Here is a 72,089-nt window from a genome sequence, read left to right as displayed (position 1 = left end):
ATGTTCCATGTTTTCACTTGGCAGGTGAATTTCTAGCTTTTTCTTTTTTTCTGGTTTGGGTTCAGCCCTGGAAAGAATATCTTCGTATTTTCTGGTTCAGGGTGTATGGTTTTAAATATGCCCCAGGATATGTCCAACAGTGTGATGTCTTTTCTTCACCCATCAAGTGTCGGGAGAGTCAGCGCCCGTGGATGCCTCCATTTCAATTTCCTGAGAGCTGAATCTCCCATTGCGTCTGAAATGAGAGGTTCAAGCTCCCCAGCCTCTGGCCGCACTGGGCTGACTCACCCCTTGAAACTCACAGCGATAAGGATTCTTCCCAACTCTGATAATGACGACAAGGACCAGATCTTTGTCATTGTTAGTGTCATAAAGAAATCACGATGCCCCCTTCATCTCAGTGACTCACCGGAGCGCCTCCCCCTTACACAGCTAGCAGTCTGAGGACCCACGGCCCCTTCCTGGGGAAAACCCAGAAAAGACATGCTCAGCAGCCGAGGTCAGACGGTGCTGACAAGGCCCGTGACTTGGGCTATGCTTGCTTCAGATCAGGGGGCAGGCTGCCGAATGGCACCCCATCTTAGCAAGAGAAGGAGGAGGCAGTTTGGCCCTCAGACCCAGCTGATTTGAGTGGCTGGAGAAAGGACAGGTGGCGAGAAGGGCCTCAGTTCTTCCCGGCTCCTGACATCCACACTGATCTGAGTTGCTATGTGATTTGCTGTGGCCCAGTGGGACGTCAATCAATGTCACATGAGCAGAGATTTGAAAAGCGCTCCTACATTTGGACTTGCCCATGTTTTCCTTCTCTGCCTTTGCCATATGAGCATGCTTGGGCTGGCCTGTAGCTGGACGTGACCCGTGGAGGGCGTGGGGTTCAGTTACCCCAGTTATCCCAGCTAAGTCTATTCCAGATTAGCCAACAGCCAACTGATACCCAGACGTGTGGAAGAACCCAGCCAAGAGCAGCAGAGCTGTTCACAGGATCCATGACCAGGGCCAGCTTCGTGACTGTGTGACTTTTGCCATCGAATAGGCCCCCTTGTGAAGACAGGCTGCAGGCTTCAATTAATGTTTGTGGCCATCCTCTTGAAATTCTTTTTTGGTACTGGGGATTGAACTCAGGGACACTCAACCACTGAGCCACATCCCCAGCCCTATTTTGTATTTTATTTAGAGACAGGGTCTCCCTGAGTTGCTTAGGGCCTCGCTTTGGCTGAGGCTGGCTTTGAACTTGGGATCCTCCTGCCTCAGCCTCCCAAGCTGCTGGGATTGCAGGTGTGCACCACTGCACCTGATTTTGAAATTTTTAATAATTTTTGAATAACAGGGACTCGCTTTCACTTTGCACAGGATTCTCTAAAGTATGTAGTGGGTCCTGCACCCCTCTGAGCCCTGACACCTGAATGAGACTACCTGAGACTCAAAGAACAACCTGGCGAGTCCACAGACTCATGTGATAAATGCGTTCTTGTTTCTTAAGTGACTGTTATGTGGTTGCTTTGAAGCATTGTGACGATCAAACCTTTCTTTACTGGGCATCTACTTGGTCCTCCATTAGCACTATCTTCAAATATGCTTCTAATCTGCATCATGTCTCACTAAACAATATTAGATTAAATGAAAAATAGTATTAGATTCAATAAAAAAATAGCATCTGAACTTTGATTTCTGGAATCAACAAATATCTCTTTCTCATTAAATATGTACCACACAGATGCACAAAGCTGGTTCAAATTTGTTTTTTCCACCAGTGGCTTCCCCGAACTATAAAACAAACCACTGGCTCTCATCAGGATGACAGGAAGTTCCGCCATATTTGAATACCAACTGCATGCACGGCCTATGACCCCATTGCTACATTTGCCAATGGTTGGTTTTGCCTTCTCTCCTAGCATCTCCATTTAAGGCTGGCTTTATACACATGTTGATAATACAATGTTTTGCACTTGAATTGGCTGTTGTCTTGGCCTGTCTGCATTTCAAAATCAAATTCATCAATTTCATACTAGAAAATATTATTTTTTCCGGGTGAGATGGTGCAAGCCTGTCATTCCAGCGGCTCAGGAGGCTGAGGCAGGAGGATCTCAAGTTCAAAGCCAGCCTCAGCAATTTAGTGAGGCCCTCAGCAATTTAGCAAGACTCTGTCTTAAAATAAATAAAAATGTAAAAAAGGGCTGAGGATGTGGCTCAGTGGTTAAGCACCCCTGGGTTCAATCCCTGATACCAAAAAAGAAAAGAAAGAAAGAAAATATTATTTTATACTTGGTTCAGAAAACACACAATGGACCATAGAGTAACTCTACTTTGGAAATGACATGGACTCTCTCCCGGGATCTTGAAGCCGTCTGACAAAGTTCTCTGACAGAGTCCACATTGGAGACAAGATGGGGGGTAAATCTCTTGTTCAATTAAATGCAATTTTTGGATATTGCAGCCGCATTTCCCATTCACACTTCCCCTTTCAGCCATTTGGGTGAAATCGACACGCGCACAAATGCTTTTGTCCCAACGGAGCCTGAAGTCCCCTTCACTAATTATGCTTCCGAGTTGCACGGTTTGTGCTGCTATTTTTACCCTCACTTCTACACATCCATGAGTCACTTTTTAGTCATTAATCTATTTTTGTTAATCAGGGCCACCACACAACAAAATAGTAACAGGGAAGAGCAAATTTTACATGGGTACACAATAGCATGCAAGTGCTCGAAGATAAACCATCTCCTAGGAAGCGGGTTTCAGTTGTACCCTGATCATGAGACCCACCTGAGCCAGTTGCACCCTTGAACCATTCTTCAGAACATAACAGGATTTGGTCATTTTTTTTTTTACCATTTAAAACTTATGAAACACTTAAGCATGTATTTTTTCCATCGCTAATGCCTCAGAAGCTGCCAAATTACATGAGAACTATTTTATAGACAAATTGATTACATTTTAGAAACGCCCGAACTCCTTGTTATTAACTATTAATTTTATTAACAGCTATTTGTTCTTATTATATGAGCCATTCTGACATCTGTTTCTTTCGGAGTATACGTACTCTTTTTTCAAATAGATTCTCTTATTTCAAACTCACAATGACCCTAGAGAGCAGTGTTGCTACTAGGACTTTATAGAGAGGGAAACCGAGGCTTGCAGAACGTTGAATGCCCTGGCCACGTCACATGACCCACTGCTCCCCAAAGATCTCACCTTCCTTCTTTCTGGGCCCATCTTGTTCCTCCTGTCTGGAACATTCTCTGCCATTTTCTCTCTTGTCCTGGGAACTTCAATCCTCCCTTCAACGCCCAGTCTAAGGACCTTCTCTGGGAAGTCAGCCCTTCTACCCACCTCTTGGAATTTCCACCTTGCCTGCTGTATCAGCCTGAACTGGATTTCCTTCGGTTCTTCAGACAAAAATGTGCCCTCATCTGGAGGGACAGCTGAGTTATTAAGAGTTACAAGGCGACAGGAGAGGATTTACTGCATTGTATCTGATCGTTCCCTGGTCTATCATTAGTCGACTCTACTTATTGACTGGTGCCTCGATGAATAGTCATTTCCTTACCTGCTAATGTGACTCTCAGGCCGTGGGAGAACAGAATTAATTTTTATGGCATCCATAATAGCAGCTAGTTAACTTCATGAGACAAAGCGAACATGTCCTGTTTTATCCTCTCTAATTTATTCTCTGAGAGTGAGACCTATCCTAGCAGGTAGTTTCCAAATTCGCTAACTCCGAGAGTTGGCTGGATATTGCTTCTGGGTTTTCAGAAGACATGGCCGTGTATCAAGATTGCAAGACTGGATCTTTCAGGTCTGATGGTAATTATGAAAACGATAAATCAAGTGGTTATATTATCTCAGAAGAGAAAGGGGAGTGTACTGGTTAGCACAAGGGTTTCTAAATTCACTGGAAAACTCACTTGGGCACTGTATATTTGAGCCTCATTCCCCACAAGTGTGTGTGTGTGTGTTGGTGGCTCACATATGATTACTATTGTAATCATGTTCAGTATATTACAAACCCATTCATGAGATGGAAATGAAAAAAGAAGGATATAAAGAACTTGTACAAATATTAGTTCCATTATTTTCCTTCCTTACCCCAAGGGATCATCCATATATCAGCTGGACTGTATTTACACCATTCTTGTCTATACAGTACTCACTGGGCAAGCCATTTAACCCCTTGGGAGTCTCAGTTGCTTCACTAGTAAAATGGGAATTATATCAAATATAAAGTTCAACATTTTTTGGCTTATTTTTGTTTTGTTGTTTTGTATCCTCTACTATAGAGCTACATCCCCAGCCCTTTATATTTTTATTGTTTTTTTTTTTTTTTTTTTGAGACAGAATCTCTCTAAGTTGCTGAGGCCGGCCTCAAATTCGTGATCCTCCTACTTCAGCCTCCCTAGTAGCTGGAATTTATAGATATGTGCCACTATGTCCAACCATGTTGTTCAATATTTATTTGTGGAATAAATATAATGTAATATAATGTCAATGCTATGTAAATGGTTATTGTGGGCCTACTGGGACTAGACCACTATTTAAGACAGGGTACATACATCTTGGTAAAGCACCTGTTTTGTGATTGGCCCATGCAAAGTGCTTGGTGAGCCGAGAACAGCTCAGTCAGAACCTTTAAAAAGCACAGGCAAAATCAAATGCCTTTTCCCCACCCTCCAGAGCTGGCCAGAGGATACCGTGTCCTCCTCACCTGTGCACATGAATAATTCATCTTCCCAGCGGGAGTAGCTGAAGAAAAGAGAGGTCATGCAGGATAGCGAGGGTCAGACAGACGCTCCACCCCGGCATCCTCAATCCAGACCCTAGCTCTACCACTTACTGGGCAGGTGACCTGGGTAAGTTATATACTCTCTCCTGCCTTAGTTTCTCCATCTGTGCAATGGGTGTGAATATTAGCACCAACTTCACAGGGGTCTTACACAAGTTTCTCATTGTAACATGCCTGGTACGTCAGAATTGTTGTATAAGTTTGTTATATCAATAGAGTTATTTCCTGGTATCAGAGGGGGGATTGGCTCCAGACCCCACCAGTCCCCATCTTGGGGTACAGAATCCATGGATACTCAAGTTTCTTGTGTAAATTGGCACTCTACTTGCAGATAAGCTACAAATATCCTTCCATAAACTATAAAACATCTCCAGGTTATTTACAAAAACTAACGTGATGCAAACGCTATGTAAATAGTGGTTATGCTGCAATGTTTGGAGGATAATGATAAGGGGAAAAGTCAGTGTAGATGCAAAATTTTTTTTTTCATGTATATTCAATCTCTGCTTGGTTAAACCTGAGGGTGTGTAACCTAAAGATACAGAGGGCCCACTGTATTCCAACTAATAAAAGAAGTGTTATTTCTTCTTCACGTCAGCCATTAAAATGTTTAAACTATCTTTTTTCCTGTGTGTGTGTGTGTGTGTGTTTCTAACAGGATGAGCTAATTAGCAGCACAAATCACCAGGTTCTCTATAAATATGTATTTCTCACTCACAATTCTTTCATGACAATTTGGTTTATATCTCACTAGGGGCTGGGGATGTGGCTCAAGTGGTGCACGCTCGCCTGGCATGTGTGTGGCCCGGGTTCGATCCTCAGCACCACATACAAACAAAGAGGTTGTGTCCACCGAAAACTAGAAAATAAATATTAAAAAATTCTCTCTCTCAGTGTCTGGTGACTTGAGTTAATGTGAATTTATCCTGTTGAGGTTCCAACACTGACACAGTGTAATTTGAGAATCAGTACCTTAAAAAGCTCCTCCTTGCCCCTTCTGGTCAGTACCCCCCACAGATAAACCACTATTCTGATTTCAGTTACGTTTGTTTTTTCCTAGTCTGAACCTCATGTAAGTAAGCCGAGGCAGAATGGGCTAGGTGCTTTTTTTGCACCTGGATTCTTTTACTTAACATTACACCTGTGAGACTCATCCTTGTGGCTGTGTGCAGCATTAGGCTGCTCTTCTTCACTGCCATGTAGTACTCCCTTTATGACTTCTGTCTCTTTAAAATTTCTAAAATTTCAAAAACCATTGTGAGGGCTGGCAGACAGCTTCATGGTAGCGTGCATGCCTAGCATGCAAGAGGCCCCGGATTCCATCCCCAGCGCTGCCAACAAAACAAAACAAAACAAAACCCAATGTGAAGGCTGGGGTTTGGCTCAGCGGTACAGCACTTGCCTAGCACGTGTGAGGCACTGGGTTCGATTCTCAGCACCGCATATAAATAAATGAAGGCTCATCAACAACTAAAAAAAAAAAAGTTAGAGTATGTAAGTGTGATCTCACTTATGCAAAAATTCAAAAGCAGGCCATCTGAGTGCTTCACAAGTGTACATTACATTCATAATCCGTGCATCTTCTGTGCCTGCCGAATAAATTTTTGTTGAAAGGCGATACAGTGTTCTAAATTCTTTCAGATTAATTTTCCATTGAGAAGCATAGAAAAGTTGAATAAGATCACACACACACACACCCCTGTCTGAAAGACAAGAAATGGCAGAGTCAAGGTCAGGGCCAGACAGGAAGTCCGCAGCGGGAAGGGAGGTACTGGCAGAGGTTTTCCTCTCAGAGGGAGGATGTGGCAAAAAGCTTTGGTCAAATTCATAAGACGGGGAGTGGAGGACAGCAATTGGGACTTGGGGCTCTGGTCAACACTGGAGGCTTCTGGGGGCTTCGAAAGGCCCATAGATTGGGCACAAGAGTAAACAGAAAACAGGGCACCCCTCACAAGAACAGAAACCTAGCTTTCAGTCATCTCTGTCTCCCACGGGATTGCCACAGGGGTTCCTACTCTGTGCTCTTGGCTATACCTCGGGGGTCCATGAACTTGGGTCAGAAAAAAAACTACAGCTTTGGGCTGGGGATACAGCTCAGTGGTAGAACGCTTGCCTAGCACGCATGAAGCCCTGGGTTTGGTCGCCCCAAAATAACAATAATAATACAAATTATAGCTTTGACTCTATGTCCTCTAATAAAATGTACTATTTCCTTAAACTGTGAAAGTAGGCAACAAATCACAGTAGTATGAGCAGTACTGTGGCTTATCGCCAAGAAGAACCACAAATATTTTCATATCATTCTGCAGTTGTTGTAGGTGTTTAAAAATATCATTTATAGTGATTCAAAAATATGGTAGCATTAAACCTGTTACTAGATTTTGTTATTGAAAACATGCATAAGCAGATTGATGTGTATATCGCCAATTTGTTTTTAAGATATTTTGATGAGCCAGGCATGGTGGTACCTGCCTGCAATTTCAGTGGCTCTGGAGGCTGAGGCAGGAGGATCTCAAAGCCAGACTCAAACTTTGCAAGGCCCTAAGCAATTTAGCAATTTAGCAAGACCCTGTCTCTAAATAAATAAATAAAATTTAAATATATATATATATATACACACACAAACACACACACACATATTGAGAGAGAGAGAGAGAGAGAGAGAGAGAGAGAGAGAGAGAGAGAGAGAGACTGGGAATGTGGCTCAATGGTTAAGCACCCCTGAGTTCAATTCCTGATTTCAAAAAAGATTTTTTTTTGATGAGTACATTTCAGTAAAATTTATTTTCATTATGCATTTATCTACTTTGTGCTAAGAAGGGATATATAGATTTTAAAAGACTACTTAAGTGAATTCTAACATAAAACATGTTAGGAATCCCTGAGTTAAGACACTCAAAAGACTATGTAGATGAATCTACTATTATACTTACAGATTTTAGCACATTTCTTTTTGTTGTTGTTCAAAAATATATCATTCGTTCTTTTTATTGAGACATAATGTTTGCACATTTTTATGGGATACATTATGGTGATTTGATACATACAGACAATGTGTAATAATCAAGGAAGTAAGCACTTCCATCTCTTCTAATAATAATTTTTATGTGCTAGGAACTTCTTACTCTTGTAATAATTTTGAATATGTCATAGATTGTTTTAATCAACAGTTACCCTACTGTGCTGTGGAAAACTAGAATTAATTCCTCCTCTGTGTTTTGGTACCCCTTGTTTAACTTTCTTTCCATTATATCCACCCTTCCCAGTCTCTAGTAACCACTATTCCACTCTGTTTGTCTACTAAATTGACTTTTTTTTTTTAAGTACTGGGGATTGAATTTAGGGGCACTCAACCACTGAGCTACATCCCCAGCCCAGCACATTTCTATTACTAAGAAAACAAACATAAAAGAAAAAAATATAACAGACTTGTATAATGTGATTAAAAAATATGTCCCAACAAGTATAGAACCAGGTATCCCCAAATCTCAGAATATATATTCTTTTCAAGTACACATGGAAAATTTGCCCAAACTGACCATATTCTGGGTTAAAAAGAAGTTAACAAATACCCAAGGAAGAAATCATAAGTATAACCAAATTAGGATATAAATTCTTTAAAATATGTATATATTTTTTAGATGTAGACGGACACAATACCTTATTTTATTTATTTTTTATGTGGTGCTGGGAGTTGAATCCAGGGCCTCACATGCACTAGGCAAAAGCTCTCAACTACTGAGCCACAACCCCAGCCCAGGATATAAATTCATACTGAAAAGAGAGGTATCCTGCTCTGTTTTAGGAGCTAAGTAATATGTTTTATACCATCTTTTCCTACTGGAAATTATAAAACATTCTAAACCAAGTGGCAATAAAAATATCACATGCCAAATTAAGGAGCCAGTTCTTTATAACTTTACATTCATCTATTAGGAAAGAAAGGCTGAAAGAATCAATGTTCTAAGCACCTATATCAAGAGGTTTTAGAGGATAATAATAAACTAAACTCAAAGAAACTAGAAGGGAGAAAATAATGCAGCTAAGAAATTAACAGAACAGAAAGCAAACATATAATAAAGAGGATTAACAGAGACAAGAGTTGGGTCTTTGAAAAAAAAATTTCGAAAGAATAGCTAAATCCCTGATAAAATCTAATCAAGAAAAAAATCAGGATAGGTAAAAGGGACATCACTACAAAACCAACAGATTTTGAAAATTCATCAGATTCTGAGTAACTTTGTGTAAGTTAAATTTGAAATTTTAGATGTAATGGGTAAATACCAGGGGGAAAATACGTATTAAACGACACAATACAGAACCAGGAGAAATTCTTCACATCTATTAAAGAGAATAAACCCATATTAACAATTTTTCCATAAAGAAAACTTTAAACTCGGATGGCCTCATCAGTGAATTCTGTTTCACATTGAAGGAAAAAAATTATGCCAATTTTACACAAACTCTTCCAGGACAACTACAAAACAAAAACAAAATACTTCCTCATTTTATGACGATAACCCAAGTTCATTACCAAAATCTGATAAGATCATTCTGGGAGGGCTGGGGTTGTGGCTCAGCGGTAGAGCACTTGCCTAGCATGTGCAAGGCCCTGGGTTCGGTCCTCAACACCTCATAAAAATAAAAAAACAAAATAAAGGTATTGTGTCCAACTACAACTAAAAAATAAACGTTAAAATAAAACAAGATCATTATGGGAAAAAACACAGTGGTAAAAATCATAAATACATATAAGCCAACTATATCTAGATGTAAATATAAAAACATAAACAAATTTAAATCTACTTCTATGAAAAAGATACTGTATCTTCGTGGCTAAATTTGAATTATTTCAAGAAAACAAGATTGGTTTAACATTTGAAAATTCAACAATATAATTCACTATCCTAAAAGAATGAAGGAGAAAAATCATTTTAGTATCTCAAAAAAAAAAAAAAAGAAATTGGTAAAATTTATAATTAAAAAAAAAAAAAGGTAAAACCAACTCTGAGCAAAGAAGAAATACAGAGAGATTTTCTTAATCTGACCAAAAAACTAAATTCTTAAAAAAAAAAAAAAAAGAAAAGAAAAAAGAAACCCTTTTGGCAAACATGTCACCTAATTGCATAATGTGGAAATCGTGTCCTCTGCGATCAGAATGAGAAAGAGGAGAATTGTTTTCATGATTTCTATTATATTGCATTAGAAGCCTTTGCTGGTAAAATTGGGCAAGAAAAAAAAAAAGACATTAAAGGATGTAAGAACTGGAAAGAAACAAAAACAACTTGTAGGAAACGATTTGACTTATGCATACTCTAGGATCCAGATACAGCCTGGAGGAATTCATTCCCAAGTTCATGACCAGACTTGCCCATGAATGTTCTTGGAGGCATTATTCATAATACCTGGAAACTGAAAATAAAAATTTCCAAATGCCAATCAAGAGCAGAATGAACTAAAGTGTGGTATGTGCCCATGATGGATTACTATGTGCTGGTGAAAGTGAGCAAACAGATAAACATGGACGAGCTTCAAAAATAAAGCAGTGAGCGTGTATAACTGTGATGCTCTCATTAGAAGAATAAAATTGTGAGCAAAGGAAGTCAGAGAAGAATATCTATGGTATGATTACACTAACACCTCAAATGGTCAGAGTTAAATAGTACACTCCTTAAAAAAATGTCTGCATAAGTGATAAAACTATAGAAGGCAGAAAAATTCTTATTGCAAAAGTAAAGATAGAGGTAGTTACTAGGGAGGGTAAAGAAAGATGCTATTGGAGGACTTCAAAGGTAATGGGTGGTTTTAACAATTCTTTGGGCTGTACATATATACTTTGAACATATTTTATGAAGGATGCATCTCATTTAAAAAGCTTTTCCAAGGGGGCTGGAGCTGTAGCTCAGTGGTAGAGCGCTTGCCTGGCACGTGTGAGGCACTGGGTTCGATTCTCAGCACCACATATAAATAAATAAAATCAAGGTCCATCAACAACTAAAAAATATTTAAAATAAACATAAAATAAAAAGCTTTTCCAAAAGCAATTTGTTTTAGATCTAATTACCAATTTACAGAAAATCCAAAGACAGATGAATGTATTCAATTATACCAAGAGTAAGTAATCCGCAAAGTCCTAACTTTTGGAAAACCTGGAGGACAAACAAGTCTATTTCTGTAACACAAAATTTCAAGGGGAAAAATAAAACAAAAAGAAGAAGAAACCAATAAATTACATAAGATTTAAAATACATATTAGCAAATCGCAATGTATGGGTTTGTTCATATAGTCAGACTCAAATTATCATATGACAATTGCCAGGGGATAATTGACTGGTTATTTCATGATAAGTATTTACTCTTGATTAGGGGTGGTGGTATGGTATAGCTATGTTTAAAAAGGGTTCCTTGAGGCTCAGGGTGTAGCTCAGTAGTAGGCAACATTTCTAGCAGGTACACAGTCCTGGGTTTAATTTCCCAGCCCTGAAGACATTTTTTTAAAAAAAACAATTAAAAAAGAGTCCTTTTCTTTTAGAGATAGTCAGTAAAAAAAAATAAAATAAAAATTATATATGAAATTATAGCATGTCCAATATTTGATTCAAAATAATCCTGGGAGGGAGGGATGATGTATAGAGAAAACAAGATAGGCTATAAGTTGAAAATTATTGAAGCTAATGATGTCATACTAGGCTTCATTAAACTCTATTTGTATATGTTTGAAATTTTGCATAATAAAAAAATAAAGACCAGGAACCTGGGAGATTGGATTTTGCCATATCGAAATCTGTTTGGAAAGGGAGGGGGAAGAAGTGAGCATAATATTTGGTGGTTGATTATCTCTTTATCTTGCCCAGAAAAGCTTCATAAAACAATGTACATGCATATTTTTCAAATTTTAGTGTGCATATAAATCACCCAGGGTGTTGTTTAAAGTGCAGACTTGGGCAGGGCATAGTGGCACATGCCTGTCATTCCAGCTGTTCTGGAGGCTGAGGCAGGAGGATCACGAGTTCAAAGCCAACCTCAGCAAAAGCGAGGTGCTCAGCAACTCAATGAGACCCTGTCTCTAAATAAAGTACAAAACAGGGCTGGGGATGGGGCTCAATGGTCCAGTGCCCCTGAGTTCAATCCCAGATACCAAAATAATAATAAGAAGAAGTATAAGAAGAAGAAGCAAATTTGGATTCAGAAGGTCTGGGGCAGGGGCCTATTGTCTGCATTTCTACCTTCAAGGATGAAGTTCTTTCCCTGCAGTCTAACCCCGATTCCCCTGAGCACACCCTCCACCCATTCTTCCATTCCCCACTCTGGTCCAGCCGGGAGTCTGTGGCTCACCTTTCCAATCACTCTGTTACCACCCTTTACATACACTGCCATCTTCTCCATGGAATTTTACTCAAAAAGCACCTGCTATCCTCAAATGTGCTCTGCTCTCAAGAAGCTCCCGGCTTGGCCCGGCAACCCTGCCCCTTGCTGCATCTGTCCTCCTTTCCCTCAGCATGATCACTGAGCTGCAGAGGGCTGACCACGCCTTCATCCTGGAACACGCCCACTCCTGGCTTGGCCAGACTGTTTGGTTTCCCTCCTTCTCTTTTGGTCTCCTTTATCTGGGTGTCTCCTTCATCTGATTTTTAAGTGTTGGGGCAGCCTGGGGTTCCAAATTAGCCCCTCTTTGGTTTCTCTCCTTATCTTTACCCTCCAAGTGACCCTAACTCGTTTTCCAAGTTAACATATCACGTCTAAATCTCTGAGCCCATTTCCCACTGTCTATTGCCTCTCTTGTTAGCAATCTCCCAGGAAAGGCAAAGATAATGGGTCCAATATAGAAGGCGTGATTTCCTCCTATCTTCTTGACCTCGGAAGTCAAATCTTCCTATCTTTCAATGTGGGGATCTCCTATAATAAGTCTTTCCCTTCAGCTCCTGTACCTAATCCATTAGCAAGATTTTTTTTGTTTTGACTTCTGAAACATTTTATTTCTGTTACCATGGCAATCACACTAAATTAAACTGGCTCCTGTTTATTTCTCAAAACAACCACATACTTCTTTGCCCCAGGGCCTTTGTACATGCTATTGCCTTGCTTAGAAAATTTCACCACACTGAATTCCGTATGGCCCAAATTTCATTAAAGAGTAACAATCTCAAAGGTCTTCCTGAACTCCAAAACCTTCCCAAATAATCCTGTGAGAAAAGGAGACCTTACTATGTACCACATCCACCCTATTCTAGACACTTCTTTGATCTGCATCCAAATCAAATGCTCAAACCTCTGCTGTTGTAAGTCAGCTACACAACCAGGGATAAGTACGTCTCTACTCACAAAACTGGCTCCAAATTTCCTGTGGGCTTTCAGTCCCCCCCCCCCATATTAGAGGGACACAGACTCCAGCTTATCTTTTGAAGTCATGTAGTAACTTTGGGGGAAAATAGACACAATATTTTGTACCAAGAGGTACGTTTCTCCATGAGCGGAGTATGGGTGACACAATCCAAATAGATGTCTGAAAAGCATGTGTGCTGAGGTTTCCCCTCTCTTGCTGCTTTTGGAACCCAGCTGTCCCATGAAGAAGGCTGGACCAGCCCACTAGACATAGAGATGTGCGGCCCCCTTCATTTTAGCTGCCCCTGCCAATCATCAGACACCTATGCAGGACCATCTTGAGAACAGCTCTCAAACAGCGCATCAACCGACCAGCTTGACAAATGAACCCAGGCAAGAATGGGACTGCCCAGATGATCCCAGTGGTAACTGCCAGCTTGCAGAATAAGGAGCCATGCCGAAGTGGATTTAAGCCTCTACCTTTGAAGCAGAGTGTAACATAATATAAATAGACACACTTTTTTTTTTGTTTTTTTTTTGGTGCCAGGGATTGAACCCAGGGTCATTTAACCACTGAGCCACATACTCAGCCCTTTTAAATTTTTATTTAGTTACCGAGTCTCACTGAGTTGCTTAGAGCCTCACTAAGTTGCTGAGGCTGGCCTCAAACTTGCAATCCTCCTGCCTCAGCCTTCCAAGCCGCTGAGATTATAGGTGCGCACTGCTGTGCCTAGCATAGACACAATTCTTAAAGAATTCTTTTCATGCTGCAAACCCAGTTATGCTGCTTCCCTGTTTACAATGCTTTTGTTGATCCTGGGATGAAACTAAAGTCACCGAGCAAGGCCGACAGAGTCCCACGCAATCTGGAGTGCCTGCCTGGCATGGGCCCCCTTGCACCCCTGCCCAGCCCACCACCTTCCTCGATGTCCAAGGCATCCCAGGCTCCAGGCCTTCCCCCATGCCCTTCCCTCAGTCTGGAAAGCTCTTTCTGACTCTTCACCTGCTCTCTCAGATCCCAACTTACACATCACATCACCAGAGAGTTCTTCCTGTTACAACCCCTTTGGTCTCCCCCAGTTGAACTCTGCCTTCCGGGATACCTTCCCCTGGTACCCTATTGTTTTCCTCCTTAGCAAAACGTGTTGTCTCATGTGACATGTTTAATAGTTGCCACTCCCAATGGATTGCAAATATCACCAGAACAGATGTCCCTGTTTCGTTCACCAGTGTAGCCCCAAAATCTGCACAGTAGCTGCCCTGTAGGAACTGTTGATGGCTATTCTGCGGGAAAGACTACCATGGTGGTTAACTGTGTAGGCTCTGGATCCAAATCCTACCTCTGTCCCTGACTGGCTGAGTGACCTTAGGCAAGGGAACTAACTGCTCTGTGCCTCAGTTTCCCCATCTCTAAAAATAAAGCTAAACATACCACCCTCCCCTTGAGCTGTGGATGGGTTGTGAACTGTGGGGCTGGACAGATGTTGGCATGCCCGGATAACAGTGAACCAGCAGCTTCGGGCCTGGCCCTCATCCCCTGTGCCTGTGGCTACAGACCAGCCACGACTGAATTGACATTCGGCTTGCCCATGGCTAGGTTCTCGGCCAGTGCTCGGCCTGGTTCTGCACAGGTGTGGCCTGCGACACCTGAACATCCCCGGAGCACCCAGCTCTGGAGTTCAGCGGCTGCCTTTGGGCCTGTTTTTCCTACAGAGAGTCAAATGTGTGGTGTCAGAGATCCTCCTCTCTGGGCTGTCACTGTGTCCTGTCACTGGGGGAGCCCACAGACAACCTCCTGGGAGACAGCGCGGAGGGTCACAAGCGATGCGCTCAGGTCCCTTAACACCCAGGTGCGCACAGCACCGCGACAGGAAGTGGGCAACCCACCTGGTCTTGGTGAAGACAATAATTTTGAAGGGACAGTTAGTACATTTCCAATCATCAAGTCGTTTAATGGACAAAGCTGGTCCCTTTCTTTTTGGACAGAAAGAACAACAACAACAAAAAAACAACAACAACAACAACAACAACAACAAAAACGAGGCATCTAATTTTTTCTTCTTTTTTTGGAAAGCGGGGTGAGAGGAACTCCCAAGGAAACCCCTGGGAGACAGCGAGTGGGGTGAGTGGAAAGGAGATCCGAGGGGTGCAGAGGGCAGGGGTGAGAGTGGACTCCGGGAGGCCCGGAGCGACACAGGCTGGGGACCGAGGGCGAGCGGCAGGCTCTCCTCCGCCCCAGCGGGACCGCGCGGCGCCCGCCGCTGCTCCCGGGGACCGCGGTGGCTGGGCAGGGCCGGGGCTGCGGCGGGCGCTGCCTTCCAACGTGCCCGGGGACGTCCCCGGTGCCAGCCGATGAGGCCGCGGAGGACGGCTTCCCGGATAATCCCCCGACTTACCAGGCGCGGAGTCCGCGGCTGCAAAAGGACGGGCGGGCGCCGGGGCCAGCGAGGGCCCGGCCTCCAGGTGCCCGGCGCGCACAGGTTAGTAGCCGCACGGCGACGGGCTGCCCATTCGGTCAGGCACCAGCGCAAAGGCAGGAGAGCCAGACCAAAAGGCAAGGGAGAGGAGGGACCTGCTTGTGTTTTTGTATTTAAATTGTTTTCGAGCCCACGTAGCCCCGGGAGTCACATGCCGCCTCCAACATCACCGGAGCCATCACATGATACAGGTCCCCCATCATGTGATGCGACGATTCGGCCTAACTTCAGTCCCCAGCCCCCACCCCTGCTCCCAGACTGACAGATAAAAGTGCCCAAATCAGCGACAGGGAGGGACGCAGATGGAGGATCCTCAGAGTCCCCGCGTCGCGACGCTAAGATCTTGATGAATAGTTAATACGCCTCCCTCTCTCCTCCTCAGCTACTGCCACTTGGAGCGGTGCCAGCCTCATTTGAATCCCAGCCTTTGTGAATAACTCAAGTGTCGCCACCGTTGCTCCAGCAATCCTCGGGCGCCTGGGCTCACACCACCCTGCCTCGCCCCGGGGAGCCCAACGGGGCTGCCTCCCTCCCCGCAGCCTCCAAGCCTCGCAGGGCGGTGGGGAGGCTGCCCCGGCTGAACCTTCTAGGCCTGTCCCCACCCCGCAGCCTCAAAAAAAACAAAAACATTGACAAACTGGAGATGTCAGAGTGGAAGGAAGGGACCGGCCTGGCTTTCAGCCTAGGCTGTCCCCTTTCTACCTGGGGATCCATCTGGAGCCCTGGCTGTGTGCAGAGGCGTCTCTGGTGTGCAAGTGCATCTTCTCCCTCCATCAGGAGACAATAGGTTTGGTTTAAACGTCTGCTAGGTGTGTCCTCCCGCTGGGGGGCCTCTCTTCCTCACTCAGGCCTTCTATTAGACGTTTTGGGTAGAGTGCCTCAGGTGCTGCAGGTCCTGTGCTGGGCACGCAAAAAGCCCAGAGGGAGGGGGAGACGTTGCAGCAACGCATACAGCCAGCCTCTGCCTCGAGGTGCAACTTGTCTACTCGAGGCAACGGGTGCAAACAGATGGGACAGATGCAGATTTCACCTTCACACACACTCGGGTATACAAAACGGTAAGTCCTCCGTTTGTCCACACCCAAACTTCCGTCTCCGCCCCCATTATGCTTACTATGGGAAAATCAATCTAATCATCTCCAAATAAATTCAACTGGGTGGATTTTTCTTTGCTTCAGATTTACAATAAGTCAAATGAGTGCTTTTTCTCAAGTCACCCTCCTCCCTAGGATTGACAGCTCTGATGCTCAAACACCAGACATTGTGCTCATCCAGTGGAATGCTTTCTTTAGGAGAGAGTGTGATTTGCTGTTGCTTTACTACTTGGGCCTTGTTGAAGCAGAGGAGGATGATATTTAAGACCAAGTGGGCAGCTGTGTTAAATGCCCCTCAGAGGAAGAGGCCTGCTCCAAACCACAAGTTTTGATCTCTTAGGTTCTATCCGGTGAGAGCAGAGAAGGGGTCTGTGGCAGACGTAGTACAGGTTAAAATTTCCCATGGGACAGAGAAAGTTCCAGGTAGAAATGGGGTCTGGGTGGACAGAGGACTTGGCGTTATACACCTGAGTTTGTGTGACCATGAACTTTGCATTTCTGTTGCCTCCCCTAGAAAATGTGTGTCTCCGACAGGAATCTTGTGCACACTCCTGTTGGCCAGGCTACTGCTCTGTCTGCTGAGCCCCACTTCTGCTCCAACAGCTGGAGAGGACTCCCTTCTCCCCTACAAGTACTCCTCCAGGGACAGGAACAGGAGTGCAGAGGGGTGGAAAGAGTTGTCTGTGCGGAAATTCTGGATCCTCCAGAGGTCTGAGAGAAGAAATGCTCTTCTTCTTGCCACCTTTTGTACTTTGATGCAGTTATAGGAGAGAACCATTATGTGAGGAGGTTAAAAAAAAAAAAACATTGACAAACTGGAGATGTCAGAGTGGAAGGAAGGGAAAAAAAGGTTCTTGATGGAACTGATTTGGCAAACTGACTCTGGGACTGTCTGTCTTAGACAAATCAAGGATCTTCATGGTTTAAACCACCTTTAGTAAAGTATTTTATTATGTATGGTTGGAACACATTCCAACTGAAACCGCATCTGGGGGATTTGACAGTTGTCTCCCGGTCATCAGTGGTGTTTGAAAAAGAGAGAAGTTGTGGAGATGCAAGTCTGATGCAAGATTAAGTAATGAGAAAATTCTGTTTCTGGCAATATGGAGGACCAAATATGGAGGACCAAATAGTCACAGAGAAATTCTGGAAAAATGTAACAACATTCTTGTAAGTGCATAACTGAGCTCATTTAGAAAGAAGAAAAAACAAAGTCAAAGCTAATCTACCTTGGGGACTGCCGTGGTTAGGAACATGGTAGCCTTGGTAGGATGGGCTGTAACTCCAACCAGATATAAAACTTAAATAAAGTCTTGTATTGAGAGCTGAACTTTCCATGGCTACTTAAGAATCTTGAAGCTGTATATCCTTGGTGAAAAGGTGTGTGTCATAGCTAATTTTATGCTCCAACTTGAGCTCCCATGGGGTGCCCAGATTAAGCATTATCTCAAGGGGTGTCTATAAGGATGTTTCTGGTTGAGATTTAGTTTTTAAATTGTTACATTACAATTATACATAAGTTGGATATATTTGTACATAAACATAATTTGGTCAATTTCATTTAATTGGTAGACTCAGTAAAGCACCTTGCCCTCCCCACAGTAGGTCCTTCACCCAGTCCTTTGAGGGCCTGAGAACACAAGGTGGAGGGAGTTCTTCACTCTGGCTTTCTGCCTGCTTGAACGGGAGAGCTCATCGCAGCTCCTCCAGCCTCAGAATGAGATCCACACCATCGCCTCCCCTGGTTCCTAGGCCTTCAAACTCACACTGATTCATGACATGGGTTGGCCTGGGCCTCCAGCTTGGGGCAGCAGACTGGGGCTTCTCAGCTCACGCAATGGCATGAACTGATGCCTCATAATACATCCATCTTCGCTACTGAGTCAGTTTCTTTGGAGAATACCGATAAATACATGTGCAACAGGGAAAAAGTCCACTTTTAAGCCCAGAAAAACACTGAAGCTTATATGTGTTGACCTGAATTCTGGGTCAAGGAAAAAAATTCTTTAATGATAATTAATCACTTGAACAGACACTACTTTTACAACCCAGTAATACAAAAAAAAAAAAAAAAATCAAATCTCAGGCAAACAAACATAAAACTGATCTTAAGGTAAATTCCTTAAATCCAGGTTTCACAGAATTCTCACTGTTCAAGTGCCAAAGCAATGAGTTTAGAATCCCAAATTATAAAAGTTACAAATTATAAAATGTTAGTAGATAAAGACAGCAGCTCACTAAGTTATGCAGGCTAGCCTTGAACTTGCAATCTTACTGCCTCAGCCTCCCCAGTAGCTGGGATTACAGATACTGCACTCAGCTTCAATAATTTATACCTATTAAGAAAATTAAATATGGCCAGGCGTAGTGGTGCATGTCTATAATCCTGGCAACTCAGGAGGCTGAGAAAGGAGAATCATGAATTCAAACCCAGCCTCAGCAAAAGCGAGGCAATAAACAACTCAGTGAGACCCTAAATAAATAGAATACAAAATAGGGCTGTGGATGTGGCTTAGTGGTCAAGTGCCCCTGAATTCAATCCATGGTACCCTCCCCCCAAAATAAAATATGAGCTGGGTACAGTGGCCTATGCCTGTAATCCCAGTGACTGGGGAGGTTGAGACAGGAGGATTGTAAATTCAAAGCCAGCCACAGCAATTTAGTGAGGCCCTAAGCATCTTAGCAATTTTATTTTGAGACTTTGTCTCAAAATAAAAATTTAAAAAGGGCTGGGGTTGTAGCTCAGTGGTTAAGTGCCGCTGGATTCAATCCCTGGTACCAAAAATAAATAAATAAAAAATCAAGTGTGGTTAAAATCTTTCTTCTGCTGAAGATTGAACCTCGGCCTCATGCATGCTAGGTAAGCACTCCACCACTGAGCGTGTCCCAGCCCACCTGAAATCTTTTCAACAAAGGAAACTCCAGAGCCAAATGACTTCACAGAGGAATCTGACCAAATTCTTAAGAAATAATTCCAATTCTACACAAGCTTTTCCAAACAATTAAAGAAAGAAGAATATTTCTCAACTTATCGAGGCCAGTATTATTCTGACATGAAATCCAGATGAAGACAGTCCAAGGAATGTAACTACAAATCAATATCCCTATTGAACTTTGAAAAAAAATCATTAATTCAATTTTAGCAAATTAAATTTAACAGTACATGAAGAGGCTATCACATAACGACCAAGTGGGATTTACCCCCAGCAAAAGAGGGTTTCACATTCAATTAATATAATCTATGCAATAACAAACTAGAAAAAGAAAAACCACTGAAAAATGCTCTTTTCTTTGGCAAGACCAATATCCATTTTGGATAATTACTCTCAGCAAACTAGAAGGGAACTTCTTCAACTTGATAAAGGGCATTTATTTTAAAAATTTACAGCCAACAGCACACAAATGGTGCAAGACTGAACACTTTTCTCTTTTAGTCAGGAGTGTGGTCAGGACGCAGGTCCTGGCGAGGACTGATAGGCAGAGAAAAGAACAGACACACATAAAAGGCCTCCAGGTCAGAAGACATAAAACTGTCTTAATTTGTAGGTAACATGACAATTTAAACAGAAAGTCCCAGGGAAAAAGATAATAACTCACATAAAAAATTAATATGTGAGTTTGGTGAGGTTTCAGGGAGCAGGAACGACTTCTAGAATGTATGGTACCCGCCCATGCTAGTGACCACGGGAAATAAAAACATTAATAAACAGCACTTGGAAAGAACGTGAGCATAAACCTGGTGAAAAATGTCAGTGACTTTTACTCTGAAAACTATAAAACAGTGTTGAGAGATTAAAGACGAAACAAAAATGAAACAGGCCCAGGTGTGTGGGTGGGAAAGCTCAGGGTTAAGATGTCAGTTCTTCCCTGAGCTCCTCTGTTGACTCAGTGCAATACCTTAGTTGGCTTTCTTCCTTTTATTTATTTAAAATATTTTTTGTTGTTGATGTACCTTTATTTTTTTATTTATTTATATGTGGTGCTGAGGATCGAACTCAGTGCCTCACACATGCCAGGCTAGTGCTCTACCACTGAGTCACAACCCCAGCCGCCTTCTTTTTAATTGGAAAGTTGAGTACACAAATGTTGATAGCAGCATTATTCACAGTAACCCAAAGGTAGAAATAACCCACCTGTCCATCAACAGATGAATGGAGAAACAAAATGTGTCCCCCACGCGCACACACACACGCTATTTAGCCTTAAAAAAAAGAGGAAATTCTGGCATATGCTATAACATAGATGAAACTTAAAGACATTATTCAATGTGAAATGAGCCAGTCATAAAGACACAAATATTTATAATTCCACTCAAATGAGGCACCTACAGTAGTCAAATTCAGAGACAGAAAACAGAAGGGTGGTTGCCAGGAGCTTGGGATGACAGGATGTATTATTTCATCAGTACAGAGTTCCAGTTTGGGATGAAGAGCAAAGTTGTAGAGACAGATGATGGTGATGCCTGTCTATCAGTGATAATGAACTCGACGCGATGAACAATCTCTCTAAAAATGATTTAAATGCCAAATTTTATGTTACTTCTATTTTACTACAACAGAAAAATTTTGAAAAATTGATTATAAAATTCACAGAAATGCAAGGGTATACAGTAGCAGGGAAGAAACCTTAATAAAGATGTCAGAGGATAAAGCTATAGTAATCAAGAGAATGTGATATTGATGTAAAGACAGACACAAAATAAGTGGAACAGAATATAAAGCACTCAATGTGATCAGCTGATTTCCAACAATAAAAAACAGCAATTCAGTGGGGAAAGTAGTCTTTTTAACAAATGTATTAACTTGGCTAATGTACATATGCCAAAAAAGAACTTTGATCCATACCTTGCATTATACAAAAGAATTAACTCAAAATGGATCAAAGGCACTTCCGAACTCATTTTATGAGATCAGTATTGTTCTGATATCAAAAGCAGACAAAGACGCTACAAGAAAACCATAGACTAATATCCCTATCCCTTATAAATTAAAAACTCCTAAATAAAACATTAGCAAACTGCATCTTGTAATACATAAAAAGGAATTATACACCATGACCAAGTGGGATTTATCCCAAGAATGTAGAGTTGGATTGACATATGAAAATAAATCAATGCAATACACTATGTTAACAAAATAAAGGATGAAACCCACCTCAATAGATGCAGAAAAAGCTTTTGACCCAATTCAATGCCTGCTCATGATAAAAATTCTAAACAAACTAGGAATAAAAGGAAGCTTCCTTGACATGATAAAAATAATTTATAACAATGTAGCACTGCTTAATCATGAAAAACCAAAGGCATTTCACCCACAATCAGGAAGAAAACAACAACTCTTGCTTTTGCCACTTCTATTCAACACTGCATTGGGGGGTTCTGGCTAGAAAAATTGGGCAGTTTTTTTTTTAAAGGTATCCAGTTTGGAAAGGAGAGTACAACTTTCACGATTCCCAGATGATGTGACCATATTACAGAAACCCCAATAAATCCTCAGAAACCATCAGACACAGTAAGAAAGTTCAACAAGGCTGTAGAATGCAAGGTCAATATATAAAAATCCATTATTTTATTTAATAAAGAAAGCCCTTAAATTTATAATAGAATTAAAAAAATAAAATACTTGATTTAGGCAAAGATGTGTAAAACTTGTACAATAAAATGTATAAAACTTGTACAAAGATGTGTAAAACTTATATCTAGCTGAGATCATAAGAAAGAATAATTTAACTAAATACCCATTTCTAAGAGAGGATACTTTGTATAATAAAAAATACCAAATTTAGTGAATATTACAACTTTAAATCTAGTCTGAGTTCTTTTTGTAGCTGGATGATGTTAAATTTTTAACTCCCATAGCTTCATTTAAGAGTTTATAAATTATATTAGTATGAAGTTCAGGAAGGAATGTGTGTGTAAGAAGTGTCAGGTAAGTAGCAATAATTAATACTTACACTTGGCTTTCTTATCTTAAATCATGTCCCCTGAGACATGATAGTTACATATAGAAAACAGTTTTCTTCTCTCTACACATAAATACCACCAATAAAACTGCTTTTTAAAGGCCCTGAACTAATACTTAAGTGGCATATATTCTATATCACTCCACAGTTTCAAATAAATTATAACAGAGTAGTTGAACTATGTATGTAATATGGATGTGAAGATCACATACTTAGCCTAATGTTCATGCCATTTATATATCTTTATTGTCTTCTCATGTTCTAGAGAATAAGATTTTCATTCTTTTTAAACTGTGTACCTAATATGTATACAATAAAATATCTGTATAATAAGAAGAACTATAAAACATCCCTGAAATAAATTAGAGAGAATCTAAATAAAGGGAAAGAAATCCTGGATTGAAAGATTCAGTATTAAAATGGGAATATTATGCAAAGCAAGGTAAAAACTCAATGTAATCCCTACAAAAATCTTGACTGTGTGTGTGTGTGTGTGTGTTTTTTCCTTCAGAAATGGATAAACTGATCCTAAAGTTTGTATGGAAATGCAAGGGACCTAGAATAGCCAAGACAATCTTAAAAAAGAACGGAGTTGGAAGACTTGCACTTCCTAGTTTCTAAACTTACTATAAAAGAAGCAGTGTGATACTGGCATATGGATGTATATATTTGTCTCTATATATTATAGAGATGCAGATATATATATATATATATATATATATATATATATATATATATATATACACACATACACACACACACAAAGATACTTACACATATACATCTATCTATCGTTCTATCTAAATCAACAGACTACAATTGAGAATCCAGACATAGATCCTCACATCTATAATCAACTGATTTTGGAGAAGGTTCGAAAATTTGATGTGGAAATAAGTCTTCCAACAAGTGGTCCTGGGACACACAAACATCCTCATGCAAAAAAAAGTGAAGTCAGGCTTCTTTTTCATACCACGTGCAAAAATTAACTTAAAATTCATCACATACCTGAATGTAAGAGCTAAAACTATATACACTACAGTGTTGGAATAAAGTGTAGATTTTTATGACCTTGATTAAGCAATGGTATTTTCTATGTGACACCAAAAGCACATGACAAAAAATAAATAAGTTGGACATCATCAAAACAAAAACTTTTGTGCTTCAAGAGATACCACACAGGAAGTAAAAAGAACCTATAGAATGGCTGAAAATATTTGCATACCATGTCTCTGATAAGGGACTTGTATCTAGACTATTTAAAGAAGATTTAAAACCCGACAAATGGCCCAATTAAAATATGGGCAGAGGGGCTGGGGATCTAGCTCAGTTGGTAGAGTGCTTGCCTTGCATGCACAAGGCCTGAGTTCAATCCAGCACCACAAAAATTAAAAATAAAAAATAAAAAAGGGGGCTGGAGATGTGGCTCAAGCGTTAGTGCGCTCGCCTGGCATGCGTGCGGCCCAGGTTTGATCCTCAGCACCACACACAAAGAAAGATGTTGTTTCTGCCGAAAACGAAAAAATAAATATTAGAAAAATTAAAAAAAAATAAAAGAGAGGGAGGCGGAAGAAACTGGGTACAGTGGTGTGTGCCTGTAAACTTAGCAACATTGAAAATAAAGCAGGGGATTACATGAGCCCAAGAGTTTGAGGCCAGCCTGGGCAACACAGTAAGACTCCATCTCCAAGAAAGGTGGGTGTGTGTGGGGGGGAGGAAAATCTGAATAGATGTTTCTCCAAAAACAATCATCAACAACAACAAAGCAGATGAAAATGGATAATAAGCACATGAAAACATGCTCACAATCATTATTCACTATGGAAATGCAAATCAAAACCACAGTGTGATACCTCTTTATGCCACTAGGGGGTCTGTGATTAAAAAAGATGGACAATGACCAGTGTTGGAATGTGTGCTGGTGCGAACCTATTGACTATGCAATTTAGAAATAAGCAAAATATTAGAATGTATTTTAATATATTAAATATATTTTAATATATTAATATCTCTTATATTAAAATATAAGAGATGAGTGGCAAATAGCACCTAAGAAAAGAGCTCACCAGGAAACGATGAAAACACAATGAGACACTACTCATTATTAGAATGCTCAAACTAAAAAGACTGGCCACAGCATGCATTGGTGAGAACGTGGGCAGCATGAGCTCACTGCTGATGGACATGTGAAATGGTCATCCACTTTAGAAAAAACAGTTTGGCAGTTACTTAAAATGTTAAACAGACTCCTACTGCGTGACCCAGTAATTCCACTCCTGGAAATTCACCCATAAGACACGAAGTAGCATATCCCTCAAAAGAATTGTCCATCCATGTTTCTAGTGGTTTTATTTCTAATATTCCCAAACTAGAAACAAGCTGAATCCCCACCCATGAGTGGATGGTTAAACAGACAGAAACAAGATAATCTACTCAGGAACAAAAGAAATGAAGCATGCCATAGCAGGGATGGCTTTCCAAATAATTATGTTGAGAGAAGAAAGTAAACAAACAAACAGAGTACTGTTACATGAGTCCATGCATATTATGGTCTAGAAAATTCAAACAAATTTATAGTGTCATATTAATTTAGAGCACATCAAGAGTTGCTTGGGGGTGAGAGAATGCGGAGGGGTGGAATGGAAGGCTTACAGAGACACAAGAAATATTTAGGGAGAAAGATGGGTTTATCTTGATCGTGGGTGCTGGTCAATGGTTTCACAAGTGTACACAGATCAAAACAATGTAAACACGCAGAGTCTAATATATGGTAATTAGGTCTCAGGTGGTAAAAAAAAAAATGGCCTGTTATGTACTGATATTTGAAACAGATATCAGTACAATAATTAGACCAAGAGAAAAATGCTACCAAATTTGGTATTAGTGTACTTGACATTATATGTAATAGAAAAAGTTGATAATCTAAATTATGAAGAGACCAATGAAGTTATGGCACATCTATACACAACAGAATATTATACAGCTATAACAGAAAACTTTTCCTATGTATTAATCAAGAATAATGTCCAGGTATACAGTGAAAAAGGCAAAGGGCAAAACAGTATACTTAATAATATATTGTTTATATAAAAAGGGCAGTAAAAGTGAGTGTGGATGCTTGAAAATGCATAAAAACAACTTTGGAAAGACATATACGAACCTAATAATAGCAGTCAGCTGGGGAAGAGCTGTGCAAACAGCTGTTCAAAGGAGGCTTCTTCATCTGTACCCAAATAAGTACATATGTGATTTCTGAACCATGCGAGGGTATTACATATTCATAAAATAAAGATACAAACAACCCTAAAATATTTAAAAAGATCAGGATAATTACACATAAACTTAAGAAAAACTGAAAGTAAAATGTCTTTATGTTGTGGAATTAATTTTAATTGTCTTCTTTTTGATTCCTGTAATTTCCAAATTGCCTAAAACTAATGCATGCTACTTCTGAAGTTGTAGAGCAAAAATCAACGTTTCAGTAAAGAAAGAAGAAAAGGAAAGACAAGTCAGAATAAAGGGATCAGAAATCATTTGGTTAAAAAAAAAAAGTTTATCCTATGCATTGGTGAATAAATGGGTGTGAAAAAGTAATTTAAAAAATGAAACAAAGTATATAGAGACTGAGTTGTTTCCTTCAGAAACAACAAAAAGATTAGAATTTTAAAAATTTTAAAAAATTTCATATTCTCATCAAGTAGATTCTGCATTTATTCAACTTGACCAAGTTGTCACAGAAAAGCTACAGCAAAGGAGGACTGAAGGGAGGTCAGAAATGTTGTTTGGAATTAACAACCACAAGGGAGGAAGTAAATGACGGATTATACACAGCAGTTATTATTGGAATTAGCAAGACAAACTGATTTTTCCCCACAGAAAAAGATTAAAAATGACTTTCTAAAAAAGTTTGTGGAAAAACGTGTATGGAAGACAAATCCCTTAGTTACATTATATCCTACAGACAGAACTCCAAAAGAATGAAAGAGGAAGAGGAAGACATGGAAGAGGAAAAAGAGAAATAAGGAAATGGAAGAAAATGTTCTTGATCTAAAGAAAGAGGTTATTGATATACTGACCAAAGAGCCAGAAATCAGAAATCTAGAAAGATCTTGAAAAGATGAACAGACCAGATCTGTAGTGTCTTGGGGGAAATCTTTAATATTTAATCAGGTCCAGTTTTTGCTCAATCTGACTTGGCAAGCACAGCTGACATTTTGACACACTATTGATGACAGAGCAGGACTAAGGAATTCCAGTGAAGTGCGATGAACTGAATATTCATATGTACCTCTGTCCATCCCCAAAGTGTACCACGGTGGTAAAACAGGCACAAATTAGAACAAAAGAGCAGGAAAGGAAATAGCCAACACATTTTTGAACAGTGAAATTCATGTGGACAAACGGTACCTGACCTAGCAGACCAGAAAGCAGAAGTGTAAATCAAAAGCCCAAAGCCAGATGCTTCATGACATAGAAGCCCAGAAAAAATCAGAATATCAGATAAGGGATAACTCCAAGAGCAGGAATGCACGTGGGGCCCCCGAGGTGAATACTGAGCAACTCAGCCTGGCAGGAGACAAGTCCTTTTGGAGCAGCGCTTTTCAATCTTGGATGCATACTAGAATCTACTGGGAGATTAAAAGTCCAGTGTTCAGGCCACATCCCAGATGTGTCAAATCAGAAACACCCAGTCTTCAGTATTTTTTGAAGTTCCCCAGATAATCTCACATGCATTTCTCTTGAGGACCACTGACAGGTCGACTCTGGACCTGACATCAGGCTCGGCCTGAGCAGGGGTGCTGTGCTGAAGGTGCGGTTGAGTCCAAGTCTGTATATTCTGAATGAAGCCTACATTTCTGGTAGCTAGGTTTGTGACAGAGTTGCACCTTGTCCTCCCACTTCTGAAGAGTGGAGGGTTCCTCCCTGGGAAATGATGAGGAAGAAAAATGTCTAGAGGAGGCTGGGGTTGTGCTCAGTGTAGAGCACTTGCTAGCATGTGTTTGATTCTCAGCATATAAATAAATAAAAATAAAGCTCCATGAACAAAAAATATGTGTATACATATTTTTTAGAAAAAGAAAAACACCTCGAGATCCCCAATGAAATGATCCAACCGGATCACCTTACTGAATGTACTTCGCAAATCTCACAAATTTCTAATTCAAGGAGCTATCTTCCTAAGTCATAATATATCCATGAGAAAAGAACAATAAGCATATCAAGGGAAAAAAAAGAACTCTGAGAAAATTATAAATATTTCAGGAGACATAAGAATATTGGAAAATGCTGAGGAAATTTCACAACAAAAATATTCATGAAAAATAGGAAATCTAACATCCAAATAATGAGTCCCCAAAAATACAGAAAAAAAATCAGAAAATTTTATCCCATAAGTAATGAAAGAATGTGTCCTACAGCGAAAGATACAATTTTCCAGTTTGAAAGGGCTCATATGGCATTTGAACAGAAACTTCTCAAAGAAGAAACACAAGTGTCCAACAAATATATGAAAAAATATTAAACATCTCTAACAATGAGGGAAATGTAGATCGAAACTACACTAAGATTTCATCTCCTTCTAGTCAGAAAAGCAAGGACCAAGAATACAAACAAACAATAAATGCTGGCGAGGCTGTGGGAAGAGATACGCTTGTTGGTGGGACTGCAGACTAGTTTCTGGAAAGCACTATGGAGACTCCTCACAAAAACAGGGATGGAACCATCACATGACCCAGCTATCCCACTCCTTTAGATTTTCCCCAAAGATCTAAAATCAGCATACTACTGCGATATAGCCACCTCAATGTTTATAGCAGCACAATTCACAATAATTATGGAATAATAATTATGGAATTAATAATAATAATAATTAATAATAATTAATAACAATAATTATGGAATCAACCCAGATGCCCATCAACTGATGAATGGATTAATAAAGTATGAGATAAATAAAGATAATAAAGTATGAGAGTTCTACTAAGCCATCAAAAAGAATGAAATTATGGCATTTGCCAGCAAATAGATGGAAATGGAAGGAGAATTGGATAATATAATGAACCTATCAAATGTAAGGGGATATATATAGCTCAGTTGGTAGAGTGTTTGGTTCCCTTGCACAAGGCCTTAGGTTCAATTCCCAGCACCACACACATTCCAAAAAAAAAAAAAAAATTAATAGAGGAGGGCTGGGTTGTGGCTCAGTGGTAGAGCACTTGCCTCGAATGTGTGAGGCACGGGGTTCGATCCCCAGCACCACCCAAAAATAAATAAAGGTATTCATAAAAATAAAGGTCCATCAATGACATGTATGTGTGTATAAATTAATAGACGAGTGAAAGGAAGTCTAATAGAGGAATGAGAATTTGAGAGGGGAGAGAGGATGTGGTGGGGGAAGAGGGGATCATGAACTGAAATCGAATTCCATGCATGTATGAATTTGCCGGGATAACCCAACTACTATGTCTAAAGAACTCAAGAAAATTGACTTCCTATGAACTCTTTCTCAGGAGTTTACAAGAGCATGTGTCAGAAAAAATAAAAACTATGTGTCCTCCACCACCGAGTGAGGAAGCAATCAAAAAAGACAGAATGGAAGGCACAGGCCCATTGCAGAAGGCACGGTGAACTTCCGGGAGCTGGCAGCACTGAGCTCTGTGGCAGGCCTAGCAGGCAACCAGTGTTTTTTTTTTCTTGGATAGGAAGAAGAAAGATTCTGGGAGGAATACACCAAGAAAAAAGATAAAACTGATGAAATATTTGATTAATTTGAATATACTAAGAGGAGGTTTATGCTTCTGATAACCTAGAAAAATGAAACAAAATGTTTATATAATTTCAGAAAAGTTCCCAGAAAGGCATTTTAATATTCCAAATGATTCAATTAATTCCATTATGAACTCTGTATATATATTAAGATTTATGCATATGTATGCAATTTTTAAAAGCTTAGTTATTCTATATCTGTGTGTAATATATGTAATAATGTACTCCATTATGATTTACCCTAAATGACAAAACTTTTATCTGGAGGATGGAAGAGGGGAGGTGTGTATGTGTGCCAAGGTGGTGGGAAGAGGGAGAATGACGTAATTTTGGACTTAGGGTTTAGTCTGAAAGCCTAAAGACAATGAAATTGCTTTACTGACATTTTTGCTTTACTACTTGTGAGGGGTTAACTTTAACTTTTTTCAGATAAAATGGCCATTTGTATTTCTGTATAAAAATTGAAATAATTTTTAAATACTGGACTGGAGAAAAAGTTGCAATTTTGGAAAACAGCAGCTTCTTCTGCTCTCCAATGGCACAATCCATCTCAGGGAAACTGTTTATTGGTTCAAAAAAAAACAAAAAAAAACAAAAAAAAACTTAATGACTAATTTCAGCTTAAAAGTGGAAGAGCCTACAGTGTGGGACCAAAAGGAAGAAAAAGTGAGAGAACATGGCCATGTTCTGAGAAGATAGAAATATCATATAGTTTGTGAAGATTGAGACTTAGTCAGAGATGAGAAAAATCAGCACCAGGAATATATCTCAAGGAACCAAGAAGGAACAAACCAAGATAAACCAGATTTCATACAATAATTGTTAAAACTGTTGGGGAAGATCCCTGGTTTCCAGTTGACTGACTGAACAGTTTAGAAAAAATGACCTAAGCTATTAAAGGTGATCCCAGAAGACTGGGGAAATACAGGCTAACCCTTGGGTCATGTAATTATAAAAAATATTTAATCCAGCTGGGCACAGTGGCACATTCCTGTTATTACAGCTACCACAGAGGCTGAGGCTGAGGCAGGAGGATCTCACTAAGGCTAGCTTGGGCAATTTACCGAGACCCTGTGTCAAAATAAAAATTAAAAAAGAGCTGGGGTGTAGTTCAGAGGTAGCCTCTGGGTTCAATCCCCAGTATCACGCCCCCATCCCCCACCAAATCCCTTCTAGAATCCTAAGAAACTTTTTTTTTTTTTTTTCCCCAAAGCTGCTTACAGGGGTGGGAGTGGGGCAGGAATCTATCCTCTTCACATGCTCAAACTGTTTTATATTTCGCCCAACTTCTGATGTTACATTCAATTTCACTAACTTGTCTATTCTAGCACCAATACCATAATGCTTTGAGAATTCTGTCTCCCTTCCCACCCAACAGCAGCCAGGTTAATAAGATCTGTGTGGCCTGCCCTCCTTCCTATCCCGGATCAGCTGTAAATGTTCTGTTGATGGACTCTTCCTCCATCTCCATCAATAGAGTAGCTTACTCTTCCTGATCCACTTGTGCAATTGTTACATTTAAAGTGACTTCTAAGTGAACATTCCCCTGGAACACGGGGTGTTCATGAGGCCCACGATCTACTCAAGCTTCCCAAGAGTCCATCTGCTTTCTAAGGCAGAGAGAGCTCTGTCAGTAGATGGGTGTCTGCATTTCTTCTTTCTTAAACATCTTTTAAGATGTGGTAATATGGCAGAAGTCCCCCACATTTGTGGCTCTCTACCATCCCATTTTCCCCCTGGTTTTTAGCCTTACCCTATCTTTTAATTTTCGTATTTGTTTTTATTAGTTTCTAAGACATGGAAACATCTACCAGCTTTAGGCATCATTAAATTTGTGTTAAAATATATTTAGTCAATTATTACAATTTTATTAAGGTGTCAAATGTTTCTGCAAGAGAACACTTTATTTAGAATCCTAAATACATGTCCATACTCTAATTGCCACTAAAGACTTTAAAATGGAAAACTGAATTGAAAGAGATTCATACTGCCCAAGCCAACTTCATGGCGATTCAAAGGCAGGCATATTGCCAAGAGAGGAGGAGCAAGCTCTGGGCTAGGCTCAGCTGTAACAGGAGACCACTGTTTGCCTCCCATTAAGTTTTTAAAAAGTACATAAAGGAATTAGCCTGTCACTTTTAAAAATTCCGTTAACATAATCATAAAAATAATCTCAAAGGCTAATAAAAAGGAGCTTTGATAAACTGTTTAGATTACTACAAAGAATTCTTTGAAATATTCCCTTTACCCCTTTCTTACTAGTATTTCAAATTGTTCTTCACAGATAGCAGCTCCATGTTACTCTTTATCAAGGATTTAAGTGGCTTACTTAATTCTATACTTCCCTAACAGAAAATTTAAAATCTAAGAGCTGGTGAGGATGTAGAGAAAAGGGAACCTTTGCACACTGTTGGAGGGAATGTACATTATTAGTATGTCCATTATCGAAATCTGAATGGAGTTCCTCAAAAAATTAAAACTAGAGCTGCCACATGATCCAGCAATCCTACTACTTTATATATATGGAGTGCTATAGTATGCATACGTAGATAAATCACTAAATAGCTTCCGATGCGATCAGAGGAACACTTGCACAAATCGGGAATAAATCAGCAAACATATGGCACTCCTATGTTCATTGAAGCATTGTTCACCATTACCCCCCCCCAATGGAAATACCCAAAGTACCCATCAAATGATGAAGAAGGAAAATGCAGTAAACATACACAGTGAAACAGCATTCAGTCAGAGAGGGTAGAATCCTGTCACTTGTGATATGAATGAAACTTGAGTTCTTTGCTAAATGAAATAGGCCAAAGATCATGTACTTTGCTAAGTGAAATAGGCCAAAGATCAAGTACTTCATGATCTTACATATATGTGGAATATAGAAGTTGAGAGTAGGATGGTGGATACCAGGAACCAGGGAGAACTGGTAGGTGGTGGGGTGGGGAGAGGTGGATTGATGGGGAGGAGAACACCAGTTAGTGGGGGAGCCAGAGGTTCTGGTATGCTGTTGCACAGTAGGGGGACTACAGGTAACAGTAATGTCCTGTGTTTCTTAAAGCTACAGAAAAGATTTCTGAAAGTTTTCACCACAAAGAAATGATATATGATCAGTTAAAAAATGATTTTAAAAATGTGAAAAACTGATGCCAAAGGGGTGTTTATGACCTACAAAGCAGTACACTCAAAACACACATATTTATATACTCACCTGAGGCTTTGTTATTGTTGTTGTTAAAAAACAACAAGTGCTGAAGCTAAAGCAAACTGGCAATAGTAAAAAGAAGGTCTTAGAGTACATTCCAGAGGTTTTCTTCTAGAGAGTTGGGCAAAATAATAGCATTTGTTAAATGAACTAAACAGGTAAAAGGGGATAACACATACCTGGGAACTCTTGCACAAATTGGGAAGAATAAATCATTAAGTCGCTTTCCACCTGATATCACTGGCTTAAATATTCTGGAGGGGGTTCAGCTCCCTTCATCTGCTGACACTAGCAAGGCAACTATTTTAGGCACCTGATTTTAACAGTTTGGAATACTGAAACATGGTTTCCTGGTTCCTGGGAGAATACTATTTCTCAAATCTATAGTAGCTCAAAAATGAATTTCTTCCCTTGGGGTACAGGGGGAAGCTGACATATTGCAGTGAAGGATACTTTTACTGGCCCCTAGGCATATTTCAACCACTATGTAGGGAAGAATTTGCCTGGTAAAATAACCTTAAAGTTAAAAAAAATTATGTCATCTTATTATTTAAAACATTTATTGATTACTATGTCCATAGAATGGTTTTTGGAACATAAACCAGACACATACACAGTCCACTTAAAGAAATCTGATTGCTAGTAGAGTATACTTTCCAATTTTCTCAGCCCTAAATGGCTTTCATGATTACAGTGCTTGTGTACAAATTTTAAGTCAATATTTTAAAATGTTGCACTAAATGCACACTCACATTCAGAAAAGTTTATCTGTATGCCATTTAAAATCATGCATCAACAGCAGCAGACAGTGTGGTGTACCTGGCCGAGTCTGGAAATGCTTTTAATCAGAGCAAGGCAGCAGCTTGTTGCTCATATAAAGCCTTGTCTTCAACCACCAAAGCCCTCCAGGATCACCACCAGACCACAAGTGCTCTCCATTTTTTCTAAATGAAGATGAACTTAATCCCCATTTAAGTGCAACTCCTATGTACATTTCCTAGATCCTTTTGGTTGTTCACAGTATTCTTCCTGAACCACAGCAATAAAGCAATAACCCACCACAGTCTTATCTAGTACTTACTGTTTGTTCATATCAACTGGGTAGACGGGGCAGGCCACAGATGCTCACAGGTTTACTTGCATTCTCCTTTACAAGAGATTTAATACTAACTTATCAAAATTTCAAGAAAAGTCTTCTGGTCATAAATCACACTTCCTTGTCTCCAAGTTGTAAACCCAAACCTTTTAAGAAATGAAGCTTCTATTTACTGTAGTCAAGATCCCCTAGATTTATTCAACCATATCGCCAACTGACCTGACCTATTTCCAGCCACTGGAGATAGCCCACCTTTGTATCTCCTACGTGCCAAATTAAATTTTAAACATCCAATTCAGTCTAAAGGCTCAAAAGATGTTTTGAATAGGGAAAGGGAAGGATACCATACTGTTTTCTTTAAATAATGCGAACATTCAACATTTGAAAAGTTTACTGAAAACTTTTATTGTAATCAAAAAGTGACATAACGGGGTTGTAATGAATTCAGCAAATCATTCTGCTGATATTTAGAACTTATATCAGCGTTTGCCAGGCAATTAAAAAAATTCAAATGTGAAAATTTCACAGTACAGTAAACTCCACCCCAACTAATTAATGGTGGTTAAAAATAATAGGCCCTAGCAAAACCTCTCATGTTACATGGTCACACACTCACAGTTCTGTACAAAAGTTCGTGTTATAAAGCTCTGATGTAAAAATCAAATAATCAAGCAGCAATATTTTAAGTGCAGCACAGGGTCTTCCATGTCATTATTTACAAGGCTTGAATCTCTTTACATTATAACAAAATTTAATACAGATGACTTAGTAATTAAGTCAGTTAAAAATATCTGTCCTCCTACACAGTGACAGATTTCACTTTTTGGTCATCTTTCTCCTTCTCCTTTTCTTTGTCTTTGCTTTTCTTTGACTTCTTTTTCTTGTGTTTGTGTTTCTGGCTTTTTTCCAACTCTAATTCAGTGCCTGCATGCTTCTTATGCTTCTTATGCTTTTTATGTTTCTTGTGCTTTTTCTTTTCCTTCTTTTTCTTCTTCTTCTTGCTATCCTGACTTTCAGCTGAGCTGGCACTGCTACTGTGGCTTCGGGTCTGGCTTCCAGAAGGGCTGTGACTTCTACTTGGACTAACACTAGGGCTACTCTGACTCTGGCTCCTGCTTACGCCAACCTGGGGGACTGTTGCTGTGTCCACGCTCTCTTTTGCTTTCTCCATCATTTTATCTTTCAGCTCCTTAGAAATGTTTCCAGAAGAAATGTTTCCAGAAGAGATGTTTCCAGAAGTTTCTTCTTCTTTCACAGATACATTACTTTCACTGTCACTTTCATTATAGTCTGGTTCAAAAGCAGCTTCATCAGTCTCTCTAGTTAAGTCAGAGGACAGTCTGGAGGAATGACTTAACTGGGGTTTAGGCTTGATAGCATTCTTGTCAATCTGTCCAGTAACTGGTTCTTTTTCAATCTGTGGGTCTGGTGGGTTAAGTACATAAAGTAATTTACTATTATTTGACTCTTTATTGTTCCGTGCCTCTAACACATGCTTCTCGCGATCCTTACCAGGATTTTTATCTACAGATTTTGTCTCTTCACTTGGGCGCTTAGCATCATAGGGGGTTTTCTGATCATGAGGCTTTTTCTCTCTTGGTGGACTAGAATTACTTTTTTTGGAATCTCCTGTTCCTTTTTTAGGCAACTCTCTCTCCTCCCTTGGCTTATTTTTCTGCCCAGATGCAGAATCTTTACTCCGAGGAGGAGAGTCTTTTCTTCTTGTTAATTCATTTCTTTCATCTCTACGTTTGGAACTTGAGTACTCTCTGTTGTCATAGTCAGTTTTTTTGTCTCTGTTGGGAGTGAAGTCTTTATTTGAGGAACCACGAGTGGAATCATGCTTTTCTGAAGCTCTAGTCTCTTTAGAAGATTGAGACAGACTTTTAAAATTTCCTTGTTCATTCAGACGGTCCAAATTACTATCTTTCTCTGGTTGAGTGCTGTTCTTCCTTTTTTCAGGGTTTTCTTTTTCTAACACTGAATGATCTCGATCTTTGGTTTTCCCCTTTTCACTAGATGAAGAGTTTTTTGAACTTTTGACTTCATGCTGTGTAATCTCATGGCTCACCTCTTTGGTGAGTTTCTGAATTTTCTCTGATGGCTCACTTTCTTTCTCTGTGTATTTGACTGTATTTGATGGCTTAGTACTAACATTCTTTATAACACTGGAAGGTTTTCCTACACTTGGTACAGGCTGTGTGGATTTAACATCTTCTTCTTCAGATTCAAAGTCATCTTTATCCCATTTGGACTGAGGAACCTGGATCATAATAATAACATCTTCAGCAGGAGTAGTATTGTCATTATTATATTCTTCCATGGTTTTAATGACAGTTCTCTTTGTATCTGTTTTCTCTTCAGATTTCCGCACAGGACTGCCTCCAGTTGAGCTTGTACTAAAAAGAAAAGAAACAATTTTAATTAAGGAAGGATGTTCTACCAATTATAAAACTGACAAATACCAAAATGCTAACCTGAACTAATGATAAATGTCCTTTAAAACTTTAAAAAGCTAAATTATTTTGCTCTAATACACAAATGTTTAAAAACAAATGTGGTTCAACCACCCAAATCTTCTTGAAACCTTATCTTTAATAATATGCCCCCCCACCCCCGTTTAAAGATAACGAAAGAGTAAGCCAGCCTAATTCCCATTTTAGGCACACATTGTTACCAAACACACTTTTAAGCATGGATAAAATTCCAGGGTGATTTCCTGAGATGGACAGCTGCTCCCGCCTTCCCATAATACCTGGCATAATCCACAAGAGTTGAGCTGGATCCTTCAGTTCCAGTTACTTTTCGTTTGACCTTTCCTTTGCCCTTTTCCTGTTTAACTTTGCTAGATGTGGACTCCAACTTTTCGGAGGGCTCTTTTGTACTAGCTATGTTTTCTGTGCTTCCAATTTTCTTCCCAGTTTCTCGGTTGAGCTTGATTTTTTTGGCTGGGGCAGCTGATGAAGACGTTTTGTCCTTTTCTGGGGTCCTATCCAATTTTTCAATATCAGGTTCCATTTTGCGCTTTGGTGATGGTTTCACTATTTCGGTTACTTCGAGTTTAGAGATTTTCACTGAAGAAGATTCAAAATCTTTCTCTGCTCCTTTTTCTTCAGTCTTTCTTTTCCTTTTCTCTCCCTTACTATCAGGTGGTTTGTTTTTCTCAGTAGGTTTCTTGGCCTTTTCTTCCTTATTGGTTAGTTTTTCTGACTTGACATCTTTGGAATAGTCCTTTTTCACCTTTTCCTCTTTGATTGGTTTTGTTTCCTGGTGTTCTTTAGTTGATTTCGAGTGAGCTTTTCTGGGGGTACCAATGATCTTTTCATCTTTCTGAGAGGAAGATGACGACTTAGTACTGTCAGTCTTTGGAGTCTCCTCTTTGGCTTTTTTAAGTGGAGGTTCAGACCGAGGAGATTTTTCACGCTCTCCATCTATTTTATCTTGGGGTCCTTTAGCAGGCTTTGTGACATTTTCTTTTTTGGACACAGCAGATCCATCATTTTTCCGTTTGGTCTTGTCACCTTTTGTTTTTGGTTTATCTTTTTCCCTCTTGTCTTTTTCAGACACTGATTTGAAAGTGATGGATTCTGCATCCATTGGTTCATCCCTAACAGGTGTAGCATCATCTCTACTTGGGAGAACAAACAATGAGTCTGTTTTATTTTCTTCAACACCTGAAGGTTCTCTTGATTTCCTAGAAGTCTCTAATAATTCTGGGTTCAGAAAACCTTCACTCTCTTCCCCCTTCCTTCTTTTTCGATGTTTCTTATGTTTATTTCCTTTGCCATCTCCTGGAGCATTTTCACCCTCCTTCTCTTTTGACTTTGTATTATCCTTTTGATTGTGAGCGTCTCTTGCTGAGAGCTTTTCTGGATAGTTGCCACCTATATTTCGACTTCTATGACTCTGTCCACCAACGTAATCTTCTCTGCGACCTCTTGTGAAGGGTGAATTCCTGATATTAAGTGGTAAAAATCTCTCTGGGGAAAAATTCTCTCTATTTGCTGAGGGTCTAGGCTGTGCTCCAGCAGCATAACCTTTGTAGTATTTTTCATACCACTCTCTGTATTTTCTCTCCCATTCTCGGTAACGTTCTTTTTCAAATGGGTCTCTAAAATCAACATTCCTCCCATAATATGCTTTTATGTCATAAGGTGGTGGAACTTCTCTGTATCTATTAAAATATTCACGTTCTGTTTCTCCTTGAGGTACATTGCGCTTATTGGGAGACTGTCCCCTAAATGCTTGAGGAGATCTTGATCTTGAGTGATAGCGTCTATATGGGGGTGACCTTGACCTAGACCGATGATAGCCATGAGATCTAGACCGTGAACGGTAATTGCGACTCTTGCCTCTGCCTCTTCTAGGATATGGAGGTGATCGTGAATAGGATCGAGAATGTGAGCGGCTGAATGAACGAGAGTAAGAGCGCGAACGTGTTGAGCCAGATCTTGATTTAGAATATGTATATGAACTTCTTGAATATGATGAACCACTATAGGGAGATTTAGACCTAAAAACAAAAACAAAACAATAATTGATAGTTGAGAAATATATTCAAAATAGAATACAGACTCTAATATTCTAGCATTCTCTTCTCACGGTTTCATCTTTGTTAATACCAAGTTTCACCTTAGGTGATTAAAGAGGCACAGTGACCTCTATTGGAATGGAATAAAATACACAAAGCAGAGCAATCATTTGTTATAAAACAAAAGTGAAGTCTTAACAACTAGAGTGGAGTGCATTAATGTACCGTGAGTTATATGAGCTTATTAACATTAAACAAAATGCCAATCATATTTGAATTTCACTTCCTATTTAATTATTTAAAGGTAGGAGTCCATCTTTTGTCCTGTACTAGCCAACAATCTAACTTTAAAGAAACCACATTTTAAGTGTGAGGCTAAGAAAAACCTTTAAAGCAAACTTGTAGGGAATTTTTCTAATTCAGTTTTTCTATCAATACAGCACTTTGTGTTCTACTACTACTTTACAATCACACAGGTTAATGTTCCAGCAAGAAGCTGTAGCCTTATGGTAAAAGGGTCCTCAGATATATTCTTTGGTTATTTCCCTAATTCTTTCCTTCCATAAACATTTCCCAATTATTTTACACTGCAAATAACTTCAAGGGACAAGGGCAATTTAATCCCCATAACTGCTAGTTCTACACAATAGAATTTACATTGAGACATTATTTCAATAAACAGATATTGGGAAATAGGTTACATCTCCATTTCTATAAACCTAGACCGAATCAGAAAAAATTCATAAGTGCAAAGTTGTTTATATCCATAGCTAATCCCTGGATATTCAAAGTCCCATTTGTAATTCTGTTGTGAAGGCTTGCAAAACACTAACCTGGAAAATGAGCGCCTACGCTCCTTTTGAATCTTTTTGTATTCCATCAATTCCTTAGCAAAATCATTTGTAAACTCATCTAGCTTGGACTTTTTCTTTTCCCTAGTAAAATAAAGTTAAAGAGTGAAAGTTAACAAAAACCATTTAAGAAAACTAACAAGACAAATGTAATTAGATCATGAATGAAATGAATGAAATTGCCATTAGTTTTCTACTTTAAAACTACAAATAACTAGGAATCCCTGAGAAAGTTGCTTGTATGGTTTGGTTTAAACTTTAGGTGAATTTTCTTGTACTAACTGGAAACACTGGAAAATGTTTCCAAAGACACCTATTTAATGTTATATAAGAAAATGGAAAAAAGTTTATATAATAATTTCAAATTAGAATACTTACTCTTCTTTTAGTCGGCGCTGTTCTCTATAGAACTCCTCCCTGGACAAAGGTGGTGCTTGTGTTGTTGGGATGGTATTTGAATGAGCTGTCTGAACTCCTGATGATACCCAAGGTGTAGATAAATTGGCAGGAGCTGGAGGAAACCCTGGAGGAGGGACACTATACCCAGCAGGTGGTGGCTGGCCAGGAGGAAATTGAGGAGAAAACTGTGGGGGAGGAACACCTGGAGGGAGAGGAAGTGTGTGGGGAGGAGGTGGATACAAAGGAGGTGGTGGAACAGGTACAAAGACTGGAGTTGCTGGTAATGATGGGCCTTGAGTTCTCTGTGATCTTTCGCTGTGATGCCGCCCACGGTTTATACTTCTGGAGAAATAAATTCCAAGATATTATTCCTTTAAATTCATCTGATAAGTAAAGATAAACTTATCTTTTCCTAGCCATAATCATTTTCAAATGTACAAACAACTGAATAGAATTAACTGTTCAAATAGCATAGAAACAGTGATACCACTTATTTGTAAATACAACTGTATAAAAGTAGGTGCAATGGTTTTAGTCCCAGCTACCTGGGAGGCTGAGGTGGGAGGATCGCTTAGCCCAGAATTTGAGAACATCCTGGGCAACATAGCAAGACCCCATTTCCCCATCTCAAAAAAAAAAAGCAACTCTAAACAAAATCATTATTTTTAAGACTACTTAGAATTTCAATGGAAAGTTTATGGGACATTTTTTATATGGAGATATATTTTAAATTACCTTTTGTGAAGTTTAGATTGGTTATTACTTCACTAATTATCACTTATTACTTCCTAATGTATCTTTTGAAGAACTGATTAGCTATGACCCAGTTTTTGCCATAATGTCTTCCAAGACCAAAAGTTTAAATGAAAAACAAAACAAAAAAAAACACTTTTCCTGCAACCTTTTTGAGGGAAGATGGGGGTCAAGGCCATACAAAGTAGAATAAATATCAGCTTTAACACTTATAATTAAGAACTAAAAAAAAAAAAAAAAAAATCCCATCAACAACTGAAAATCCCACCGTTTTCTCTCAAAGGATTAAGTACAAATAGTGCTAGCTAAAGTTTCTAAATTGTGCCTCATCAAAGAAACTGAGAGGGCTTTTGTAAAACTAAAAGTTCTTTACATTATGGCAACACAAGCAGAAGGGGTTTAGATTTTAAGCCTTTTGTCACAGTCAGGAATTAGTAACTATTACCTTCTCGTAACTAGTGATCTAGTAAAAAAAATAGTAACTTTCATAAGCTTAACAGTTCTCAGTGAAGTACTAGAAAATACTTTAGTGTTTTTTAATTTTTTTTTTTTTTTTTAGTTGTAGATGGACATCTTTATTTTTATTTAGTTATTTTTATGTGGTGCTGAGGACTGAACCCAGTGCCTCACGCTTTTGAGGCAAGTGCTCTACCACTGAACTACAACTCCAGGCCCCTTTAGGGTTCTATCGATAAAATTTTGAAAACTCTTTTCTCCTGGGCAACTATGATCTAGGTGGAAGATCTATGGCTTACTTAGAAAAACACTGCTTATGACTGTTCAGGACAAGAGCCCAAAAAAGTTCCTTACCCTATTATTTTGGAAAAGAGAAGGGCAGGTGAGTTTAAAAGACAAACAATGTATGTAATTCATTACACTTGAGAGCTGAGTAAGTTAACTTTTATCACCAGCATTCTGTTGTGCTGACAGGGAAAAGTAATCACTGGGAAGGAGTATAAAGGATATACTCTTAAAAGCCATCATTTAAAATACTAAATGTAAATCTGTGCTTTTCTAGGTTTCTTAAGGACAACTACTGAAGATTTAAAAAAGAGAAGAGCATAAAACAAATGACCACCCCTCCTTTCTCCTGCTGTTGCTGAGCTTAATTTCTTTGTTTATTTTTCAGTATGTCATAAGATTACTGTTATTCTAATATTTAGCATGCCTACCTGTAGCAGCTTCTCTCTCCTCTTCTAATTTGCTGTGGTGGGGAAACTAGATATCCAAGCTTATTGGAACTGTATGTAAAGGAAAGATAAAAAAAGGCTCGAGATTTTTCCATGAAGATAATACACAACCTTTTAGTGCGTAGATTTTAAGGCATCTATTTTAACTATTCTAAAAAGATTTTTCTTACTCCCTGATTTTTAAACTTGTTCCAGAGATCTGAGAAAATATTACATTTACTTAAAATTAACTTATTTTTCTGATTAATTAAAACAATATAGAATACATTATATATATCTTAATATTCTACAAATTATTCTATAAACTTTTTATAGAAAAGGAAAAGAACCCTTATGCCTGCAACACACTATGCAGGGCACTTCACTTTAAACTCTACAAACGAGGAAGCTGAGACTTGAGGAGTAAAACCACATGCTCATGATCAAGTAATTGGCAATGGAGAACTAGGACTTAAACCTAGGCCTACCTGACTCTAAAATCCTATGTTCTTTCTACTGATAAACTCTGCTAGTTTCTCAAACAGAATATTTTCACTAAGAGAAATCTGGTTTATCTTTCAAACAAAAATCAAAGATCTAGAATTTAAGTCTCACAAAATGAAATTATAAAGATTAAATAAATGTGATTTTTAATGCCATAGAACAGTCCACAAACATCAAAGGTCTGTGCCTTTCAGGGCAGGGGGAAAAAAAAAAATCACATTTTGTAGATTTTAATCTGTAGTAAGATTTTTTTTTAACACACATGCTATTCAAAAAAAAAAAAAAAGGAATTTTGTGCTTGGTAGGCTTTAATCTTAATATGTATTTATTCACTTAAATTTTCATCAAGTTTAGAAACAAAAAAATAGACAAAGAATAGTTTGAATTTTTAGAGAAACAAGTGATTCCATATTTAAAATAGGTTTTCAAGTAATTTTTATCTACTCACTGAGTAGTGACCCCCATTTGTTAAGCCATGAAAGCAAAAAGAATTTGATTATGTATTTTACTATTGTGGAAAAAATTACAGGTGAGCCTTGAATAACTTGGGTTTGAAATGCATGAGTCCATTTATATATGGATTTTTTTGGGGGGGAGGGGAAATTTTCGACAATTTGAAAAAAACTTGCATACAACTTGCATTGCCCAAGAAGAAATTTTAAAAAGTGAGTCCTAAATGCATAATACTATATGTAAACAATGTCTCTTATATCATTTACCATAAAACATATATGAATCTTATAAGAAGTTTTTTTAAAAGTTATGTGTGGATTTTCAACTATGTGAAGGTCAGGTCAGTGCCCCACAACTGCAAGTTGTTCAAGGATCACTATACATTCTTTTGGAAAATAATTCCTCATGTAAGCTTGAATTTGGGACACCTGACATAAAACCTATTTGAATCTTCCATATAAAAGGGTAGTTTACAATAAAAAGTATGCAGCAACATAATGCTTAGTTGTAGTTTCCATTATTTAATTCAAGAGCCATTATCTTGAATTTAATTTTTACATATACTTACTGTTCCCAGCCTGGACGGCCACCACCTGGACGAGCAGCATTTATTCTTACCGGACCTTGGAAACAAACAAACAAACAAAAAAAGAATCCAGTGAGTAAATATAAAATTGTATGCTAAGTAAAACTAAAATCATTTTTTAAAGGGGAAAAAAGTCCAAATTAAAATAATTTTACTCACCAGTTGTGGGGATCAACTGTCCGTGTAGCAGTGACTGTCCAAGCAAAGATGGGGTTCCAAGGACAGGCACCTGGTAACCCTTTAAAATAAAGAAAAAGTTTAAAAAGAAAGGATTGGCTAAAACAAAAAACCCTACTGTAAAGACTAAATTTAAAAGCCAGTAAAATTTACCTTTTCTTCCATAAGAGCAGTAATTGCAATTGAGGAGGTGCCCTTTGGGTGTTCTGATGCAAGGGCCGAAGCTGGCAATATTTTATTATCAGAATCCCTAGAAAACAATATAATTCGTAATACATTAAAAGGTCTTCAGGGGGCTGGGGCTGGGGCTCAGTGGCAGAGCACTTGCCTGGCGTGTGTGAGGCACCAGGTTCGATCCTTAGCACCACATATAAATAAATAAAAAATAAAAGCACATCAACAATCAAAAAAATATTTTAAAAAGTTTCAGATATGAAGGATTAAGAATAAAGATAACAAGTATCACTGTTTATCTACCACCTGCCTTAAAATGAATTAAGTCAAACATGAGGAAAAATTCTGAGGAAAGTGAGAATGAGGACTGAACCTCTGGAGAGTTCTTCATACATTAAGTGAAGGCAAAAAAAGAGGAGCTTCCTTAAGACACGATACGGTATGAAAGAAAGTGACTGCAAGAGGAAAACTGCAGCCAGGCACAGTGGCCCATGCCAGTAATCCCAGTGGCTTGGGAATGAGGCAGGAGGATGGAAAAGTTCAAAGACAGCCTCAGCAACTTAGTAAGACCCTGTCTCAAAATTTAAAAAAAAGGCTGCGTATGTGGCTTAGTGGTTAAGTGCCCCTGGCTTCAACCTCTAGTACAAAAAAGAGGAATCAAACTTATAAAGAACATCAAAGTGTGGGCTATGAGGACAAAAAAGAACATGGTACTTAAACAGCAGGCTTTAGTTCTAGTTCTGCTACTAAACTGAAGGGGTATCCAGAACTCTCTGGGCTTTATTACCATTATTCAAGCAGAGAAAAGGCCAAAAATGAAACCAGACCAGTGGAATTCCTTAAATATACATGTACGAGAGACTCCCTAAAGATTGCTTCAGTATATCTGAAACAGACCCCTGACACATTTTTAAAAAGCTGTTTTTCAGGGGAAAAAAAAATTCTTTTTAAAAACTGAGGATTAAATCCAGGGGTGCTGGATTTTTACCACTGAGCTACATCTCCAGCCCTTTTGGAGACAGGGTCTCACTAGGTTGCCAGGGCTGGCTCTGAACTTACAATCCTCCTGCCTTAGATTCCAAGGTAACTAGGATTACAGCATGTACCCCTGCACCCAACATTTTTCCTCTATTGCTGGTTGGTTTTTTTCTAAAAGAATGCTATGGAGCTATTAGATACATGGTCACAGTCCTTTACATTTTTGAAACAGTAGGATTTAAATCAGTTTTCACTAATTTGCTATATAATTATGCTCCAAAATAATTATTATTCCTGACCTATTTCCATCAGTGCGCCTTAAGTCCTCTTTTGTACTACCTGCATGGTAAAAAGTTCTGCTCAAATCTACTCTTTCTTAATATCATCATTATGACCATTATGAAGTGACTTCTCTTACTTCTGAAGTACAGAACTGTTCTATGAGCCAACATTTAAAGGGGTTATTGGCAACTTGTGTGGTGGTATTTGACTGTGGGATGCTTAATTATCATTTGCCAAATGAATCACCTTCATTTGCCTCTTGCTCCATAAGACTCAAGTCATTTCTTACAAGTCATCTAAACTTACTGAACACAGTGGACCTCTAGAATGATTAAAGCCATACAACAAAACACTACATCATTTATCTCATTTGTTTTCTAACAATGAGAAATCCATAAAACTTACCTGAAAGGTCCATCTGATTTTTCTGAATGGACTGATATGGATACTGTTGCAGTTATATCAGGTACAGGAGCTGGGGTAGAAGATGGATTTCCAGGCACAGGAGGGGCCAAGGAAGACGGATTAGCAGTTAATGAAGATATAGAGGGAGCTGGGTGAGTTGATGATGATGTCACTGGAATCATCAGAGGATCTTGCTGTCTTGATATTGGAGATCTCATCAAAGGTTGCAGGTTCCGCTGAATGAGGGGTCTTGGAGGTGGAATTGGAGGTGGTGGTGGAGGTAATTGCTTTCTTAATCTTTTGGTATAGCCAGTTTCATTTTTGAAATTATTAACAGCCTATCAATATCAAACATAAAAATATGAAAATATGTAATGTGGTATTCACTCAGGAAATAGTTAAATTATTAGAAACTTTTAAAAAAATCTCTTTTCATAAAAAATTTAACTTACCTGTCGTAAAAACTTATTGGCAATCAAAGCATCGGGAGAGACATCGTTTTGATGGCATGTTGGACATGTATGTTCATCTGACTCTAGGAGTGCTGTTCTTATACCTGTGTATAAGATTTTAAATATTAATAAAGGTATAGCACAAACTTGATGTTTAGAGAATGACTTACAAAAAAGAGGGCTTACATCTGCTCAGTTAATTACTGTTTTTCAAACACACAAAATCAATCACTTCTTAGATTAAGAAACAAGTAAAATCTCTTTCTCGTAGCACTCTTCTGCTATGTTTTTCTCTCACCTGACTTACTTTAAAAAAAAGTCAGGGAGACATTTAAAGTAAAGCCTGAATAGGGAAAAAGGGCATTATTTCTTAAATACTATTCTTTGTTTGGTAATTAGAATATTGTAGGAAAAAATAGAAATGAGTCCTGAGGGATAAAAACTATACATGGTTGGTGGGAGCACTGGGCACATGCCATAATACCAGCAACTCAGGAGGCTGAGGCAGGAAGATCACAAGTTTGAGGTTTGCCTCTAAGCCACTTAGCGGGACCCTTTCTCAAAATAAAAAATAAAAAGGGCAGGGGATGTAGCTCATTGGTAAGTACCCCTGGATTCAATCCCCAGTACCAAAAGAAATAATAAATAAATTAATTAAAAAACCCACTTTATATGGTTTAATCTTTGAAAATGCATCATAAAAATACAGAGTTTTAAAAAACAGGAAGAGACACCTACAACAGCAGGTAGGAGCAACACTAAGCTGTAGATTCTCTATGCTTCAAAAAGTAGTTTACTGATATATTCTCAAACATATCCTGAGTGACCTCTTCTTTTTCTCTTTCAAAGTACTGGGAATTGAAACCAGGACACACTACCTCTGAGCTAAATCCTTTTTAGTTTTAATTTTAAGACAAAGTCTCAAATTCATGATCTCCTGTCTCAGTCTCCAAATTTCCTTTAAGCGATTTCTTCTTGATCTTAGTCTTTAATGAAAAGGCTTGAAAATAGATTTGTATTCCAATACTATTTCTAGAAATGAAAAAACCTACAGCAGGACTGATCAGTGAACTTTCCAGATAACACCATCTTCTCTGGCTAAGAAGGAATAAACTTAGGGTAAATAAAGAAAAAAGTAGGTGCTAATATAAGTGACTGGGGGGCGGGGACGACAAAAAAAAAAAAAAAAAACAACCCAATCACAATTGCAATTTTGGGTAATAAGTTTACAGGAAGAAGGTCAAATTATACTTTTCAGAAAAAGAACAGAATATTATTCACCAATCTAGTAAAGGGATTTTGGTTCCATTTAAAAATACTTCCAGAGTTACCTAAAGTCAAAAAGGTTTTGTAGATTCTATACACCATGTAAAATGTACAACAAAAATTCTATAATTAAAGAAATCTCAGTGTAGGAGGTAGTCAATTCTAATATTTAAAAGGGCAAAGAAAAAGAAACTTTCTATTAAATGCTTGTTGGTCAACCCTTGTTATCTACATTTCACTTATTAAAATACATGAAATGTAAATAACAAGGTTATCTACATTATCTTTCAAAGTATAGACAAATACTCTAAAATCTATGTCCTCAAGGGTTCAGCAGTTCTTACATTCATCACAATAACTATTTCCACAGCAGGGAATGACAACGGCATCAGTCATAATATCTTTGCAGATGAGACACAACAACTCATCTGGGATAGGATCATCTTCTTCTGAGGAAGAAGATGGTTCCTCTGGTAAGAACGGTGGTTTTTCTTTCTTCCCAATTGCATATGCTTCTCTGTAAAAGAAGGTTTTAGTGTTTTAACATTGTTTAAAAGGCAAAGTTATTCATGTTACATGTTTTACTATAATATAATGGGAACATATAATTCAGTACAATGCCAATTAGTTTAGACAAGTGTATCTTCCAAAATAAGAAAGCAGTTAATGCACATCCTCTTCCTAAACAAGAAACACAAAACTCTAATAAGCCCAACAAAAATTTAAAAATGCTGTAAAAGCAGCTAAAAGGATTTTAGAATCCTTAACTCTAAAAACTAACGGCCAAAGAGGTAAAGCAACACGTTCAGTGCCATAAAGTTCTATTTACGTAATAGAGAATTTAACAAAAACTTTCCATATTCCAACAGTCTCCAAAACCTGTGAAGGTATTAGAGTGAATGCTACAAGGTGTGAAATTAAAATTAGAACTGTCATTATACAAATCAGGGGATAAAGTTCAAGGAAAATATATCATCACCACACATTTAATTGTCAGAATGAAATTTCAGACCAATGATCTACCTATAATTATTATCTTAAGAAATTACAATCAATTAAGAAACATGATTTTAAATGATCAGAATATGTGTTACAAAAATATGAAGTAACACCTTGTCAGATATTCTGGATCCATTTTTTTTTTGTAGAAATGCATTTTTACAGAAATGTTGGATATAAAATACATTAAAAAAAAGAGAGAGGTAATCTCAGACTTGTCACTACCTGCTTCCACAACCCCATTCTCTCTGCAATTAAATTTGTAAAACATTGGAATTTCTAGAGAAATCTTTTCTATTTTCAATTAGGAACAGAGTGTGTTTATCTCAATGCTGAAAATGAAAGAATCTCAGCTGTATGGAGTAGGGTACCTTAGGTGTGTTATTTGTGTTGCAGTTGCTCCATAGACATCACCACGATTCCAGAAATAAGTATCAATTTGCTTATGCCCCATTGTTCCCAATTTGTGAAAGAGGAGTCTCCCACTGCCCAAAGAGAGAAAAGAAAAGAAGAAAAAAAAAAAAAAAGAGGAGAACAGAGGATAGAAAAAGAAACAGAAGAAGAATCTGAGTTGCTTATCAGTGGTGTTAGTGGAGAGGGTGAAAGTTTCATTTAAAATATTTGGGCTCCCATCTCTCCCCAGCAGTTGCTGTGTGTCTGACACAAATGGGCTTTTATATTTCCGCACTCAAAAAGCAATGAAATTAATTATTAGTTAAAGGTTCACAGGCGATGTTAACTTCTCTAACACAAACTTCTATTCTTTAAGAAATTTTACGTATAGCAGTCTGCTCTTCATTGACTATAAAAATCGTCAATTTCAATCTATCACTGCTTGGAAGCATCTATGGAATGTGTCTGGATTATAAACAGCGTAACAACAGACTGCTCTAAGATGAACCACAACAACACAGGATGGTGACTAAGAAAAAATAGATGGGGGTGAAGTTGAGAAAGTGAGCAGGGTTGAGAGAGTATAAGAATATAAAAAAATATTATTTAAAAAAAATTGTTTGTAGTTGTAGATGGACAGCATGTCTATTTTATTTGTTTATTTTATGTGGTGCTAAGGACCAAATCTAGTGCCTCACATGTGCCAGGTAAGTGCTCTGCCACTGAGCTACAGCCCCAGGCCAACATTAATTCTTATTTGTGAACTATAACACTGTATTTATCTTGAAGCATGTTAAAAAACACTTAGGTCTTCTCAGTATCATTCTCTAGCATAACCATTCTCATCATCACCACCTGCTCACTACACTACACTTCAACAATATTTATGGCATGAAGCTTGAGAAAACTGTGTTGCTCCTGAGGTTTTTTTAATTTTCCTTTTGTCATTGAGAGAACATGGACACATATTCTATGAACTAATGTTTCTCAAGGCATGTCCTAAAGATCTTTCTCTTAATTTCCTATACTTCTGGAAGGAAGACTTGTTACAAATACAGAATCAAGAACTTATTACATAACCTTAAATCCAAAACTGGGGGCTCAGGGCATAATACCTAGATCCACTGTCTAGAGGAACACTTAATATAATGTATATTATGTGAGTTCACAACTACTGAAGGTAATCAAAAAGGTGATTAAAATAATTGAGAGATAAAATGGAAAGTCATCTAGTTAACCATATCACTAGATTTTCACATCTGTTCCTTTCATTAAAAACCGGTTCATAACAAAATCGAAAAATGCATTAAAAATAAGCATGAGGGTGCTTTATAAAGCTATTGCTGGTTTGAACTAATGGTTTATAAAATAAACCTACTTTAGAATCTTAAGACTACAAGGTGTATCCACGCTTATTAGTCAATATTTTGTTGATGCTTGGCAGTTAATACATTTGCCTCAGTATTCTGAAGAACTTTCTTATGCTTATTTTTCAAAATAATTACAGAATGCAAATAGCATATATAAAATAATGTGGGAATATGTATGTGAATGAGGAAGAAAGCAGGGAATGAAAGAAAAAGAAAAAATCAGAAGACTACAAGGGAAGTGGCACTCACTGATGACAAAAATCCCCCAATCATTTGAAATTTGCTTTAAATGGAGCAGACTGCAGTGTTTCAATCTTAAAACACAGAAACGCAACATGTGGAGACTAATGATCTTGGTATACAAAGTTCCCAAGGAATCCAAGTAGCTAATTTACAAGCCCAGGATTCAAACATTATGCCCTAGGACTGACTGTGCTCTCTTTCTCCACAGGTCATACCTAATGTGTATACTTACGCATCTATGGTTGGTATTGCATATTTTCCAGTGTTGGTAAGCATCGCGCCTTTCATGTTAGGATCTTTCACTTCCATCATAAAACTTCTGGGAATTCCAGTGCTTTTTTTAATCCTAGGACCAGATTCAAAGTTCTTATCCTGTTTGGATGGAAAAGAGAAAGGAGAAAAAGCAGACATCCTTATTTAACAATTAGCTAACATTATGCAGTGCTTACTACTTCTTTTTATTTGTAATACTTCATACTTGTGATCTTATTTAATCCTCACAATTGCCGTGTGAGGTAAGTACTGTTATCTCCATTTAGGAGAAGAAAAAATAGGCTTGGAGAGATCAAGGAACTTGCCTAAGCTCACTCACCTACTAAATGGCAGAACCCAGACTTGAAGACTGGCAAATCTGGCTCCAGAGGTTGTGTTCATTTGCCATTTTATTAGAGAAAGCAATTTTACCAAGAAAATCAAGATGACTAAGCAATACTTCTAAGAAAAAGATGAATTATAGTTTCTACTTTGGACTTACCCCATTGGTTGGGCAATTCTTAATATAATGGCCAGGTTTACCACAACGGAAACAGGTATAAGATGGAGGTGGTGGACCTAGAGGTTTCTTCATGTAACTGAAAGGAAAAAAAAAAAAATGATTACATGTACAAAAGGTCTTTTAGAAAATGATGTTTTTGACTGGGGGGAAAAATTCACCCCCAAAGTTCCAATTAGTATAAAGTATTTATGAACTTACTTGATTGGGTCGTATTCATGGCCAGATTGCGACATCATTGCTTTTATTTTATCTTCTTCAGAAGCATTGGCTTCAGCCAGATTGGCAGTCTGTTTAACAGGTAATTATTTGACACACACATTAGAAACACATTTAAGACCACACAGCCAAAGACAACACCACTCATCCTGTAAAGAGCAGTATCTAAACTAACCTTGCATAAAAACAGCTATTTACACATATAACCTGGAAGAGGCAATGGGAATTCCTTAAGTTATTCTACGATGTATGGGTGTCTGGGAGCTGAAGAAAGTCTTTCTGGAGACACTCAAACCTTAGACCCTGTTTGTACCTTACATTAAGATTTACATACTACTGCTCTATGAGGTAAAAACTAAATTAGAAGAAAAACACTTGATGTTCTTAAATTAAAAATATTTCAAGTGTCACAACATTAAGGCTAATTCACACTTACAACTTGGAGGTAGGGAAGGGGTAGATGGCTGAGCATATTATGCAGCAATTAAAAGCCAGAGGCTCTTTAGGTAGTGGTGTCAGTTTCAAATTAAGTATGAAGGATGTGCATTAAGCATTTACTATAATTTTAAATTCAACTCTCCAGATAAATTTTATGAAATTCATCTTTAAGGAATTATATATAATAGTCTAGATAAAAGCAGGGTCTAAGGGAGTGATTTCTAATAACTTCAATCTTCAAGCATCTAGCACTCATATCAGCCACTCATGGATTTCTTTACATTCATCCACAAAACAAGCAACCAGTTTTAACATTTTATTGTAATTTTATATACAAAGAATGCTTAACATTAACAGAGCTTAGAACAACAGCAACATTTACAGAAAACTGGATTACAGATGTTTAACAACTAATTTGTTTGAACCCAAACATTATTTTACAAATAGAATTTAAAAGAAAGAAAGCAAGAAAGGAAAGAATCCCCCAAACCTCCCCAACTCCTCCCCACAAAGAAACAATGGTAGGAATAGACCCAAACTCAAATATGGTCCTTGTAGTACATAAGAATAAAAACAGTAAACTATTACCTGCTAAAGATGTCAACTATGCTAAGCCACTTTGCATTAGAAAATGATAAAATAGATGGTTTTAGAATCATTCATTTTAATGTTTAATTTTCCTAGGAGCTTAAAAAGCAATTATTTGTACTTGGACATTTGTGGAGGGGATATATCCTAGGGGAAAAAGATATAAGCTATAACAAAGGGACAAGCACTAATGGAAAATCCATCTTTTCTTTAATCTTGGTTGCCAAATTTGGTTTCACATTTCTGATAGCAGGGAAAAAAAGATTTCTGGAAAACCGGACAACTTCCTTTTGGCCCTAAAAAGTCTACCTATTCCTTTTTAAGGCACAATTTGCAATCTAAATGTGTTGTTTAAAAAAAAAAAAAAAATCCATCACTAGTGCTTTTCCAAACAAAAGATATACATTGTTGAGCAGAAAATGCAAGCAATCTTATCGCAAAACATGGCATATACAATGATTTCAGGAGGTAACAATTTGTCCCTCTGCCACACATACACACTGGTATATTCCTACAAACATCTTTATACACTTACACAACTCATGTAGTCTGCGTTCAAACAAATTAGGTTGTTTAAAACTTTTTCTAATGCAGACAGACTACAAGCCTATAGCATAAAAAAAAAAAAAAACAACTGTAACATTTATAATATTGACCTTCATGTATGACATTTAAAATATTGACCTTCATGGGTTTGATTCAAATATTCAAGAAATAGCCACGCAATCGTCCATGTAAAGGAAATCTTCTGTTTTGGCTGCTTAGAGAAAGTCCACATAATTTACAGCCAAATCCAGGGAATTCCTCCAGAACTTTGTTAGTTTCCAATGTATAATTAAACAATATATGTGTGGGGGGGGCATGATTAAGTGTAGCTTCGTGTGCTTCTTCTGTCTTGAAGATGAACAATATTCCAACATTACGCTGAGGCTCATATAGAACTCCCCTATCTTCTCAAAACAGCAACTACTCTTTACAGGATAGCAAAATGTACAATGCTTTTGCAAAATACATCCTCCCCCCAACCCATAAAAAAAATTGTTCCACATAAAAGAATATGATGATAGAAAAAAGACTTATATTTTCAAGAATATATATATATACCTTTGTAAGCTGGGCCAGAGAAATAGATGCAGAAGAGTCATCAATCTGTTCACAAAAAATTAAACACACATTCAAGTTCCACACTGAAAACATCTGAAAGTGATCAGTCAGCCCCCAATGTCACTTAATGTTTAAATATTGGGCATTTTCTTAGTTTTCTAAAGAATGTTATCTTTTAAGCTGGAAAGTGTAGTTCAATCTATTTCACCTTTCTCTATACATTTCATACCCAGGAACAAAGGCTCACAGTTGAAGGAGACTCAACTACAATTTGAAAGTATATCACATAGGAAATCTGTTCAGAGTGGTGACTAAATACTAAATTAGAGTCCCGTGTCTCTCAATGGTCTCTAAATTTGATAATGCTCAAGACAATGTACACTGGAGAATAAGAAATCTTTCTAATCCTCCTCTATGCCATTATACAACATTGTAAAAACAAGCAGCTCTTTAATGGCTCAGATAATTGCTTTAATAAATAACAGCTCCCACATAATTGCTACTTTTTTTCTCCTCTTTGAGCATGCACTGTTCAGTCTGAATAAGTTTGTTTATTCTTCCACATAAAGAGTAACAATAGCTTCTTGCCAAAGAAACCACAGCTTTATCAGGGCAAAGATGTTAAGGGGGAGAAAAAAGGAAAATTGAAGGTGCCCTGGGGAAAGGGTGAACAGCTGTAAAGTATGATGATGGATTCTAATATTTGGAGAAAAGAAAGTTGATTTAATCAAACAGGAAGCATATGAATATATATGAAGGATATGAGGGCTTTAAAAAATGTTATTTTAAAATGTAACCTTCAGACTTTTTTCATTTGATCTATGAAATGATTTTAATTATTTAAAACCTGGAAGACATGGCTTCCCTATAGCTCCCTATTTAGCAAGTGGGTTGCTTATTCCAAGTTATAAGCTCCTCATGCATTACTGGTGGGAACTCTTGCCTAAAATGGGGAGAATGTAACAAGATGTTTGGATCAAAGGAAGTCTTCATTGGATATTTTTTCTAAGATTATTAAAATAAAAGCAGCATGACTCAAGACCTCAAAAAGAAATGTAACCAGTTTCAGTATGAAGTTCTTCGCCAAAGCCCACCAAAGAAGGGACAAAATAAATGTAAATAAAAAATAATGTTGTCTAATTTTAAGATACATCTTATAAATATCTTAGGATTTTAAATTAGTTTGATGGGTATTATTACTGTGGTGTTTGTTCAGACAAAAGATTTTTTTGCTCCACACTGAAGAACTGTAAAAGAGTTCTCATAATGCACAAATCCCACATTCCTAATGCGTATCAACCACATAATCCACGAGTAGGTTCTCTCTTCCTTGCTCAGCTTTGAAGTAGCATAATCCTTAAGAACTAATCTCAAGGATATGCAGAACAATGAAATGAAATATATAACTTTCCTAGTTTATCCAGAATTCAGACCCACTCAATCTATTTTAAAAAGATTACATTTTACATCAACCAGGAATTATTTGAATTTAACTACCAAGGACTGAAAAAATCACTATCAACCCAATCAACTATACAATGTTTCTATCCAATGAAACAAATTAATAGCCTTTAAAAATAGTTCATTACTATCTATAATAGGAATGCTGACAATTTCCTGAGAAAGCAACCCATTATATTCTTACCATTGAAACTGAAAAAATGTTTTAAAATATCTTCCCACTCTTAACACTTAAAATCTAACTTTTTGTTTTTATGCTGGGTTTTCTTTCTTTCTTTCTTTCTTTTTTCCTCCAGCTTTCTGCCACTATCATATATTTAATGAGTTGAAAGTGGTTTCACACATGCAACTGCACCTCAATCAAGTTTTTCCATCAAATAATTCCTACAGTCTGCAAAGAAGTCAAATTTACCACAAATTTAGAAAGGCATCCAATTTTGTTTTCTATATAATAGCAAGGTGATAAGAAATGAGTGAAAAATGTTAACAAAGAATGGCTTAAAAATGATTAGAAATTTATATGTACTAAAATGTCAACACAGTGACTTCTCTGTAACATATTACCAAGATACTAATGTAAAAAAAAAACAAAAAAACTACCACATTAAAAAAAAAAAAAAAAAAAGTCCTCACACAAAACTAACTGATGGGCATTGTAGTCATCATGAAAATTAACCCACCTCTGCATCTAACCAGGAGGTCTTACTTCTGGGAACAAGGATCTGAAACTTTTTATGTGGTTATATTTGTCTGAAACTAAAGGATCCTAAATGTAATTCTTATATTTAGTTAGCAAGAACAACACCCAGCTTTGAAGGACTGGAAGGATGACTGACTAAAACAAGGCTGGGAAGTATGGAAATGACTACCTCTGATTATGACTTGCCTTACATTACCAAAAGAGTGCACACATTTACTAATGAGAATAAAAAATTTAGACCTGGTACCTCTATTTACTTTTGTGAATGTATAAAATCCACACAATTAAGTCTCCTAAGATGAGCACAGATTATACTGTTTGAATGTATTATACTAGTTTGAATATACTCTCGCATCCTAAATGTCAGCAAATGCACCCCAAGCAGATAAAGAATGGGGATAACAAGTTGTCCATTTCAGATAATCCTAGCTAAAAACTAAAACCACTTTTAAAGTATTAAAAAAATAAATAAAAAGAAAAGAGAAGCCTAAATAAGCTTAAAATAAACTGCTTCTTATAAATGTAATACAGACATGCCAGGGAACACACAAGGCTAAAAGAATGTTAACTTTATTTATGAACATGTGATTTTGTGCTTATACACATGCTAATAAACAAAAAGGAAATAATTGTTTTCAAGAAATAAAACTTCATCTGAATTAGTTTAAATACTATATAAAAATGTACTTTATACAAAATGTGTTACATTTACTACTACAGTCACCAGGAGAGTCAATCTAATTTGTGCTAGCATTTGGATACATAAAAATCAGTTTTAAACCAATCACCAGCAAAACAGAAACTTGGACAGTTTTTACAGCATTATGCTTTAAAAAAAAAGAAAAAGAAAAAGAAAAAAACCCCATATATCCAAAATGAAGGGAAAAAAAAAAAAAAAAAAAAACCAACCCAAAACTCTAAGACTTTTGATCTTTGAATAACTATATTTAGTTCCATCAGAACTAAAGGCCATATACTTTAGAGAACAAGTCCAGAGTTCAGATATTCTACGTTATGTTTAAGATCCAGTGATCCAAGGTTAGTGAAATGCCTCATACACAAAATCAGTAGTACTTTGAAAGTATAAAATGAAATAGCAAGCAATACCCTTGAATTCTAAATGAAGATTTCAGACATCTTGCATTGTGTACAATATCAAGCCTGAGCAGTAAAATGTTTAGAGAACCATCAAGTTTACAGAACTCAATTAAGATAGACCTGTATTCTGAAACAGATGTTTCACTTCACAATTTAGGAATGCTGCTACCTTTTACTTAAGAGCTTAAAGTCAAAGAAGTGTCACACTTAAGGTTAATCTGGGATTATAAAAATTAAGATGTTACCCTGGTCAAGAGGAGTGACCTTTGATAACCTATAGCTTCCAATAGCCTACAATGCAGCATTTTAGAATCTCATGAAAGAGCAATATTTTCAAATGGACTTTTGAATAAACTAGATAGAAGTGCAAGGCCTTGTATTAAATTTTGAAAACAATATACCCAACTGTATGAAATCATCAAAATCATTGAGACTTTTATGTACTCATGGGGAGAAGGGTGTAGTTTTTACTTTATAATGCACTGTAAAGAAAGAATAGGAGCTCAAAATTGCCAAATAAAGCAAGAATAAATAATAAAGCTGCATCAATGGTCTCTGGAAAGCTCTTTTCTATGACGTGCTTCAACTTAGAGAAAGCATAAAACTTTAATGTAAGCTTTGCATGTTGCTAATGCATTTTTGAAAGCCATCAATCAGCCAGGGGGTGGGGTGGGGAACTAACAAAAACTAAGTGATACAACGTGAAAATGGCAAAATATACAACTCCAAACATTTTTTTATTGCAAGAAACAAAAAGCACACAACAGCCTGTACATACATACAAAATACTAACTATAGACAGACAGATGTAGAACATGTTATCATGTTCATTAGTGTAAAACCTATACGATCTAAAAAGGATCATACATTACTGTACAACACAGTGTCATACAGGGAGAATTCTATCATATTTAATATGAAACAGTGTTATGGGCACAAATTTCCCATTTCTACAGAATAAGTGTGCAAATTATGCCACATATATCCATATTCGACTGAGCTGTCATCAAAATACATTTTATTTACAATATGTGCTATGATCAGTTGGATATTAAGTACTAAAAATGATTTACTTCACTGCAACAATATAAAAAGGTAAAGCAATGTGTAGAAAAAGTGTGAGATTGTGTTTTTACATACTGCTTTTGTAGTTCCCATCACTGGTTCAGTTCGACTTCTAAAAAACAAAAAACAACAAAGACTAACATTAGTTTTTACAAATCTTAACTAACCTTAGTATTTTTGATTTTTTTGTGCTAATAAATATTAATTCATATCACCAATCACATGTTTTTAGTAACACAATTTTCCTTTCATACAAAAATTTTATCTTAACCACCTTTCAAAAGGTAAATTTGTGGTTAAAAAAATTTCCACAGTGGGGAATTCTAGAATAGGTGTACCTTGCCATTTATAATAAATGTTTTCTGAAAGGTAGTATGGGGACTTTATTATGTTGAGAAACTCTGTGGTGCATTTTTTTTTTTTAATTTTTGGGTTTTAGTTGTAGGACACAATACTTTCATTTTATTTATTTATGTGGTGTTGAGGATAGAACCCAGTGCCCCATGCACGCAAGGCAAGAGCTCTACCACTGGGCCACAACCCCAGCCCCTATGGTTCATTCTTAAGAGACTGAAAGATCATTCTTAAAGAGTCACCTAATGAATTTCCACACATATTTTCTCAAAGCAAGATTACTGCCAATTAGCATTTGATTTGGATCTACGAGAAACTACCATCCTCCAAAAACTAATTTTCAAATAGACAGGTTGACAATTATTTTTTTTTTAAAGTTTCAAAACAATGGCCAATAACTGAATAAGAACCCAAACTCTCAGGAAGATACAACTTAGCCTGAGAGTATTTTAGTTAAAAAGAATGAGTTAAATGGTTATGTAGAATTGGACAATACGATGTTTAAAAGAACATACAAATGAAATGAAATGAAACTAAAAAGAAATTTCCTTAGCTCACACAGGAAATAAACAGGGGTTGAGTTTCTAAGTATAACTTTTAAATGCTCAGCTTTAATTTTAAGTTTACACATTATTTGGAAGTTCTGAGATTTAAAAAATCGGTGTGGGAGGCTCATTTTCTAGTATTTGCTCAACAAACACAGAGATATTTTCAGGCAAATTTATTATAAACAAAACCCTATGTGTTGATAATTAACATGCAATTTGTGTTAAGAGGCAACTCGTTTTGCCATTTACTTCAAATTATTCTTTTCTCAATAAAAAAAAAAAGAGAGAAAAGAAAAGAAATCCAGAGAAATGGGATGTTTGCTATTTTTTAAAAAGCACACGATAAAAGTGTAATTTCATACTAGGTTATAGAAATTAATTCTTAAAATCATCATCTTAATTCATAATCCTTAATATCATTTACAGTTAAAAGCATGTACTACAAAGTTTACTTCGTAATCACAACAAAAAGGTATTCACCTTTTTAAAGCTGATACTATTCTGCAGTTATTACACAAGAGACCTTCAAATGTTAAGATATAGAATGTAACTTTACAACTAACTAGTGAGAAAAATTTCAGAATGCTTGCCCACATGAGGTAAAACTCCAAGAAATGACTATTTTACCTTATTTCCAAGAACACACTGCATTTCTTAGGACCAACAAATTCCATAATTTTTCTTTGACCCAAAGCAGAATTTGCTAAATTTAAAACAAAGCTATGTAAACTCTCAGTAAAAACCACTACTCTTTAAATAGCCCAAATTGCTGCCTTCTTCACATATTTTTAGTTCTGCTATCAGTATTAAAAGTTGCAAGAAAGCAGAGAAGTTGAAGTTTTAATTATACCCTTCTAGTAAATATAAACTCAGACTAGTCCTGAGAGAATCTGTTTCTTATTTCAATATTGGGCATTTACCATATGGCTAGCACTATTTAATTTTTAGAATCTGTAAGTTAGTTGAACCTAGGTATTCATGAGATTGGATCTAGGACCCTCAAGTCCTTTATATGAAAGGGCATATCTGAATATAATGTATATGTGACCTATATAGTAACTTTTTTTCCTTTTTCTAATCTTTTCAATCTGTACTTACAGACACAGAACTCAAGGATATAAAGTGCAAACTATATATCATATCCCTTTCTGTTTTAGAGAAATCTGAGGCAACAAACACTTTAGGAAAATCACCCAAAGTTACACAACTGGTAGGCATAAAGCAATAAACAAAGTCAAATCTAAGCCCGATTCCAGTGTTATGCTCATATATCCTATATATATGGCCTCCTAACTGAAGTCTCTTTTGATAAAGAACATAAATCAGCATTATTGAATACTCTCAATGCTGTCAAAATATATAAGATCTATGTCACATATACATTTTTTATGGTGAGAAAATAGCAGAAATTTTCCCTAAGAATAGTTCTTGCTTATAAACGACAGGCTAAGTCAGCTTAACCAGGGGAAGAAATCAGAACAAACAAAAAGATATAAATAGGATTCAAAAATTTAAAAAGATCTATTTTGAGAAATCCATAAAAATTCAAAAATACTTACATAACATATGTCTTGCTTGTAGATTTAACACCTCCTATGGGAATTCTTCTAACAATTACAGATGAATTCTTAGGAATTAGAGCATTATCATCAGTATATTCTGTAAATAAAGGAAAAAAAGAGTCAAATTTCTATTTGGGGATTTGGGTAAATACTCAAGAATTAGACAACTTCAACCAAATATATCGTGGGAAATGAACACAGTCACAAAAGGGCACTAACAACTGCATGTTACTTGCATCATTTCTAATATTGTTAGATAATATATCCAAAGCCATAAGGGGGCTTCTGTTCCAAGGACACCAAATAACGAAAGCAAATGCTTAGCTCTGGTACCTCTACTTCGTGGAACTCCCAATCTCATTAAGACTATGCCATTCCCTAGTGTATTTAGCCAGAAATGTTCAACATATATGGCAAAACTTATTTAGAATGAAGATTAGTTCTGCCTCCTCAAGCTCTAAAAATGAACTGAATATTACAACCCTGCACTCATGGAGCTTACTACTGGAGAAAACAACCTATGCATTAAATTATGACATTATGAACAGAGTTTCTTTTTATATAATAAGATTGTGGATGTAACTTTGGATAGAATCAACATTCTATCCAAAGAAAGCCCCTCTAAAGAACCTACATTTGCAACTCTGAAGACTGAAACAGCTGGCCTGGTGGCAGAGGACTGCAATACCAGCTACTCAGAAGGCCGAGACAGGAGGATCATCAAGTGCCAGGCCAGCCTGGACAACTTAACTAGACTTTGTCTCAAAATAAAAAGTAAAAAATAAAGCCAGCAAGGTACACAAAAAAGCTAGATGAAAAGTATTTTAGGCAGAGGGAAAAACATGAAAAAATGACACAAAGAACTAAAGAGCTGAAAAAAAAAAAAAAACAAAAACAAGAGAATGACATACACAACAGGTAAAAAGGCATGGGACATACACTGATTTATATTTTGTTAAGTACAAGGAAGTCACTGGAGGATTTTATATGAAATGCCAACAATTTATGTTATAAAAGGAAAAGATTCTGGGCATGTAGCACATGTCTATAATCCCACCTACTAGAGAGATTGAGGCAGGAGGATCTGAGACCCTGATTCAAAATAAAAAAATAGAAAGTACTGGGGACTTAGCTTAGTGGTTTAAACTCTAGTACTACAAAAATAAGTAAATAAATCAAACAAGTTAATTTTAAAAAATAAAATTATGTCACCTATGTAAAGAATAAGTTGTAGGGGAAGAGGAGAAACAGGGTGACTAAGAGGCTGCTGCTTAGTCCTGGTAGAGATAATGAAGATGATGCCAGACAGGGATAATGTGTGGGGATGTGGCAGAAAGAAATGGAGAGCCGGAATGTTATGGGGACACGGCTGGGGCTGGGGCTGGGGCTGGGGCTGGGGCTGGGGCTGAGTGGCAGAGCACTTGCCTAGTGAGTGTGAGGCACTGGGTTCAATCCTCAGCACCTTATAAATACATAAAATAAAGAACGTTATTAAGACAGAAATGACACAGCTTGCTGATGGGCTGAATAATGGGAAGATAAAGGAAAAAGAGGCATGAATTCCTAGGTTCCTAGTTTTAGTAAATGGTGCTACTTTTTAAGAAAACCAAGAGAGAATGAATTGGTGCTATTTCCCTTCTTGGACTGTCTATAATTTATACTAGTAACAAACAAACTGAACCCATCCTTAACTACAATAACAAGATTTACCAAGGCATCTCGGTATCAAAAAGAAAAAATAACTCATTAGAGAAGCAAAAACGTATCCATCTCTCTTAATCCCACAACCAGATATTAGGGTTCACTTTTAATGGTATTAAGCTTATGTGCTTCACTTAAATTACTTAGCACAATGTGGCTATCTCTCCTTCAATTATTTCAAGCTTATTACATGTGTGGAATTTTTAGGTTTTTAAATGTATGTCAGCTTTCTTATTTTTAGTCATAATGCTATTAGTATTCCCTGTTATAAAATAAATTGTTCAGGCAAGGGTTCTTATCAATATATTTCAACTACTTGGTGATACCTTACAAGTATCCAATTAGAGTGACGCAATCTCCCAGAATTAGGCATGCCAATGTAAGACTCTGGACATTATGCTGGATAGCTTGTTACAGTCCCAAATTCCAATCAATCTGAGTCAGGAAAATTGGAAGTGGGAAAGGATGAGGGATTTTTAATAAGTTAAAAAGTTAATTTGAAAGTCAAAATAAGTCAACTATCTGACAGGAAGTTTCTGAATATGTAACAATTTTCAAATGCATTCACAATAGCTTCCAAAAACAATTTATTAATTTGATCTGCACAGTACTATGTTAAATAGTAATAAAGAGTCAGGTGCCCTGATGCCCTTCAAACAGATATTCTAACTGACCACTTTACTTGAATTACAATGGTTTTCTAACTCCCAAAGTATCTTACATTTAAAATAACTCCTTAACAAGTAGTCTTTTAGCTTCAAAGGACCTGCCAGCATAAGTTTTGATCCAAAAACATGAATGGCATAGATGAAATGAAAAATGTTGAATTTGAGAAATGGAGAGATTCAGAAAGGGTCTAAAAGGAAACAGGATACTTAAATCTAAAACAAAATTCTGATTCGAGCATTTTAGTATTACCAGGATTTAGGGGTCCTAAACAGATTTCAAAAACTATAAGAAATGTTTAGTAGAAACACAGCAGAAACTGAAATGATCCAGCTCAACCTTCTTTCCTAGGCAATCTCTTATACTACAAACACTTATTTTGCAACTTTACTAAACAGTGCTAAAACCAAGTAGCATCCTTATTCAAGGGTCTTGAAACAGTGGATGCTGTTTTTCACGAAACTCATGAAGCTGCTACCCTCTACACTGCTATCAATGGTATCTTTTCATCCCCTAAACTGATGACTACATGAAATAGACATTTTGTCTCCCACTCTTTTCTTAACCAGCCTAACCTTTCTCCACTGAAGTGCAGTTCACACTATAAATGAAAGAAAACATGCTACTGGGCAAAGCACTTTCTTAGATTATGTTATCATGTATTTATATTTCCTGGACTAGGGAAAAAGTAACACATAGTCACAAAACTCTCCCATTTGTGGACAAGATTCCTTCAATCATAACTTCCTCCAGTCTAAAAGCTGCTTTTAATTGCTAGGTAGACAAGATAAAGCCTAGCCCCACATAACTCAAAATGGCAAAAATGAAAACTGCATAGTATGTAACAAAATTGCCTTAATATCCTGGAATTTCACCTATACCGCTTTACCTTTCATTCATAAATATGCAATAATGTAGCAATATGGCCTAAAATTATTAAAAATCCATTTGTTTTGTGAACTATAACTGCAGTATTAAAGGATACTTCTGGTGAACTTCAAAAAAAAAAATCTACTTCCTATCTGTCTCTTTCCCTAAGTAGAGGGACATTACAGATAATGACAATTTTTAAAGGGTATGACCCTTGTTAAAAAAAAATAAGGGGGGCAGGCAATTTTTTTTTGCATGTTATGTGAGTAAATATAGTTTTTCCTTAATGATTGTTTTTTTTCTGGTCTTCTATATGATAAAACTTACTCATCTACCAAACTCCAGGTGAGGTGGGAACCTTCATTTCCAAATATAAAAAGCTCATGCCACACTTTACCAGGAATTTGGTGATGAAAAATTACCCTAACCATATTAGAACTTCATTCCCATTTCTTTGCATCCCCCATCAATAAATCTCTGAAGACTGATCTATTTGAAAACTACACATCAGCATTACTACACTGAGAAAAAGAAACCAAAAGGAGTTCAGATTCAGACAGGACTCCTGGGTCACATATTTAATGTTAAATTCCGAATATTACAAAATATCTTTAAAATAAAGAACTCAAAAGATTCTAATCAGTGGTTTACCTGTACTCACAAGACAGAAGAGTTCACTATTTTTCAGAGCCAAAGAAAGTCTAGCAATTATCACTTTAAAGAAGAAATGTCAGTATTCTGGAGCTTGACTGAATTGCTAAATTTTAAGAGTCATATGATAAACTAAGAGGTCAAACACTCAATTACTGTATTGCAAATTCTGGAATTTACACAAAAGACACGAGTGATGACATCAGAACATTTCAAATTCCAAAAACAATCCCGACACTGATTCAAATCTTTAAAAAATATTAAAGCAAGGATCCCTTCTCTACAACACAGGCAACTCCAAAATAAACAAACAAATAAGGGAGGGGGGGAGGTACACACAATTTGCTATTAAACTCCAAAAGGTTCTTGGGTAAGAAATTCACGTTATGTCTATTACTGCCTTAACGAGAAAGAAACATTGCCTAGGCTCTGCTCCCATCCTGATTTCAAATTAGAAAACGCCACAGATACCAGCCAGGTCCCCTTCTCTCGACCCACCCTCCCCATTTAAAAAAAAAAAAAAAAATCGGGAATAACCAGATATCCACGTTTTCGGATTAGCCTGTTCCAGAAGACCCCAGTATTGCAGAAATCACCCAGGGCTGGGAAACTGCAAGGTCGGCTGCTGCAACCCCCTGGCCATCAATGAAAAGTTGGATCGGAAGTATTAGAACGAACCCGAATGGCGGTTAGTCCCCTGCCAGGCACCTTACAACCAGGGCTCGGCCACCCCCCTCCACCCAGCAGACACCTGGCGCCCAGGTGGCCCTTACCTTCTTTCGTCTGCGCGTTGGTGATCTGCAGGTCGCAGTCGGCAGCTTTCAGCTTCTCTCTCCCCATAATCTGCTTCTTTAAGTCGCAGAGGGAGATGTGGAGCCCATCAAAGGTGACGGTATCATAGTTGAGTTTAGAGGAAAATTTATAATGCACACAGGACATTGTGCCAAAGGGTTCCTACGGTTCAGCGAGGAGACGTGGACACTCTGAATATATGTATATTTATAAAACGGAAGAGCAAAATATGTACACACAGAAAACACTCAAAAGAGACACCGAAGGACCCTGAGGCCTCAGATTAAATACCCCCCAACCACAAGCAGGGGTGCGTGAGAACAATAATCCAGAACCCCCCCGGCACTCAGAAGCGCTTCATGTGGGAGGAGGAGGACGAGGACCGGGAAGGGGGGAAATCGAGAATCCGCCAACGGGCACAATGTCACCCGGCTGGGTCCCCCTCGCTCATGCTAAGTGCAGTCAGTAGCGGTCAGTCCACACGTTAGAGTCCGGGTGCCCCCGCGGGGTCAGGGGTCCATAGCGCGGCCGCACCTCCCGGCTGGTCTCTCTCTCCGTGGATGGGGGTGACCCAGGCCCCGGGAGAAGGTTGCGGGGAGAGGGCCTAGGCCCGGAGTCCTCGAGCGGCCTCTCGCCTCCGGCTGGCTTCCGGACGACCGGCGTCAGCTTCCCCAGGCCCAGGCCCCCACCACACACACACCCTGGCGCCTGCTCCCCGGCGGCCACGAGCGGCCCGCGGCCTAGGCCGAGGACGCGCGGTCGGCGGAGGAGAGGCCTTCCGCAGGCCGCCCCCGGCTCGGGCTCCGCCTCCCCCCCGCCGCCGCCGCCGCCTCGACACAAAGCCGGCGCTGGGCCTCCGCGAGGCCTCGGAGCACTTCCTCACCACCCCGGGCCCCAGCCAGCGGCCGGGTGGCTTCGGCGGACCCCGGGGACACCGCCGAGGCTTCCCTGACGCTTCCTCTCGCCGGATCCTCCTCCGCGCTTCTCTCGCCTTTCGCTCCCGTCGCCTTTAGGCCCAGAACCGCGACCAGTTGAGCCCGGAAACGGCCGGGCGGCGGTGAGGGCTGCGCTGGCTCCCTTTTTTGTTTTGCCCCCCTGCCGCTCTCGGGCCCTCACCCAGCGACGGCGACACCTCCAAGCCAGGCACTATGGCGGACGCGGCCTGGCTTCGGGCGAGCGCCCCACTCCGGGGTCTCTAAGCAGGGATTGCACGGGCGGCGCGCGCGAGGCGGGGCCGGTGTGCGCGGATAGGCGGGCCGAGGGGCGGGGCCGTGGCGTCACAAAGCGCACCGGCCCGCCCACGTGACCCTGCGCTTTGTGACTCGGAGCGCGGAACCTGAACTAGCCCGAGAACGGGCCAGACCATCTGCCTCCCGTAGGGGGGGGGGTGAGGCTGAGGCTCTGGGAGGACCGGCTCACGGGGGCGGTTCCGGGAGGGGAGCTCACTTGACAGCTGCTGCCCGGGGTGGCTTCCCCGCGGCTGATTGGCATGCCCAGAGGGTGGCGGGCTGCCTTCCCCTGTCCCACAGTCCCCAGCCACCCCCGAAGCCTCCCCCCCATTTAAATAAGTTTTGTGTCCCTGGGCAGTACACGACGGTGGCTACGCCAGCACTCCCCAACTTCCCTTTCTGACAAACTGGCTACCCTGGATTCTTCGTCAGCAGAATTTCCGGAGCTGCCTCTGCCCACAGTTGATAACGCAATTGAATGGGGACGATTTATTGCATTTAGAGCTGACATGCTGTAGGTTTACTTTTTAGATGAGAACAGGGGTTTTATCTCTCTGTTTGCTGCATCATTCCCTCTCTGCAGAACAATGCCTGGACAGAGTAGGTGCTCACTCAGGTATCACTACCAGGAGCCACAGCTCCACATAGATTTACTGGGCTACGCACAGGGCGAACCGCGTAACGGCACGGCCAGGAGCTGGAGCCAAGTCGTCTGGGTTGGCGCCCTGGTTGAGGGCTTCTGGGTTCAACTCCTCTCTGCCTGACTTTCCTTGGCTGTAAAACGCTTGTTAAAAATAGTCCTTGGTTGACCGAGTTGTCATGGATTAAATGAATGAATACGTTTCCAGGCTTTGAGGCCATGTCTCACAAATGATTCAATGTGTCTCAGTAGAGGTGACTCCATAGATGTCAATGTAGCAACATGAAACTCCCGAAGTTGCTGATATTCCCATTATCTCCCGTTTACAGATGAGAGAACCGAAGCGAACCGTCATGCACTTTCTGAATTTGCAGAAGAGGAACGCCTGCTCCTTTATGGGGGTCCCAGTCCCATTTGTAATCAGGAATGCCAGGAACTATCCCATGAAGTCCCCCCTCCCACCGGGGATTTGGAATATTTTTTTTTCTTACATGGGGAAGTTATTGCCTTATAAAATTCATAATAGAATACAATTATTGTAATAAACTGATACTCACTATCATTTACAATGCATGTTCCTCATCCTCTCTGAATTTTACAAAGAAGTTGGGCAACTAAGAACAAATCAATCAAGAGGTAGCAGTTTCCCCAAGAACTTCCTGAATGTCACACCCCAAACTCTGAATTTGTCAGAGAAACCTTCCTACAGTCATCTTAGTTAAATAGGATGGCAATTACTTTTGATTCCTCTTTTCTTTATTTTCTTCTTAGTATATTCATCAGTAGCTGACATGGTATATATTTACTGTTTAATTATGTCCCTCAGATGAGAACAGGGATTTTATCTTTAGTTTTGCTGAATTCCCTGTCTTTAGAATCATGCCTGGACATAGTAGGTGCTCAATGCTTGGTACATTGAATAACTATATACGTTTTTATGTGACCTATAGAAATATCATAGCTGGTACGATCTATTCCAGCTAGATCTTTTAGTTGTTGATGTACCTTTATTTTTTATTTATTTATATGAGGTACTGAGTATGGAACCCAGTTCCTCACACATGCTAGGCAAGCACTCTGCCACTGAGCCACAACCCCAGCCCTTCCCTTATCTTTGATAACAAAATTTCCCTGTCATCTGGCCCAGGATGGCTGATTTTCTTAAAAATCTGTGTGAACGAAAGGAAAAAAATTATATCACTATCCACTCTTTAGTTAATCCCTTTATATCAAAATGCCTACTTGAACCAGCTGATGGATAAGTGGGCCACACCCTCAAGATAGGATAGAAAGGATAAGAACATAACCAAAGAAACAGTTTGTGTCCTTGGAAAGAATGTAGTCAATATTATAATTTGACCACACCAGGTCAAAAGCCCGTCGCCAACCTTTATTCACCTGAACACTGTAATTTAGGGATCCCATCAAACAGCTCCAAATGCACTCACAATCACCATAAATATACTTGGGAGATTTAAGTTGATTTAAGATTTAAGTTCTTTTGGCTATTTTTTTTTTTTTCATGATGATGCTGGGAATCCAAATTGGGGCCCACATCTGCTAGGCAAGTTCTCTACCACTGAGCTATACCTAGACCTCATTAGACGAATTGATGATGATACATTTGGTTCATTTCTTGAAATTTCTTTACTAATTTCAGTTTTGTAGTTCTCATTCAGTAAGATGAAGATGTTCTCCAGGACACTTTTTCCAATCCCTACCAAAAAATTTTATTATCCCTTGAAAAGTATTTTTAAACTATATCTACAATGAGAGATTCTAAGATCCCAGGATTTCAAACTTGCCACTTTCAAACTCTCACACCAGAGACAGTGAGCAGATGCTCTATCTTATACCTTGTATGTGTGTGTGTGTGTGTGGGGGGAGCGGGCGGTGGTTCCAGGGATTGAACTCAGGGAAATTTGACCACTGAGCCATATCCCCAACCCTATTTTGTATTTTGTTTAGAGACAGGGTCTCACTTACTTGCTTTGTGTCTTGCTATTGCTGAGGCTGGCTTTGAACTTGCGATCCTCCTGTCTCAGTCTCCCAAGCCGCTAGGATTACAGGCCTGTGCCACTGCACCCAGCCTCTATCTTATATCTTGGTGCCCAAATTTCAGTTTCAGAGAGCAGAATTGGGAGGCCCAAGAAGCCCCTCTGCATGTTGGCGGTCCCCTGGTGCACTATCTAGGCTCAGGAAGTTAGAAGTAGGTCTACTCCAAACAGGTTGTAATTCCTGGGCATGGTGGTGCCCTTTTGTAAGCCCAGTGGCTCAGGAGGCTGAGACAGGAGGATTGTAAGTACAAAGCCACCCTCAGCAACTTAAGGAGGACCTAAACAACTTAGCGAGACCCTGTCTCAAAATAAAATAATAAAAAATTTTAAAAAGACTGGGGATGTGGTTGAGTAGTTAACCACTGCTGAGTTCAATCCCTGGTACCAATTAAAAAAAAAGAGAGAGAGACTGTTATAACATTTAATCAGTTGTGGTGAGTATGTATAAGTCTATTCTTTAGAGAGAGAAGATGGGAGGGAAGGGGAGGGGGGATAGTAGAGGATAGGAAAGGTAGCAGAATACAACAGTTACTATTATGGTATTATGTAAAAATGTGGATGTGTAACCGATGTGATTCTGCAATCTTTGTAATGTTTTGAATAACCAATAAAAAAATAAAAAAAGAAAAAAAAAAGAAAAAAAAATAAGTCTATTCTTGCTCTCTCCCAAATTCACAAAAGCCAGGTGCACCTCTGACACTGCCTAGTATCTTCCTCTCTCCCAGATGTTGATTGCCTTTATATTGTCTTTTATTTTATTATTTAATATTTCAGCTTATAAGATCTTTTGCATTTTTATGAAATAAAATCCACCCACCTCTTTTTCTTTCATGGTTTTTGCCTTTACTCATATGCTTGGAAAAGTAATTCCTAGCCACTTAGCTCTCATGTTAGGCACTTATTTGCTTACATTTCCCTCTAGTTGATGTATGTCTTGTGTTTTTAAATTAAGTGTTATAATACACTTGAATTTTTTAGCGTATCAAGTATATTATAGAACAAAGATAATTTTATCCGATTTTAGTTGTAAAGTATATTGTTAATAAGGAAAAGCACACTCTATATATTATAGTTTAATGCAAACTGCACATGTTTTAAAAAGAACTTATCGTGTACTTACCACCTGGGTTAATGCACAAAATACTATGAGCAACATTTCTCCTTTTAAAAACTAAAAAACACTGAAACAAAACTCTGTGAGTCCTTTGTCTTCTCACATCCTTAGAAATAGCAACCGTCCTGACACCTTTCTTTCTGGTGACTCTATGTGTATGTGTATTCTAAAATCATTTTTAATCTTTATATGGGTGGATGGATTCCTATCGTCTATCTTTTCATGCCATATTTCTTTCATTGAACCTTCTGCTTTCAAGAACCATCCATATCGTGAGTAGTTGTTTGCTCATTTTCAGTTTTCTAAATTATTTCATTGTGGGAATATATTGTCTCATTGCTATGCTTTGAATATTAGGTGTCTCCCAAAAGCTCAGGTGTGAGACAACACAAAAAGGTCTAGAGGTGAAACAATTGGATTAGGAGACCCTTAAGCCAGTCAGTGAATTAATCCCCTGATAGGAATTAACTGAGTGACTGTAGGCAGGTGGGGTGTGGCTGGAGGAGGCGGGTCCCTGGGAGCCTCCCTTGGGGGTTTACATTCTGTCTGTGTTGAGCAGAGCTCTCTCTGCATCCTGGTGTGAAATCTTGAACTGTTTTCCTCCCCTACAACCTTCTGCCCCATGTCCTCCTGCCTCACCTTGAGCCCCAAGGAATGGAGTCAGCTGAAGTCCCTGAACAAACGTTTCCTCCTCTACAATTGTTCTTGTCAGGTCTTTTGGTCACAGCTGTGACAAAGCTGACTAGAACAATGGTAATTTACTTACCAGTCCTATTGTAAACAGATAGTCTCTTGGGCTCTTCCAATCTTGCTCTGCTGAACTACACTCTTGGGATTACTCTGCACACGTTCCTCCAGTTCAGAGACATGCAGTCCTGTGGGAATTTACTTAGGAGTGCCATGCCAAGCCGTTTTCCAAAGCGACTGTACCCGTTGGCACTTCCACGGCGATGCCCATTCCTACTGTCCCACACCCTTGACAAGCTTGGGATGGTGAGGCCTGGTGTTCGACTGTTTTCTTTCTAAACAGATAACCCTACAGTATTTATTTAGCATTTATTAAATTGACATTCTTCAATCTATATGAATTCCATCATACATTTACAATAGAGTCTTTTCCCTACAATTTCCCTATCGTATTTTTAATGAGAAACAATTAAAATGCTATATAAAACGCCTCATCTGTAAGATAGGATCATTCAGCTCCTATATTCTCGTCTCCAATTTTTTGCTCTACTCTTGTAATGCTTCCGAGTGTGGTGCGTCTCCACTTCTTAGTCGATCCCAGGACAGGAGCTCTGAAGTTCTAGATTCAAGCTCAGCAGCCATTTGCCGTCCTTTTCAGGACAGCGGGTGTGGCTTATGACCACTAAGCTCTCCGCTTACCATACACCTTCTGCTCCGGGAAGCCCTGTGATGCTCTCCTAAATTATGGAAAGAGCTTTGTGCCTGTAAAAATCGCACCATCTCCTCCAAGGCTTCCTCTCTTGCTCTCTGTTCAGTGATCCTTTCATCCTGTTCTACCAGATCAACTTCTACCATAGTATTCTCCCTAGGTCTTTGGAGGGTATTTCTTCTTCCAAATGCTTTTTCTTCTCATCCAGTTTGTTTTTATTTTATTTTATTTTTTGCACCTTCTCTTTCTTCCTTTCCCAGGCAGAACCTCCTGCCTCAGGAATGGATTTTCTGCATCTAGACACGCACAGTGTGAAGATGAGGTTTCCAGTTGTTTCTTAAGATCATCATTTCATAGCAAAGTTGATTGTCCAGAATCTCCTGCACTATATTTCTCATTCTGTTCATGATACAGATGCCTCTGGGCTTCATTTCTTTCTTTCACAACCCCGGTCAAAGAATTTCTGACAGCCCCCAATTCCATGCCCACTATCCCAAAAGAGTTGGCGATTCCCTTCAACTTCTCTGTCATATTGCTCTTGCCTTTCTCTTAGGTCTTCCTGAACTTTTTCACACAGTAGGTCAGCCTGTCTTATGTTCTCCTCTGCTTCTTTCAAGGCAGATCATCCAACCCGTGAATGAAGACGCCTCTAGGAGATTCCACGCTTCCAGCTGTCACCCCAGCCCCCGGCTCTTCCAGCTAAGTCTTCCGTGTGGGGCAGAGAAAAGCCATGACCACTGTGCCCTGTTGGAACTCTTCAGAAGAGTGTCCAGAGGATAGTAGGTGCTCAATGAATGTATGTTGAATGGATTATGTTCCTGAGACATAATCATCACCAGGCTGAGAGCATTAACCGGCACCAGCTGAGCTGCCATGATCTCTGATTCTGATTCTCATGCACAGATGCTCCCCCTGAGTCATTCTGCCTGGGCCAGGCAGCTGCAGAACATCTGCAAACACCTTTGAAACTGGAGTTTGGAGATGCCACTCAGTCCACGGCTTCTTCTGGCAGGTGGGGGTCTGCGCAAGCTGCAGGCCTCTGCAGCCATTTAGTGATGCAGCTCTGAAGTCCAAGAACAGTCCCCTGAACCTTGCCTAATGGGATTTATGGAGGAACAGGAATAGACTCTTCCACTGCAGGGCGGGCCGCCCTAGCAGGTTTTCTTCTCAGGCCTCATTTTTTTTTTTTTTTTTCCGGTCAATTGAGCAAGTAGGTAATTGCTTCTCTTTGTTGTAACACAAATTTCCTTGACTATGAAAAAGTTGAGCATATCTTTATTGGCTATCTGGGTTTTCTCTTATGGAAGATACCTATTTACATCCTTGGTCCATTTTTTTTTCTGTTGAGATGTTATGGGAAAAAAATCTGGGTA

General features: G+C 38.5%; 1 protein-coding gene across 3 annotated transcripts; it reads right to left on the bottom strand.

Annotated features, from left to right (window-relative positions):
• Positions 1-34,086: 34,086 nt before the first annotated feature.
• On the bottom strand, positions 34,087-65,476 carry Rbbp6 (RB binding protein 6, ubiquitin ligase). Of its 3 annotated transcripts, XM_076840728.2 has the most exons (19): positions 64,262-65,476; positions 59,598-59,697; positions 57,212-57,248; positions 52,813-52,857; positions 50,665-50,753; positions 50,446-50,542; positions 49,924-50,063; positions 48,057-48,170; positions 47,031-47,203; positions 45,421-45,524; positions 44,969-45,306; positions 43,283-43,379; positions 43,112-43,190; positions 42,935-42,989; positions 41,413-41,481; positions 39,467-39,829; positions 39,071-39,172; positions 36,462-38,219; positions 34,087-36,105 (listed from the first exon to the last, which is right to left on the bottom strand). In XM_076840728.2, the coding sequence occupies exons 1-19, from the start codon at positions 64,425-64,427 to the stop codon at positions 34,506-34,508; spliced, it is 5,526 nt and encodes a 1,841-aa protein (XP_076696843.2). In that variant the 5' UTR covers positions 64,428-65,476; the 3' UTR covers positions 34,087-34,505. The 3 variants fall into 3 exon arrangements, with proteins under 3 accessions (XP_076696843.2, XP_076696841.2, XP_076696842.2); XM_076840726.2 differs by lacking the exon at positions 48,057-48,170; XM_076840727.2 differs by lacking the exons at positions 39,071-39,172; positions 48,057-48,170.
• Positions 65,477-72,089: the final 6,613 nt, after the last annotated feature.

Source organism: Callospermophilus lateralis, chromosome 19, assembly GCF_048772815.1.
Source record: "Callospermophilus lateralis isolate mCalLat2 chromosome 19, mCalLat2.hap1, whole genome shotgun sequence".
In the NCBI taxonomy this organism is placed as follows: domain Eukaryota; kingdom Metazoa; phylum Chordata; class Mammalia; order Rodentia; family Sciuridae; genus Callospermophilus; species Callospermophilus lateralis.
The sequence above is the reverse complement of the archived record's forward strand: the minus strand, read 5'-3'. Positions and strand labels throughout refer to the sequence as shown.

What these genes read in the sequence shown, in the direction of transcription:
- Rbbp6 (XM_076840728.2), bottom strand. Translation starts at nt 64,427, where the DNA reads ATGTCCTGTGTGCATTATAAATTTTCCTCTAAACTCAACTATGATACC. An exon ending in CAACGCGCAGACGAAAGAAG is followed by an intron (nt 59,698 to 64,261) that starts GTAAGGGCCACC and finishes CTTTATTTACAG; the next exon opens with AATATACTGATGATAATGCT. An exon ending in CTCTGGCCCAGCTTACAAAG is followed by an intron (nt 50,754 to 52,812) that starts GTATATATATAT and finishes CCTGTTAAACAG; the next exon opens with ACTGCCAATCTGGCTGAAGC.